This window comes from Mobula hypostoma, chromosome 5 (genome assembly GCF_963921235.1).
Source record: "Mobula hypostoma chromosome 5, sMobHyp1.1, whole genome shotgun sequence".
NCBI classification, from domain to species: Eukaryota; Metazoa; Chordata; class Chondrichthyes; order Myliobatiformes; family Myliobatidae; genus Mobula; species Mobula hypostoma.
The window spans coordinates 66,304,346-66,376,434 of NC_086101.1; positions in this window are offsets into that span (position 1 = coordinate 66,304,346).

Below are 72,089 nucleotides of genomic sequence, written 5' to 3' on the forward strand. Positions count from 1 at the left end.
TGAAATTTCTCTAAACAATGTAGATGCACAGTTAGCACAGCACTTTTGGTGGAATTGCCTGCTTCTTATCTGCCAGAATATCACAGGAGGAGCCATGAATACCTCCTGTGATAATCAGTTATTATCATTATGGAAAGACTTCCTGCAGAAAGAGAATTGAATTGCATTACGATATATTAACAAAATATAAATGCAAAATGCTACGGTAAATCATAAACAAACCAAATTTCAACTTTTTGGATTATTGCATTGAGTAACTGTTAGATGATGATAACTGTAAATTCTAGCAAATTTTGTGTCTGATGCATGCATCGCTGAGAAGTTCCTCTCATGACTAGCATATGTAGAAATGACCTATTTTCAGGATAGGACCTACATGCCTTTATATCAGTCATCAACCAGTACTTGTTTGGTGCATTGACTGGAAATTCTAGGTCAGGTTGATTAATATCTGACCAGCCAAAACTTGCCCACAGCAGGATCAGGTTTTCATGGTGTTGTTGCTCTGCAGGATGTTGACTGAAAAGGTTAGCCAGACATCTTAATTAAGCTGCTACTTTCGGCTGCAGAGCACTTGAGGGTGAATGCTGATATCTAAAACCAGTTCCTATGGACCTTTGACAACCAGATGCTCTCCATTGACATTTTAGCACTAAATTCCTCAAAATGGGTTCTTCTGTGGATGTATAGTGGAGTGTGCTGCATTAGCTGAAAGTGGAAGAAGGTCGGAGGAAGATGGCTGAGATTTATTTGTTATCTATATAAATAATTTGGATTAGAATGTACAAGGCATAGTAAGTCTGCTGATGACACTAAAATAGATGGCATCATAGAGCATTGGTTCTTTACACAGGCCATGTGGTTCCCCAAGAAGCCATGTTGGATTTCTCAGCGGCCAAGTAAACAAACAAGAAACTGGGGCCCACAGGAGTTTTTGAATGGACATTTTACAGCTTTAATGAAATATTATAAAATATATAAAGAAAAAAGAAATGAGTATATGTAATTTAATTAGAACCCTGAATGAAACGAATGTGAAAAATTGTGCTACATAATGCCAATGAGACAGCAAAACAACCTAGCCTGTGTGCATGGGGGATGGGGGTATGAAGCATCAAGTCACTAAGCTGCAACCAGATATTCAAAAACACGCTAGTTTGCATCAGTCGCAAGACATAACTAGATACCCAAACTAACAATATTAAGTGATTTTCATTGCTGGTTTGAAAAATATTATATATACAGTAGAAACATAGAAACATAGAAAATAAGTGCAGGAGTAGGCCATTTGGCCCTTCGAGCCTGCACCGCCATTCAGTATGATCATGGCCGATCATCCAACTCAGAACCCTGTACCAGCCTTCCCTCCATACCCCCTGATCCCTTTAGCCGCAAGGGCCATATCTAACTCCCTCTTAAATATAGCCATTGAACTGGCCTCAACTGTTTCCTGTGGCAGAGAATTCCACAGATTCACCACTCTCTGTGTTAAGAAGTTTTTCCTAATCTTGGTCCTAAAAGGATTCCCCTTTATCCTCAAACTGTGACCCCTCATTCTGGACTTCCCCAACATCGGGAACAATCTTCCTGCATCTAGCCTGTCCAATCCCTTTAGGATTTTATACGTTTCAGTCAGATTCCCCCTCAATCTTCTAAATTCCAACGAGTATAAGCCTAGTTCATCCAGTCTTTCATCATATCAAAGTCCTGTCATCCCAGGAATCAATCTGGTGAACCTTCTTTGTACTCCCTCTATGGCAAGGATGTCTTTCCTCAGATTAGGGGACCAAAACTGCACACAATACTCCAAGTGTGGTCTCACCAAGGCCTTGTACAACTGCAGTAGTACCTCCCTGCTCCTGTACTCGAATCCTCTCGCTATAAATGCCAGCATACCATTCGCCTTTTTCACCGCCTGTTGTACCTGCGTGTCCACTTTCAATGACTGGTGTATAATGACACGCAGGTCTCGTTGCACCTCCCCTATTCCTAATCGGCCAGCATTCAGATAATAATCTGTTTTCCTGTTTTTGCCACCAAAGTGGATAACTTCACATTTATCCACATTAAATTGCATCTGCCATGAATTTGCCCACTCACCTAACCTATCCAAGTCACCCTGCATCCTCTTAGCATCCTCCTCACAGCTAACACTGCCGTCCAGCTTCGTGTCATCTGCAAACTTGGAGATGCTGCATTTAATTCCCTCATCCAAGTCATTAATATATATTGTAAACAACTGGGGTCCCAGCACTGAGCCTTGCGGTACCCCACTAGTCACCGCCTGCCATTCTGAAAAGGTCCTGTTTATTCCCACTCTTTGCTTCCTGTCTGCCAACCAATTCTCTTTCCACATCAATACCTTACCCCCAATATCGTGTGCTTTAAGTTTGCACACTAATCTCCTGTGTGGGACCTTGTCAAAAGCCTTTTGAAAATCCAAATATACCACATCCACTGGTTCTCCCCTATCCACTCTACTAGTTACATCCTCAAAAAATTCTATGAGATTCGTCAGACATGATTTTCCTTTCACAAATCCATGCTGACTTTGTCCGATCATTTCACCGCTTTCCAAATGTGCTGCTATCACTTCTTTGATAACTGACTCTAGCAGTTTCCCCACCCCCGATGTTAGGCTAACCGGTCTATAATTCCCTGGTTTCTCTCTCCCTCCTTTTTTAAAAAGTGGGGTTACATTAGCCACCCTCCAATCCTGAGGAACTAGTCCAGAATCTAAAGAGTTTTGAAAAATTATCACTAATGCATCCACTATTTCTTGGGATACTTCCTTAAGCACTCTGGGATGCAGACCATCTGGCCCTAGGGATTTATCTGCCTTTAATCCCTTCAATTTACCTAACACCACTTCCCTACTAACATGTATTTCCCTCAGTTCCTCCGTCTCACTGGACCCTCTGTGCAAAAGTCTTAGACTCAAAAAAACTTTATCAAATAACAGAGACTAAGTGGAGAGTGGGGGCGACAGAGGTAAATGAAAGTCACAAGTGGGTCACGGGCAGAAAAAGGTTGAGAACCTCTGTCATGGCAAGTGTAGGTTGTTATCTGGATTTGCAGAAGGATCTTGATCAACTGGATAACTGGGCTGAGAAATAGCAAATAGAATTTAATTTGGGTAAGTGTGAAGTGTTGCATTTGAGGAAGACAAGTGGAGGTTATGACTTCATGTTCTAAATGCTACAGGAACTCAGCAGGTCAGGCAGCATCTATGGGGAAGAATAAAAAGTTGATGCATTGGGCTAAGACCCTTCATCAGGACGAGAAAAAGAGGGGGAAGAAGCCAGAACAAGAAGGTGGGGGTGGGGAAAGGAAGGAGTACAAGCTGGCAGGTGATAGGGGAAACCAGGTGGGTGGGAGAATGGGGATGAAGTAAGAAGCTGGGAGATGGTAGATGGAAGAGGTAAGGTGCTGAAGGAAAAGATATCTGATAGGAAAGAAAAGTTGATCATGAGAGACAGTGAAGGAGGAGGGAGGGGATGATCAGGTGAGGAGAAGAGAAGGGGCAAGAGGGAATCTAGAATGGGGAAAGGATGAAGAAAGAAGGGGTAGTGTGGAGAAATTATTGGAAGTTAGGGAAACCGATGTTAATGCCATAAGGCTGGAAGGTGGAATATGAGGTGTTGCTCATCCAATCCAGGAGTAACATGGTTGGTACAGTAGAGGAGGCCATGTGGGAATGAGACTGGGAAGCAGAATAAAATTCAGTGGCACCTGGTAATTCTGCCTGTGCTGGAGAATGGAGTGAAGGCACTCAATGAAACAGTCCCCCAATATATGCTGGCTCTCACTGATGTAGAGCAGTTTACACTAGGAGCACCAGATACAGTAAATGACCCTGAAAGACACGCCGGTAAAGTGTCACCTCAACTGGAAGTACTGCCTGGGGTCCTGAATGATGGTGAGGGAGGAGGTGTAGGTGCAGAAGTAGCACTTCTCCTGCTTTCGGGACTAAGTACCAGGAGTGAGATCAGTGAGGAGGAATGAGTGGAAAAGGGAGTCATGCGTATTGCTCTTCTTGTAGAAAGTGGAGTGTTGTGAGGTGGCAGGAGAGGAAGATGTGCTTAGTGATAGGATCCTGTAGAACATGGCAGAAGTTACAGAAAACTATGAGCTGGATGTGAAGGCTTATTGAGTGCCAGGTGTGGACAACGGGAACCCTATCCCTGTTATGGTGACAGGAACATGGGGTGTGGGAAATGGAGGAGATGCAAGTGAGGGCAGCATTGATATTTGTGGAAGGAAATTTCCAGTGATAGACTGGGAAGAGGTATTGTGAAGATAGTGAGAGTCAGAACGTTTATAAAATATATCACTAGGTTGATCCCATTTCCCTCCTTTTTCTTGAACTCTTCGTCTCCATCTCTGGAGAACAGACTATCTATTGATTCTAGATCAACCTGTGTTACTTTCTTATTTCTTGATGTTCATTACCCCATATCCTAATCAGCCCGACTTGCTCTCTGCATTTATAATCTTTTTCTATGACACTTGGGTGACTTCACACTGATACTATACTTCCTCAGATACTGTTTTCACATGGATGTTCTAAAAACATTTTCAAAGACATTTTCTAGCTATGTGCAATCAATGCCATGAAACTAATTCCTTGAGTACATAAAATCCTCAACTTTTTAATAGATCAATTACTTGATATGCTAAATTATATTCTCTATCTGCTCTGCAAACTTCCATGAACAAAGCACCTTAGTCAGCTTTGTGTTTTTTGAAACAAGCCAAATTAAATAACCCATTGTTTTATACTACACTCTTGAGTAGCAGTGAACTAGGTGCTGTGAGCTATATCTTACTTTCCATAGTCTGTTATATACAGAGCTTATTTGCAAAACTTGCTTTTAACTTCAAGCTGATTACTGATTTGTATTTACATTTTCAGAACTGAAGACTGCTTCTTGTTTATGACCAGATATTAAACATCTTCCAGTTGGAAGTTTACTCAAAGTGTTTTCATCTTGACAAGTGGCAGCTATTGTGCTTAGAAAGTGAGCTGTGTAAACATGTGCAAGAGGCTCACTGGCCTTGGAATCAAATATCCATCACAGGTACGCAGATAAGAAAGGTTTAAAACAGATGGGCCAAACGCAAATGCACTACCTGAGTTGGGAATCTTCGTTGACATGGACAAGCTAGGTTGGGTAGTAGTTTCTGTGTTATATGTTTATATGACTTTACACTCTGTAAGAACAGTACTGTAAGGGATCAGACATACATACTTGTAGAAAATACCAGCACATGATGTCTTTTACAATCACACCAAACTGCAATATTTCCAGAGACCACCATTTTCCATGTCAATTGTTGCTGCAAATGTGCAGTCTTTTGCCAGTGTGTTGCAGTAGCACTTCTTTCACTGCATTGCTCTGAATGAGGAGTTCCAAGCTGCAGTCAGTCTTTACTCCTCAGCCCCTAGAACATTCCAACAATCTTGGAAGATTATTGCCATATCTCAGTTTGCTGCTCATGTAACTTTAGGGAAGGCACTGATGCTCTCCAATCAAGTTTCCCTTCAGCAGGGAACATGAAGCAGTCAGTTAGGTAATGCGTCAGCACTGTTGTCTTCTCCAGGAATCAGACTGTACTGCTTCTAGTACTTCAAGATATTCTTCAAACCAAGAGCTTTTCATGGATTGTTGGACCACTGCCCCAGGTGTTCATCTATGGTCAATCCTGGGCATCCAGAGAGAATGAATATCTTGTTCCTTTTCAGTCACTTTGCCCAGCTTTCCATATTGTAAGAACTGTCATGTGATTATTCAGGGAAAGTAATGCTCTACAGGCATCAGTAGGAGATAGTTGAGAACAATGCTGACCAAAGGTCAAACTTTGAAATGGTAATACAGTATTACTCATAGATAGAGAAGATTTAAACTTCATCGGGGTAGGGATCCCTCAAAGAAAAGTCTTGAAGAAGGGTCTCGGCCTGAAATGTCAACTGTGCATTCATCTCCATAGATACTGCTGGATCTGCTGAATTATTCCAGCATTTTGTGTATTTTGATACAGAATCACCACCTGAATGCTGAATCAGTATGAATGGGCAGGTTTAGATAATTAGTTTGCTCCATAATAAATAAAATAAAAGAGGTGTTTTTATAGAGGTGGTTGCAGTAACATCGAAACCTTCAGCTAAGCTGGTTAGCATTTGTCTATTTTTGTGTAAATTACATGATCAGTAAAATATGTTGTAAACTGAGCAATTACTTATTTGAAAATAAAATAGGCTGAGTTCATGATTATTGTGAGCTGGATCAGTTTTTCCCCATATCAGATCTCTTTCTAACTACATCACTATTTCTGCAATTCCCATCTTTGCCTTTCCTGGCATAATCCTGGCCTCACAGTTCCATCAACTTGGGTTCAGTCCTGACGCCTGGTCCTGTAGAACCTGCATCTTCTCTCTGTGACTGTGTACGTTCTCGCTGGGTTCCCTGCCCTTCTCCCACAATCCAAAGCCACAACGTAGGTCAACCGGCTATTGTAAATTATCCTTAGTATGTAGGCAAATGGTAGAATCCAAGAGGAGATTGAAATGAAAATTAGTGGGGAAATGAGATTGTTCTGTGGACAGGCAGAGTCACTGGGCTGAAATGCCTTTGTTCCATGTCGTTATGAAACATGCAGTCTCAGTCAAGCTGGGAGCACATTGTTGCTGTTTTCTTCACTATTTAAAGGAAAACTCTGCTGACACTCAAAAATATTATTGCCTTTGGCTTTTTAAGCAAATCCAAAAATCTGCATAGTATACCAACACCAACAGAGCACTTTTAACCACTTAGCAGCTGATGCACTCAGTGGAATTCTTACATGTTACACCCACTTCTAGTACTCCATTAACAAATTTTCCAAGTGAAACTTCAAAGCAGCAAAGGCACCATCTGCCACAATAATATCACTAAACTCTGCACAACAGATTTGATTTGCCCTTCTTGAACAATGCTTAGAATCATATATAATAACAAAAAAACAAGCAGGAAAATTGAAGATATTCGGCCAATTTAGTCAGTACATTAATACTTTCATTGTTTTCCCAGGGTCAGAGATAGCACAGGTTGAGTCCACAGTTTTCTTAAGGGAGAGGGTGAGCAGCCCGAAGCTGTGGTATATATTCTTACCAATGTCATAACTAGGAAGAGAGAGAAAGTCTTGACGAGAGGCTATAGGAGGAAATTTTAAAAAACTGGATCTCAAGGGTAGTAAACTCTAGATTGTTGCCTGTGTTACAAACCAGTGAAGGTAAGAAAAGGACGATGTGACAGGTGAGTGTGTGACTGAAGAATTCAAAGTTCAAAATAATTTATTATCAAAGTATATATATGTATGACACTATAGACAACAATGAGAATCATTTTCTTGTGGCATTCTCAATAAATCCGAGAAACACCCAACAGGACAGACAACAAACTGTGCAAATACAAAAAGAAGAAATAATAACAATTAATAAATAAGCAATGCATATTAAGAACATAAGATGAAGTGTCCTTGAAAGTAAGTCCATAGGTTGTGGGAACAGTTCAGTGATAGGACAAGTGAAGTTGAGTGAAGTTACCTGCAATGGTTCAAGAGCTTGATGGTTGAGGGGTAATAATTGTTCCTGAACCAGGTAGTGTGTGTCCTGAGGCCCCTGTACATTTCTTCTGATGGCACCAAAGAGAACAAAGCATGGCATGAGTGGTAGGCTTCTTCAATGATAGATGTTGTTTTTCTGCGACAGCAGACCATGTGGATGTGCTCAATGGTGGGGTGGACTTTACCCATGATGGATTGGGCCGTATACTTTTTGTAGGATTTTCTGTTCAAGGGCACTGGTATTTCCATACCAGGCTGTTATGTAATCAATCAATATTCTTTATACTATTGGTGTAAGGGGCAGAGTTTCAGATTTATGGAGCGTTTGGATCTCTTCTGGTGAAGGTATGATCTGTACAAAAGGGGCAGGCTACACCTGAACTCACGAGGGACCAATGTCCTTGCATTGTCGGAGAAGGTTTAAGCTAGTTTGGCAGGGGGATTGGAACCAGAGTGACAGGTCAGATGATGGAACAGTTAGTGTAAAGATGGATGCAATGTGTAGAGAGAGCGTGAGGAAAAATAGGCAGTCAATAGCACACAAATGCAATCAGTCGCATGGGTTGGAATATGTTTATTTTAATGTAAAGAGTTTCAGGGAAAAAGGGTGATGAACTTTAGAGCATAGATCTGTATGTGGAAGTATGACACTGTAGCCATTATGGAGATTTGGTTTTCACAAGGGCAGGCATGGCTGCTGGATTTTCAATAGAGACAGGGAGGGAGGTAAAAATGGCAAGGAGTGAACTGATAACCAGAGATAATATCAGAGCCAGAGAAAGGGAAAACATCATGAGGGGTCATTTACTGAGTCACTGTTGGTGGAATTCAGAAACAGGAAGGGAATAATTAATCTATTGGAAGTATAATAACAGGGACACTGAGGAGCAGAGAGGTAGGTAAATTTTTAAAGGTACAAAATTGGGTATTTGGAGAAGCATCACCTGGTAAGTGATTGTCAGTATTGCTTTGTGTGGAGCAGGTCATGCCTCACAAGCCTGACTGACCTTTTTGAAGATGTGACAAAACAATTTGATGAAAGTGGAGTGGTGGATGTAGTGGATGCGGTGCGTATAGTTTTTAGTAAGGTGACAAATTTCCCCATGTAAGGCTCATCCAGGAAAACATGAGATTTGTGCAAATTTTGCTGCATTGATCTGGAATTGACTCATCCACAGAAGGCGGAGTGTGGTAGTAGATGCAATGTATTCTTCTTGGAGGCCATTGACTAGTGGTGTTTCATAGGGATCTGTTTTTAGATCACTGCTCTTCGTGATTTTTATGAGTGATTTGGATGAGGAAGTGGAAAGATGGTTGGTAAGTCTGCAGATGACACAAACGTTGGTGGTGTTGTGGTAGTGTATAAGGTTTCAATGGGCATAGATAGAAAGCGGAGCTGGACAGAGGGGTGACATTTGGAGGCCAATCCAGAAAAGTGTGAAGTAATACACTTGGGAAGGTCAAACTTGACAACAGAATTAACGGCAGAATTCTTAGCAGTAGGAAGGAACAGAGGGATCTTAGGGTCCAAGTACATACAGCTCTCAAAGTTGTCATGCAAGTTGAGGGGGTGTTTAAGAAGGCATACGGTGTGTTTGCTTACATTACTCTGGGATTGTGTTCACACACAAAGTTAATGTTGCAACTCCATGAAACCCTGGATAAAGCACACTTGGAATATTGTCTTTGGTTCTGGTTGCCTCATTATAGGAAAGATGTGGAAACTTTAAAAAGGATGCTTTAGAAAGGAGAGTACATGTTTTTATTAAGGAAAAGTTGAGCTTGCTTTGATTTTTCCCTTTGGAGAAAAAGAGGATGAGATGCAACCTCTGAGAGGTATATAAGATGATTAGTGCCATAGACAGTGTGGACAGCCAGTGCTTTTTTTCCAGGGAGGCAATGGTTAATACCAGAGGATAAACTTTCAAGGTGATTGGAGGAAAGCATGGACTCACTTTCAGGGACTCTACAATTTACATTCCATTTTTTTTGTGTGTGGTTTTTCGTTGATTTTATTGTATTTCTTTGTTCTACAGTGAATGCCTGCAAAAAATAAATCCCAGGGTTAGGGTTAGGGCTAGGTTTAGGGTTGGTGTCTGGCGACAAACATGTCTCTTGATAATAAATTTACTTTGAACTTTGATTATGTGAGGATGTCAGAAGTATTTTTCTTTACACAAGAGAGTGGTAAATGTATAGAACACAATGTCGCATCTGGTGGCAGAGTCAGATACATTAGGGACTCACAGATAGGCACATGAATGAAAAGAAAATGGAGGGCTAAGCGGGAAGGGTTAGACTGATATTTGAATAGGTAAAGTGTTGGCACTGCATGGTAGACCAAAATGCCTGAACTGTGCTGCAGTGTTCTCTGTTCTATTTCAATGTTCTCATGTTATTACCTTCAAGAATACATTAACTTGTTTCCAGATCTCTCTGTTCCTCAGCACTTTTTAGGACCCTATTGTTGTGTCTGTGCACAACTACATATCAATTAAATAAAGGAACGCATATGGGAGTTGGTTTTAATTGAGAGAGAGAACAATGTGCATGCGTAGACAACAGATCAATACGTAATGCTAAGGGGCGGGGGGAGGTCATTACTCTAAAAGAAATAGTTTCATACATTACACTTCCTCCTCCTTTAGAATAATCCACCACAAAATTGTATATGTACCAAACATTGTTTCCATTTCATAAACCCATATTCTGAATAAACATTCTTTCACAATAGCAGTCCATACAACTTCACCGTTCTACAGGTTCAGTCTTTTGTGTAGCGCTCTGTTTCTTTCAAGATAGCGCCTCTGGACCTGTGGAGTGGCATTAGGTTTGGTAGGTGTCTTGTCTACGACAACGCTCTCGGTTTCTGGTGTCACTTTGCTGTCAGTGACATGATCATCACTGAGAGGTAAGTTTGGTGACTGTAATCTGTCCACATTGTTGAATGCACTCGGCTCAGGTCTGTTCTTTGGTTGAGTATCCAGTATCTGGTCCACATAACACCTCTGGTTAATGCTAGAATTTGGGCTGCAGTTGCCAGTTGATGCCACACTGAGAGCTTTGATTGAGTGCCAGTCTAGTTGGATTTTTCTCCACCATTCACGTCCTTCACTTTTCAATACATTGAATTGAATTGAATTGAATTTATTGCTTACATCGTTCACATACATGAGGAGTAAAAATCTTTACGTTACGTCTTCATCCATATGTGAAATTTATAGTAATTTGTAATAAATAGTATGTACAACAGGACAGTCAATATAGCATAGAAATACATTTAAATCAGCATGAATTAATCAGTCTGATGGCCTGGTGGAAGAAGCTGTCCTGGAGCCTATTGGCCCTGGCTTTTATGCTGCGGTACCATTTCCCAGATGGTAGGAGCAGAAACACTTTGTGGTTGGGGTGACTTGCGTCCCCAATGATCCTTAGGGCCCTTTTTATGCATCTGTTTCTGTAAATATTCTGAATAGTGGAAGTTCACATCTATAGATGCCTGGGCTGTCCACACCACTCTCTGCAGAATCCTGCGATTAAGGGAAGTACAGTTCCCATACCAGACAGTGATGCAGCCAGTCAATTGTGCCCCTGTAGAAAGTCCTTAGGATTTGGAGACTCATGCCAAACTTTTTCAAACATCTGAGATGAAAGAAACACTGTTATGCCTTTTTCACTACACAGCTGATATGTACAGACCACACGAGATCTAACTGTTGTGATTGGCCTCCATATGGCATATTCACTTCTAGTTTGCCTTTGGGGGGGCACCTTTTCGCCTGTGTAGGTCTTTACCATCACTGAGGTTTTCTCTGATGGCTTCTTAGAAAATAGTCTGCTATAGTCGGCCTCTGGAATTATAGACAAAACTGACCCTGTATCAAGCTCCACTTTCAGTTTTACACCAGACACATCTATTGTGATCGATATTATATTGTGATCTGCTTCAATTATACTATGCAGTTCCAGGCATGACAGCTCACCTTTGTCAGACTCCATGTTGTCTGATTCTGTTTTACATTCGGTAACTATGCATTTGCTTAGTTTTGTGTTTGAGACTTTTCACTCTGTTGTGTTTTTTGTTTGCCTTGCATACTCTCTCTATGTGACCTTGTCTGTGGCACTTTCTGCAGACTTTTTCTTTGAACCAACCATTATTTACATTATGGGAGGATTTGCCACATTGATAACATCTTTGGCTTTTTGCACCATTCAGGGAAATTTTGTGCACTTCACATTCTAACCTCCTTTTCTGTTTCGACTGCGTCCTTTGCTGCAGTCTCGAACAATATTGCAATAGTCAATGTCCGTTCTAACATTAGGTCTCTTTTGGATAGTAGCCTCTTTTGAATGTTTTGACCATGCATGTCCGATACAAGCCTGTCCCTAATGCATTAGAAAGTCCATCTGTATAGTCACAGTACTGGAAAGGTTTGCGAAATTCTGCAATGTATTCAGAAATACTTTCATCTGGTTCCTTCCGTAAAATGAAAATCTCTCAGCTTTTGCCAGGAGTTTAGGGTTCAAGTGATTTTGTAAAATTGCAACAATTGTGTCGCGCATCTTGCTTGCTGGCTTTTCAGGGGTTAATAAGTTGCATAAGTGACTGTACGTTCTTGCATCCATTAAGCTAAGAAGCGTGGGTGCTTTCTTTGACTCCTCCACATTGCTCACATTACATTACAGTTCCACCCTCTTGATATACGACTCCCAACATTCATCAGTGCAATCAAGTTCATCAACTTTCCCGACTGAAGCCATCACTATGTTAAATTCACTTTTAATTCAACGTGTCTTTCACTATTACTCATGGGTCCTTCAGCGTTCTTGTGCTTTTTAACTCTTGCTGTTCTGTCCTGTAACTGCTGGAGCAGTCGTGATATTTCCTGGCATTCAGGTTCGTACTCATTGCCAATTTGCTGTGTCTGTGCACAACTACATATCAGTTAAATAAAGGCATACATGTGGGAGGAGGCTTTAACTGGTGTATTCACATTGCAGCAAGGGTGAGAGAACAATGCTTGTGCATAGACAATAGCGCATGCATAGACAACAGATCAATAGGTAATGCTAAGGAATGGGGGAGTGCTCTAAAAGAAATAAATCCATACAATGCATCTATTATTTATGGTGTATCTCCCAACCGCATTAGTACTCACAAACACCAGCCACTGCATTTGTCTGAATTAATTTCCATCGGCCATTTATCAGTCCATTTCACCAGCACATCAATATCTCTCTGCAGTCAAACATTAGCTACCATTACATCAACAAATCTGCCCATCTTTATGTCATCTACAAATTTACTGATCTTGCCTCCCAACTCCACATCCAAGTTATTCACATAAATGACAAACAGCAAGGATCTCACCATCAGTTGTTAACACTTTTTCCAGGCATCTAATCACAAAACAACTTTTTACCCTCACCTTATTGTTTTTGTGATTCTTAATGTTAAGTCGGTTTTGCCCCCATTTTCTCACATTGCCTTGGACTGACGAGGCATAACCTTTTGAACCTTATTCCTCTTTGGGACTGAATCTCATGTGTATACATAGTTTCAGCTACCATCTTGCCCTTATCAAGACATTTTGGTACTTTTTCAAAAAATCAGGTAAGTCAGACAGGCCCTGTCCTTGACAAAGCCATGTCGCCCTCTCTTCTTAGTCCCTGGCTCTCCAAGTGATCATTAATCCTCTCCCTCAGAATTTGTTTTTGAAATGACTTCCCCAACACTGATGTTAGTTTCACGGGTCTATAGTTATAGCTGCCTTCCTTGGAAAGGGGGTTGGGGGCAGATTTTCTGTCTTCCAGTCAGCTGATACTTCATTTGTATCCAACCAAGTTTTTAAGACTCAGCCAGAGCGCAAGTAATCTCTTACCTTGTTTTCCATAAATCTTGGGTATTTATAAAGTTTTGAGCCTGGGAAGGCAGTAAGTACAGAATATAGATAATAAAAAAAAACATAGAATGCAGAGCTTAAAACTAGATTGCACAGTATAAACCCTTCGGCCCACAATGCTGTGCTAACTTAAATTTACTTTAAGATGAATCTATCCCTTGCTTCCATCATAGCCTGCCATTTTTATTTCATCCATATGTCTATCTAAGAGTCTTGAAAATGTCCTGAATGTATCTGCTCCCACTCTACTTTCTGCAGTGCATTGCATGCACTCAGCACTCTCTGTGTAAAATATTTTCCTCTGACGTCCCCTCCCCCCCCGTACTTTCCTCTAACCACCTCTCATATTAGTCATTGGCCACTCTGGGAAAAAGGCACTGGCTGTCCATTCTATCACATCCAGTGCCACTTCTTTATTTATAAAGATCTCTACTGGACTTTTAATTATCCCCTCACCCACAGATTGTCCCCAGTGGGCTGTACCTTTCTCATGGTTATCATTATGCCTTTAATATACAGTACTTATAAATCAGCTTGGATTTACTTTAATCCTGCCTGTCAGTGATAGCTTGCAACCCTTCTTAGCCTTCCTAATTTCCTTTCTCAGTAACCCGCTACACCGTTTGTACTAACCACTGATCTCCTTCATCATTATTTCGCTATACCTGTCTTAAACTCCCCTTAATTTTGAATCTAAATCTCAATATCCCATGATATCCAAGATTCATATATTTGTTACTACTAGCTTTGACAATTACAGGAATATGAAGACTCTAAACTCTTGATATTTTTCCTTTACATACTTCCCACTGTGTTGATGTAAACTTATATGCAAATCAATGCTCCCAGTCTTCCTTTGTTAGGTGCTGGTTTATTGAAATTGGGTTTCTCCAGTTTAAGACTGGTCTGTGTCTATCCTTTCCAATAATCAATTCTAAATATATGGAGTCACCTTGGGGAACATTGCCGGTCAAGGGGAGATTCTAAATGATGCCTCCACTTACCTATTACAATCCTTCAGATGAGGCCCAGACATGTTCCCTGGACTATCCACATACAAGGGGTGATTGATAAGTTTGTGGCCTAAGGTAGAAGGAGATGAGTTATACAGCTCTTGTTACATGCACGTGCAGTTCAACTTTGAGTGAAAATGCAGAAAGTTTGAAGTTAATAACTTATCTCCTTCTACCGTAGGCCACAAACTTATCAATCACCCCTGCTGTAGACCACTTCTGGAGGTCCAAAGCGCCAACTTCTACAAAGATAGGATCCGTATGCTCCACGACCGCTGGACTAAGTGTGTAAATGTAGGAAAAATAAATGAGCTAGGTTTTCTAAAATTGACTCCTTCTACCTTAGGCCACAAACTTATCAATCACCCCTTGTACTCTGTCAAAAAGCTTTCCTGGACACTGTTCAAAAGTTCCAGTCCCTTCTGAGCCTTTATTAATAAATTAATACTTTGGAATTGTAAATCCTCGGTACAAATACTCTAGTCTTATGACAGTTGTTTGCTATTTGCCTACAGATATGATCCTCTATTTCCTCTTAACTGTTGGGGTCTATAATATACAATCAGCAAAGTGACAACTCCTTTTACTTCTAATTTCTGTCTACATGGCCATGGCCTAGGAGCCTTTTGGGATATCTTCACTTAATACTGATAATAATAATGCAACCTTTGACTAACATTACAATACTCCCTCTACTTTGCTCCCCCCCACCTCTCTGCGATTTAACTTTAAATTTCCTTGATGGGTACTTGCTCACTTGTCCTGCCCATTGGACTTACTGAGTATTTCTCTGTAAGGTGATTGTGTTTCTGTTTGTGAACCACTACTCTGAGATCCCTTGCTCTGCCAGTTCAGTTTAAACTTCCCCCAACAGCACCAATAAATATACTAGCAAGAATATTGTTCCCACCCTGGTGAAGGTTCAACCCATTCCACTTAGACAGTCCTACTTCTCCCCAAAATTGTCCCAGTGATCAAGATTTCTGGATCATCCCAAACTCCTGCACCATCCCTTCAGCCACGCTTTCATCTGACCTATCTTTTTATTTCTAATCCCACTGGGCTGTGGCACTGAAAGCAAAGTAGGTATAAAAATACTTGAGATTGCTTTTTAAATGGCTACCTAGCATCCTAAACTGCAGGACCTCATCTCTTCTCCTACTGGTATCATCAGTACAGAAAATGTAGCATGACTTCTAACTGTTCACCTCTGAAATAGATCTCATCCACCAGGGTTTCATAAGTTGAGCTCTGAAAATGTTTAAATTGGATGACATTTTCACTGAGACTTGCTCTGTTGTCTTTGTTTAGAATTATTCCCTTGTGTAACTGTCCCTGCACTTTAACATCAAGATCTCAATCTAAAATAGTGATCTTAATGCACCAGCATGAATCATTGTAAATGTATGGCACAGCAGTCTATTAGTGCTCTGATTATCAACTAGATTAACCTCTGGACAATGAAGACATCTCTGATTCCAGAAATAATATTTAAATATATATTCAGTGGCCATTTTATTAAATACATCTGTACCCCTGCTTGTTAATACAAATATCCAGTCAACTAATCACGTGGCAGCAACTAAATGTATAAGAGCATGTAGACATAATCTAGAGGTTCAGTTGTTGTTCAGACTAAACATCAGAATGGGGAGAAAATGTGATCTAAGTGACTTTGACCATGGAATGATTGTTGGTGTCAGAAGGGTTGGTGTGAGTATCTCAGAAACTGCTGATCTCCTAGGATTTTCATGTAGAACAGTCTCTAGAGTTTATAGAGAATGGTGTTAAAAATAGAAAAAAAAGACATCCAGTGAGCAGCAGTCCTGTGAGAAAAAAAAACTTGTTAATGTGTGAGGTCAGAGGAGAATGGTCTGTCTGATTCAAGCCAACAGGAAGAAAACAGTAACTCAAATAACCACTCATTACAACAATGATGTGCACAAGAGATCTCTGAATGCTCAGCACATTGAACCTTGAAATGGACAGGCTACAGCAGCAGAAGATCATGAACATAAATGTAGTATATTTTGAAGCTGGGTCATAAGTCCCAACATTCAAAGTTCAAAGTTTAATGAAATTTATTTTCAAAGTACATGTATGTCACTATGTACAACCCTGAGATTAATTTTCTTGTGAGCATACTCAATAAATCCAATAACCATAAATGGATCAATAAAAGACCAGCCAGCAAAAGATAGCAAACTGTGCAAATAAAGAGAAGAAAATAAATAATAAATACATAAATAAGCAATAAATATTGAGAACATGAGATTCAGAAGCCTTGAAAGGGAATCCCTGATGATGGATGCTGCTTTCCTGTGATAACGCTCAATGTACATGAAGCATTGTTGAGTTAAGAAACTACAAGGGTAAAAGGACCCTGATAGCCGTTATATATAGGCCTCCCAAAAGTGGCTGGGTGGTGACCCCCCGATTACAACAGGAAATAGAAAAGGCATATTAAAAGGGCAATCCCTTACACTTCCTCCCTTACCACCATTCAGGGCCCCAAACAGTCCTTCCAGGTGAGGCATCACTTCACCTGTGAGTCGACTGGGGTGATATACTGCGTCCGGTGCTCCCGATGTGGCCTTTTATATATTGGCGAGACCCGACACAGACTGGGAGACCGCTTTGCTGAACATCTACGCTCTGTCCGCCAGAGAAAGCAGGATCTCCCAGTGGCCACACATTTTAATTCCACATCCCATTCCCATTCTGACATGTCTATCCACGGCCTCCTCTACTGTAAAGATGAAGCCACACTCAGGTTGGAGGAACAACACCTTATATTCCGTCTGGGTAGCCTCCAACCTGATGACATGAACATCGACTTCTCTAACTTCCGCTAAGGCCCCACCTCCCCCTCGTACCCCATCCGTTACTCATTTTTATGCACACATTCTTTCTCTCACTCTCCTTTTTCTCCCTCTGTCCCTCTGAATATACCTCTTGCCCATCCTCTGGGTCCAACCCCGCCCCCCCCCTTGTCTTTCTTCCTGGACCTCCTGTCCCATGATCCTCTCGTATCCCCTTTTGCCTATCACCTGTCCAGCTCTTGGCTCTATCCCTCCCCCTCCTGTCTTCTCCTATCATTTTGCATCTCCCCCTCCCCCTCCAACTTTCAAATCCCTTACTCACTCTTCCTTCAGTTAGTCCTGACGAAGGGTCTCGGCCTGAAACGTCGACTGCACCTCTTCCTACAGTTGCCCGCTGCGTTCACCAGCAACTTTGATGTGTGTTGCTTAAAAGGGCAATGCTATGATAGTCATGGGAGATTTTAATATGCAGGTCAATTGGGAAAATTAGACTGGCAATGGATCTCAAGAAAGTGAGCTTCTTGAATGCTTAAGAGATGGATTTTTAGATCAGTTTGTCGTTGAGCCTACTAGGGGATCAGCTATACCGGATTGGGTGTTATGTAATAAGCCAGAGGCGATAAGGGAGCTTAAGGTAAAAGTACCCTTAGGAACGAGTGATCACAATATGACTGAGTTCAACTTGAAATTTGATAAGGTGAAAGTAAAGTCTGACGTAGCAGTATTTCAGTAGAGTAAAGGAAATTACAGTGGTATGAGACAGGAGTTGGCCTAAGTAAATTGGAAGAAGCTGCTGGCAGTAATGTCAGCAGAGCAGCAATGGCGTGCATTTCTGGGAAAAATGAGAAAAGTACAGGATGTGGGTGTTCCAGAAATGAAGGAGTAATCAAATGGCAAATAGTACAACCATAGTTAACAAGGAAAACAAAAGAGAGGGCATACAACAAAGCAAAAATTAGTGGGAAGAGGAGAGGATTGGGAACTTTTTAAAAACCTACAGAGAGCAACTGAAAAAGTCATTAGAAGGTAAAAGATGAAATATGAAAGCAAGCTAGCAAATAATATCAAAGTGGATAGTAAAAGCTTTTTCAAGTAAGTAAAAAATAAAAGAAAGATGAGAGTGGATATAGGACTGCTAGAAAATGAGACAGGAGAAATAATAACGGGGGACAAGGAGACGATAGATGAACTAAATAAGTATTTTGCATCAGTGTTCACTGTAGAAAACACAAGCAGTGTGCCGGATGTTGTAGGATGTGAAGGAGCAGAAGTTGGATGTAGTTACTATTACAAGGGAGAAGGTGCTCAAAAAGCTGAAAGACCTAAAGGTACATAATCGCATGGACCAGATGAACTGCACCCTGGAGTTCTAAAAGAGGTAACATTAGAGATTGTGACAGCATTAGCAATAATCTTTCAAAAATCACTGGACTCTGGCATGGTGCCAGAGGACTGGAAAATTGCAAATGTCACTCCACTCTTTAAGAAAGGAGGAAGGCAGCAGAAAGCAAATTATAGACCAGTTAACCTAACCTCAGCGGTTGGGAAAATGTTAGAGTCAATTGCTAAGGACGAGGTGATGGAATACTTGGTGACACAGGACAAGACAGGACAAAATCAATATGGCTTCCTTAAGGGAAATCCTGCCTGATGAACCTGTTGAAATTCTTTGAGGAGATTACAAGTAGGATAGATGGAGGGGATGTAGTGGATGTTGTATATTTGGACTTTTAGAAGGCTTTTGACAAGGTGCCACACATGAGGCTGCTTACCAGGTTAGGAGTCCATGGTATTACAGGGAAGTTACTAACATGGTTAGAGCATTGGCTGATTGGAAGAAGGCAGCGAGTGGGAATAAAATAATTCTTGTCTGGTTGGCTGCTTGTGATTAGCGGTGTTCCGCAGAGGTTGGTGTTGGGACCACGTCTTTGTATGTTGTATATAAATGACTTAGGTGATGAAGTAGATGGCTTTGTCACCAAATTTGCAGTTGATATGAAGCTAGGTGGAGGGGCAGGTAGTGTTGAGGAAACAGGTAGGCTGCAGAAAGACAGATTAGGAGAATGGGCAAGAAAGTGGCAAATGATTTATAATGTTGGAAAATGCATGGTCATGCACTTTGGTAGTAGAAGTAAATGTGTGGACTATTTTCTAAATGGGGAGAAAATCAAAAATATGAGATGCAAAGGGACTTGGGAGACCTTGTGCAGAACACCCTAAAGGTTAACTGGCAGGTTGAGTCAGTGGCGAGGAAGTCAAATGCAAAGTTAGCATTCATTTCAAGAGGTCTAGAATACATGAGAAGGAAGGTGATGCTAAGGTTTTATAAGGCACTGGTGAGGCCTCGCCTTGAGTATTGTGGACAGTTTTGGGCTTTTTTTCTAAGAAAAGATGTGCTGGCACTGGAGAACGTCCAGAGGAGGCTCACAAGTATGATTCCAGGAATAAAAGGGTTATCATACAAGGAACATTTGATGGCTCCAGATCTGTACTTGCTGGAATTTAGAAAGATGAGGGGGGATCTCAATGTAACTTTTCAAATGTTGAAAGGCTAGACAGAGTAGATGTGGAAAGGATCTTTCCCATGATGGGAGAGTCTAGGACAAGAGGGCCCAGCCTCAGGATAGAAGGGCATCAATTCAAAACAAATGCGGAGAAATTTCTTTAGCCAGAGGTGGTGAATTTGTGCAGCTTTGGAGGACAGGTCATTTTACGTATTTAGGGCAGAGATGATAGGATCTTGATCAGACATGCATCAAAGGATATGGGGAGAAGGCTGGGAAATGGGGTCGAGGAGGAGAAAAAAAGGATCAGCCATGATTGAATGGCGGGGCAGACTTGATGGGCCAAATGGCCTAATTCTGCTCCTATGTCTTATGGTCTTATAGTGTTCTATGTGCTCAATGGTGGAGAGGGCTTTACCCTAGATGAGCCAGGACCTGAACCCACTGGAACTTGATGACCATTATAACAGATCTATGATGGGCAGAATCTTATTGGCTCCTCACTGGGCTTTGGACCACATGTACAATAGCAATACTTGTACATCAGACTACTGTTTATTACAGCTTGGTGATCAATGCTATCAACGCCTCGGTACTAATCAATAAACTTCAAAACTTAGGCCTCTGCACCTCCCTCTTCAATTGGATTATTCATTTCCTCATTTTGAGACACGGTCAGTATGGATTTGTGAAAACACCTTTTCCTCACTGACAATCAACACTCAAGGATGAGTGCTTAGCTGACTATTCTACTCATGAATGGAAGGCTAGGCACAGATCAAACACCATGGATAAATTTTCCCTTGACACCACTGTTGCCCTCTGGGGTGCCCTTGTGCACTAATATCCAGATCCTTTCCTCTGGACTGCCTTTTCTAACTAGGAGAAGAATGATGTACTCCTGACTGATATCTTCCTTCCCATTCTTTGCACGCAGACACATTTTTCTAGAAGCAATTTTCTGTACTTTTCCCCATTCTTGAACAAAGCATTTATTGCTTGATATGATTTCCAAAACAGTGAGAGCAACCAAACAAAATATAGAAAAAGCTAGGAAGAGGACAGAGAATGGAATCTGCCTCAGGCCTCTTCTTCTCTATTGTGCCTATTTCCCATCATCCACAATTCTCTGATTCTTCAAAAATATATCTAGTTCCCCTTGAAGTACCCATTGATCTAACCTCTGCAATCATCCAGGATAGGAAATTTCAAAGATTCACTGTTGTCTGCAAAAAGAAGTTCCATCACAACTCAGACTGAAATAATTATCATCATCTTGCCTTGTAACTGTGTCCAGTTGTTTGAGATTCTTTCACTAATGGGAATATCTCAGCATCTACCCTGACACATCTCCTTTGGATATGCATATGCTTCAATAAAATATAACACATCATATAACAGTACTGACCAGGAACAGGCCATTCTGCCCACAATGTTGTGGCAAACCAGCTAAATGCAAATCATAAACAACCAAAGACTAATCCCTCCTACCTACCCCGTGCCCAAATCCCCCCATCTTCCTTACATCTATGTGACTATCCAAACATCTCTTAAAAGCCTCCATTTGTCTCTATCACCATAACAGACGGTGTATTCCAGGCATCCACGACTCCCAGAGTAATAAGCTTACCCCTCACATCCCCCTTGAACTTACTTCCCTATCACCATCAATGCATGTCTCGTGGTACTTGACATTTCAAACATGGGAAACAGACACTCTCTGTCCACTCTCTATATGCCTCTCATAATCTTATAAACCACTGAGGATCTCCCCTCAGCCACTGGTGCCCCAGAGAAAGCAACCCAAGTTTAATCAGCTTCTAAAACAGGCTGCATCCTGATAAACCTCTTCTGCATCCTCTGTAGTTTCAACATCCATCATATAGAGTGGCGACCAGAACTGGATGTAATACTCCAGATGTGGCCTAAACAGAGTTTTATAAAGTTGCAAGACCTGCAGAGTTTTATAACCTCTTGACTTTTGAACTCAATGCCTTGACTAACAAAACCAAGAATTCCATAACACATCTTAACCACCTTATCGACCTGTGTAGCCACTTTCAAGAAGCTACGAACTTGGATCCCAAGATCTCGCTGCTCATCGACACTGTTAAGGATCTTTCCCTTAGTGGTGTACTACTCCTTGCAATTGTCTTAACAAGGCATAAAACCTCATATTTATCTGGGTTAAGCTCCATCTGCCATTTCCCTGTCAATATCTGCAACTAATCTCTATCATGCTGTATTCTTTGTACTCACCCTGTCTCTTGTACTCTCACAGCTACCTGAACTATACCTCTTCTCACCCTGTCTCTTGCAAAAATGCTATCCCCTTTTCGCAATTCCTCCATCTCTGCCACAACTGCTCTCAGGATGAGGCTTTTCTTTCCAGAAAGAAGTGAATGTCCTCCTTTTTTAAAGAAAGGGGATTTCATTCCTCCACCATCAATTCTGCTCTCGAATGCATCTCTCCCACTTCACGCACAATGGCTCTCACCCCATCCTCCCGCCACCCCACTAGGAATAGGGTTCCTATCACCCCACCAGCCTCCGAGTCCAACATATAATTCTCTGTAACTTCCGCCACCTCCAACGGGATCCCACCACTAAGCACATCTTTCTCTCTCCCCCCCACCCCCCGCTTTCCACAGGGATCGCTCCCTACGCGACTCCCTTGTCCATTTGTCTCCCCTATCCCTTCCCACCGATCTCCCTCCAGGCACGTATCCTTGTAAGCGGAACAAGTGCTACACATGCCCTTACACTTCCTCCCTCACCACCATTCAGGGCCCCAGACCGTCCTTCCAGGTGAGGCGACACTTCACCTGTGAGTCGGCTGGAGTGATATACTGCGTCCGGTGCTCCCGTTGCGGCCTTCTATATATTGCCGAGACCCGAGGCAGGCTGGGAGACCGTCTTGCTGAACACCTACGCTCTGTCCACCAGAGAAAGCAGGATCTCCCAGTGGCCACACATTTTAATTCCACATCCCATTCCCATTCTGACATGTCTATCCACGGCCTCCTCTACTGTCAAGATGAAGCCACGCTCAGGTTGGAGGAACAACACCTTATATTCCGTCTGGGTAGCCTCCAACCTGATGGCATGAACATTGACTTCTCCAACTTCTGTTAATGCCCCACCTCCCCTTTGTATCCCATCCGTCATTCTTTTCTTATTATTATAATATATATATATATATATTTTTTTTTTTTTTCTCCCTCTCCCTTTTTCTCCCTCTGTCCCTCTCACTGTACTCCTTGCCCATCCTCTTGGAGTCCCCCCTCCTCCTTTCTTTCTCCCTAGGCCTCCCGTTCCATCATCCTTTCACATCCCTTTTGCCAATCAACTTTCCAGCTCTTGGCTTCATCCCTCCCCCTCCTGCCTTCTCCTATCATTTTGGATCTCCCCCTCCCCCTCCCACTTTCAAATCTCTTACTATCTCTTCTTTCAGTTAGTTCTGGATGAAGGGTCTTGGCCCGAAACGTCAACTGTACCTCTTCCTAGAGATGCTGCCTGGCCTGCTGCATTCACCAGCAACTTTTAAGTGTGTTGCTTGAAATTCCAGCATCTGCAGATTTCCTCGTGTTTGTATTCTTTGACAGTCATCTACACTATCCACAACTTAACCACTCTTGGTTCATCCACAAATTTACTAACTCACCCATCTACATTTTCATCCAGGTTATTTATATACTTGACAAACAGCAGAAGTCCCAGCACAATTCCCAGCAGAACGCCACTAATTACAAACCTCCATCTCAAATATGTCCCATAAATCATTACCCTCTGTTTTCTGTGTGCAAACCAGCTCTGATCCAAACAGCCAATTCATCATGGACCCTATGCATCATGACCTTCTGGATTAGCCTCTCCTGAGGGACTTTGTGAAACACCATACTAAAATCCTTGTAGACAACATCCACTGCCCTACCCTCATCAATCTCTCTCGTCATGTTGTCAAAAGCTCAAACAAGATGGGTAAGGCAAGACTTCCCACACACAATGCCATGCCGGCTCTCCCTAATTAGGTCCTCTTGTTCTTGATATATGCATAGAATGCCTTGAGATTCACCTTAATCCTTCTTGCCAAGAGCTTTCCATGACCCTTCCTGGCTTTCCTAATTCCCTCCTTTAGTTCATTTCTGCCTTCTTTATAATCTTCATGTGATCCGCTTAATCCTAACTTCTAAAGCTTTCAATACTTTTCCTCTTTGCTCTTGACTAAATTCATCTCCTCTCTGGACATACAAGATTCTCTTACCTTCTCATCCCCATCCTTCTTTCAGAAACGTCTCTCTCCTGTGCTCTGTGTAATTGATCTCTAAGCATCCTCCATATATCTGTTGAGGACTTGCCAGAGAAAAAGTGTTCCCAATTAACGCTTCTTAGTTCCTGCCTAATGCCCTCATAATTTGCCCTACTCCAATTTAAAACTCTCCCGTAAGGTCCATACCTATCCTGTAAGTTAAGGAGTTGAGGTCACTGTCCCCTAACTGTTCACCTACTAAAAAGTCAGCCACCTGAATAGGCTCGTTACCCAACACCAGGTCCAGTACAGTCCCTCCTCTTGTTGGACTGTCATGTATTGATTTAAGAAACCTTCCTGGATACATTTACCAAACTCTGCTCCCTCTAAATCCCTTGCAGTAAAGTCGCAGTTTATATTAGGGAAGTTGAAATCCCCCATGACAAAAACACAATTATTTTTACACATTTCCTTAAAGTAATTACATATCTGTTCCACAAGGTCCTGGTGGCTACTGGGAGGTCTGTAGTACAATCCCATCAGTGTCAGTGCACCCTTCTCATTGCCAAGTTCTACCCAAATAATCCATAAATCTTCTAAGTTCCAAAGAAAAAGATCTAATTTCATGATGGGACAAATACTTCATTTTAGGAATTATCAAAGCAAATGTCTTTGATAATTTGCACACTAGCAACGTGTTCTTCTTTAGGTGCATAGTCTAAAATTTTGCAGAGAACTCCAGTGTGGCCTCACCAGAGCTCTGTAAAAGTGTAATAATATTTCCATCATTTTAACTCCAACTCACCTGCTATAAAGGCTAATTTGCATTCCTTAGCACTTGTGTCTCCTGTTTGCTAACTTTTTGCCATTGTATACGTGAATTCTTAGAACTCTCTGTACTTCACCCATCTGCAAACTTGCTCCATTTATATAATAGCCTGCCTTATGATTTGATTTACTGAAGTGCGTAACTTTAAACTTTCCTTCACCTCCATTTACCAAGTTTTAACCCACATACTCAACCTACCTATATCGAGCTGCAGAGTCCTAATATCCTTGTTGAAGCATACACTCCTACTTACCTACACGTCAAAAGTATAATCCAATACCTTATACTCTGGACACCCCCAGGTCTCTAATAGAAATCATACATAAATATTGGCAACTTGTTTCATTGAGTCCCCAAGCGTGACTCTGAGTCCGTCATTTTAGTTCTATATTCTGCTTCACCCTTACTTTTCAATTATTTAGCAATAATGCTGTTTTAAAGAAACTCAATATAAACTTAAAGAACAGGCTACATTTTCCAACTCATTATTACCTTCCAGATCAACACAGAGGTCAATTATTTCTATAACTTAATTCAGACAGCATTTGCATTTCATATTTCCATTATTCACTGCATTATTATTCTGGCAATTTCAGTTAATTATCTCTTTCTGCCATTTACATTTCCTTCAGGCTAACACTTCTCTCATCTCTTTAATCTCTTTAGCACTGTTTTACTTGCACCAATCTGACGTGGATTCCACTCGATCTCACTTTGTTTTCTCCCCACTTCTCTTTAGTGTCTCTCCATCACAAACCTTGCTTCTTCTTCTAGTAACATTTCCTAGTTTTAATAAAACAGTAATTGAATAAAATTGTTAATTTGTTTTATCTCTGCACGGTTGTTCTCTGACCTGCTAAATATTTCTAATATTTTCTGTTTCTACTTTTATTGCATTAATTACTCTCAATGATCTAGATTAATTCTTGATACTTAATGCATCAGATTTGTGGGGGTTGGGTTCATTTTAAGTCCTGAGCAGGGTTGGTGGATAGGAAGCCTTTAACCATTATAAAGCAATCATTTGAACAGTTCAGGCCTCATTAAAAAGCAGCCTGCCAACACAGTGATTGAGATGATTGGAGAGTAGAAGGAAAATGGTTATTGTATTTATGTGACTGCATATGATCTCCAGCAACCTGATGGAACAACCTCTGACATTAAAAGAAGGGAGTTGGTGGAAGATAGGATAGGTGGACCTGAAAATTTCAATATCATATGTAGCAAGGAATGAAATAATTAGCTAAGATATATTTCACCTTGCTTTTTTTTTGGTTCTAAAGCCATTTCACAGAACTTTTGACTTGGTGAGGAGAACAGAACTCTCTTCTTGCTGCAGCCTCAAGTTAATATTGTAACAGGAGATCAGATAAAACAGAGTCCAACTGATGTTTTGAGAGGAGGACTTGGTATTCTTGTTGCTAACATTTAAAATTTTAATTTATTTAAGTTAGCACAGGACATAGTACATTTCAAGCATCTAGCTAATACAGATTAAGACAGAAAAATATATAATGGATTCTGGTTAATTGGGCCATCACATACTCAGAACAGCCACTTATATGGGACAACACGAGGAACAAAAATTAATCCGAAAAAATAGCTGGGATTACCTTTGCTTATTTGGGACACTGTACCACTCTATTGGGATAGGAGATTGTTGCCAAACACTTTCTAAATAGAGTCAGTCATGTGCATTTGTTACGCCACTAAACACTACACTGTACTTAGAGTGAACGGTTTGTGTTGAAAGAGCAATGATTTTTGTCACTGATAATTGGCAAGAAATAAGCAACAAGACAATTCAGAACAGTTTTGCTCACTGCAGTTTCAAACAATCAGGCTTGGAGATTCCAAAAATGTCCAGGAGTGAAAATGAAACAATTTCACTATTTCAACAAGATAGGGACTACGAAGAATTTGAAGGTAGTGATAATCATCTTGGAAGTTGCAATGAAAATGAAGATTTGGAGTATGCAATTGTGAAAAGCATTGTATGAAGTCAGTCTATTATTTGTACTAGGTGTCTGCTCTAACGTTGTTCACAATCAATTGATAGAACATAGCAGCGTACACTGAAGTTGAACACTCCTCTATCAATAACTATTACGAACTACAGCTTTATAGTACTGTGGTGGTACTGTTAGTATTCTAATTTGTTCTGTATTTCATTTAAATACATAATTTATTACTCAGTTAAATGGTAGTTTCTCTTTTTTAATTAAGTTTCTAACTATTTCCATGGAACTTCAGCTACTTGAGGAGCGGCTTAATTGGGCCAAAGTCCGCTGGCCCTGATATGTCAGAATCAGTCAGATCCCACTGTCTTCTAGTTTTTGTTTCAATTTCGTTTGTTAGTCTGTGTGAGCAATGGTTAACAAAAGTCTACTCTGAGAGAGTTTTGCTGGCCAAGAGTCCACTAGTCCTTCTGATTACCTTGCTCAGAAAGCCACAGACAATAGAGATTTGAATTTTCAATATTTAGACCTGGCAGGCAAAGCTCTCAAGTGGCAGTGCTGCATTTTCCCTGTGGCCTTTTGGCAGACAGACTCTAAAACAGCACCTTGTGGACTAATATCTGTTGCAGACGTATTAATTAGAATACCTTGGCAGAACTCTGCTTAATTACTCACAGATAAAAAATACATTCAAAACATGCCCTTTTAGAAAGCAACAATTAGGTTTCATTAAAGGAATAAAATTCATGTATTCTACACCAGTGGGGGAGCTTGGCCAGCAGAAATGCAAACTCAAATTTTGGACACACACGACATGATTTCTGATCATTTAAATTTATAATCAGAGAATCATACATAATATTCTCATAATTTCTGCTTTCACCAGGCAAGAAGCTGGATACTGACAGCTGGTATCTGGTGGAATGAATCAAATGAGAGGTCATATTTTAAAAATCTTCAAATTTAGAACTCCATCCTGCTTCTAATTTGAGAATGATGACTGGACAGTCAAAAACTCTCAGGGGGCAACTTGAATAAGTTGATATTATAATGAGTTTGGCAGACTATGTCTCCATTTGTTACAGGTTTAACTGCAGCCTTTGTGTTATGTGTAGGGTTTGAATTGAAGTGGAAAGGAAAGCATCAGGGAGATAACAAGTGACCTTGTGGCACTGCTTGTAAGTTAGGAAGGGTAAGATTATCCTTACATACATTATCCAGTTTCCCATGTTCCCACACCATCAGATCCTCTGCCCAATCAGACTGCAATGGGATCAGAAACTAGCCTCCCATTCCAATCCCCTCCTCCACCCCACCATACACCTTCTTTAATTCCTAGCACCTCTCTCTGGTCCATGATCTGATCTCCCTTGAATAGACACTCTCGTGACAAAAATTAAACTCTCATCCTTCCAAACCATAGGATTGCATTGGCCCTAGAATCATGCACTTTCGTGTGCTCCATGTCAGATCATCCATTATCCTTTCACTGAAAGGGACTCGAAATGGGAAGAAATACTATGCCAAAAGGATTATAAACTGAAACAAAGTGAACCTATTGCCAGCTCCAGTGACCACAAGCAAAGTCTGGAATTTAATCAAACTGACTGTCTGACAGAGAGTCTCAGATTCATGCATGCCGTAGAGATAAATTCCATGCCTTTTAAAATTGAAGATGAGTTTTAGCAGTAAGTACAATGTTGTAACTGAATTCCCCAGATCTTCAATATGTTATTTGCATTTCCTTCTTGCTAGTAAAACAATGTTAATATTACATTTCTATGAAATATTAGATTTACATTTGGCTGAGTGTTCAACTTTGACACATAACCTGCATAGTTTCCTTAAAATAAGGATCCAGCAAAAGCCAATGTATTTATTTATTTGTTTATCAATCGAGAGTGACAGTTTATTAATGAGCCACGCTGCCCAACAATCCCCCGATTTAATCTCAGCCTAATAATGGGACAATTCACAATGATCAATTGACACACCAACTGTTACATCTTTGGACTGTGGGAGGAAACCAGAGCACCTGGAGGAAACCTACGCAGTCACGGGGAGAACATGCAACCTCCTTACAGGCAGTGGTGGTAATTGAACCCTGATCACCTGTACTGTAACGCATTGTGTTAATAACTACACTAGCGTCCTGCCCAGTTGCTAAATTATTTTTCTGATTTCATAATTGCAGTTTTTTTAGACTTGTTTTTTCAATAATTATTGATAATATCTTGCAGAGTCATATTGTGATTCAAGCAAACGTACATATCTGATGGACTTTGATAGGGTGTTTAATCTTGTATTTGATTATTTTTTCCCTTAAAATGTTTAGCATTAATTAGCTGGCAGGAATTTGTCTCCGTGGTGGTTAATACGTTAATGATAGAGTAATGTGTAAAGACTGCTCAGTTTGCCACCATATCTTTCACCATTTTATTATCTCCCTTCTAGGCATTCAGCCAGTCCCCTCCATTAATACTGACTTGTTTCAATGTGATAAATGGATTGCTTGTAGATCTTGAAAAATAAAACCTTAATTTGAAATAAGCTTCCAAAAACAACATAAGCTTTTCAATATGGATTTTACAATGAAAGATAAAACTCTTATAAAGCTTCAGGGTACAAAGGACTACTATATTATTCACTGTCAAAAACCATTACACTGTCAAGACTGAAAATGGGAGGAATATTACATCAATATTGTTTAAGAATGGCTCAACCATGATGTGAATTTTGAGTTAACTAATATTAAATCTATTTTCCTTAAAATTAATACTGATGGGCATATTTTTATAAAATACAGTGGATTCCAGTTAATTGGGACACATCCGTATCAGTACATTTTGGCCTAATTAAATGGCTACCCCACAATTAGCTAAAGCTTCAAAGAAAAGATGACCCTAATGGTTTTCGTTGACCCAGTTGGTCCATGAAACAGCTTATTCTTCTCTTCTGTATTTCTTTTCAAGGTGACTGTGACTCTGTTGGAGTCCGTGATCTATAGCTCAAACTACGGTCCTTCGAAAGTGGCCGGTCTTTGGACCAGCAGAGTAGTCTGATGTTTTGCTCTCTCTAGGAAAGGCCTGAAAGACGTACAGCTTCAGGGTGCATCCCTGTGGACAGCACAGTTCCTTGCCGATTTCGCTGACTGAAGTGTCATGGGAGACTGAAACATCGGAACAGCAGGTGATGTGGCTGCCATCGGAAGAAGGCCTCTGTACTCAAGCGATACCTCTCTCTCTCTCTCTCTCTTGATGGTGAGTGAGAGTCTGTCAGTCCTTCAGTCAGGGGGCTTGGAGAAGCAACGTGAATGATTGTAACATCGGAACAGTGAGCTGCTGATCTCCCTCACTCCCTCATTAGTGAAAGAGAGCCTGTCTGAGATACTATCGTGCTGGGTTATGGACTGAGGTTTTTGATAGATTCTAGATCAAGGTCTCTTTGGGGACTTGTGCTATTGCCTGCATGGTGAGGGGGTGTTGCCATTGCTGGTGAAAATAGGGGGAGGAATGGAGGGGGAGGGTCGATGTTTCTTCTGCTTTGTGTGGATGGGAGGCGTTCAGTTTCTGATATTTCTATTATTCATTCTTTGGGGTTTTTTTCTTCTGTATCATAGATGTCTGTGAAGAGTAAGAATTTCAGGTTGTATGTTGTATATATCCTCTGATATTAAACTGAACCATTTGAATAGTTAAAAAGGTACAAAAAGGCATGCTACCATTTAACTGAGTAACCAGTTATATATTTAAATATGACCTTTTCTCCTTGGATCTACAGAGGATGAGAGGTGACTTGATAGAGCTGTATAAGATGAGAGGCATTGATCGTTTAGATAGTCAGAGGCTTTTTCCCAGGGCTAACATGAGAGGGCATAGTTTTAAGATGTTTGGAAGCAGGTACAGAGGAGATGTCAGTAGTAAGTTTTTTACGCAGTGAGTGGTGAGGGCGTGGCATAGGCGGCCGGCGACAGTGGTGGAGGAGGATACGATAGGGTCTTTTAAGAGACTCCAGGATAGGTACATGGAGCTTAGAAAAATAGAGGGCTATGGTAACCCCAGGTAATTTCTAAAATAAGTACATGTTCAGTTAAGCATCGTGGGCTGAAGGGTCTGTATTGTGCTGTAGATTTTCTATGTTTCTATGTTCTAAATGAAATGCAGAATAAATTAGAACATGATCAAAAGAATTTCAATACTATAAAAATGTGTGTGACTTTCTAATATTTATCTGGAATTCATTCAGAGTATGCGGATGTGTTCTTTTGATTGACAGCAAATGATCAAATTCAGCACTGACACCGAGTGCAGATAATGTTTGCCTTCAAACAGTGCTTTTGGTGATTGCTTCCTCTAAATATTCATTTTAATTGTAACATAAGACTTGAAGACTATCAGACATAGAAGCATAATTAGACTATTCAGTCATCGAGTCTGCTCCGTCACTTCACATGGCTGATCCCGGATCCTATTCAGTCCCATACACCTGCCCTCTCACCATATCCCTTGATGCCGCGATGAATCAGGAATCTATCAACCTCTGCTTTAAATATATACATGGACTTGGTCTCCACCGACGTCTGTGGCAGAGTATTCCTCAGATTCACCACTCTCTGGCTAAAAAAATCCTCCTTACTTCTGTTCTAAAAAGCCACCCAACCACTGAGGTTAGACTAACTGGCTAACTTGATGGTTATTGCTACCTTCAAAGTCTTTGTAGTACTTAACTCTTAACATTGTGAAATTGTTTGACTTTCACTTCAGGCTGTTTCTGGCATCTCCAAGCCTGAACGCTTACAAGTGCAGTGAGCATAAAGTTCTGAATTGTCTTATTATTTATTACTCGCCAGCTTTCAGAGACAAAAATCACTGATTTTTGAACACAAACATGCAGGTGACCCTTTTCAAACATTGTTCACTCCATGCATGGTGTAGTATATAACAGCCACACAATGTGCATGTGACTGATGCTAGTTAGAAAATATTCAGCAACAGTCTCTTGCCTCAATTAAGTGGCATAGTGTCTTAAATAAACAATGGGGAATTCAACTATTTTCTAGATTTGCTTTTGTTTTTTAAGAATTGTCCCAAATAAGCAGCTGCCCCAATTAGCCAGAATCCAGTGTATCTGTTTTCTAATTGGTGAGTTAAGCAACAGATATATATGTTGTACCACTGGAGGTTAGGCCGGCTCCCACCCCTGAGAGGGATACTGATTCGGAGGATGAAGACCTGGATGTGTGGTATATGCTACATTTTGCTAATTCCCCATTGATTGAAGAAGAGATTTCTAGCCCTTCTCCCACTGAGTCAGGTGAAGTGGGGGGAGGGGGCTATCTATGGACATCCTGGGTTACAGCGGGACCCTCCAAGGGATGAAGCGGAGCTTGGCCACAAGACTGAGGGATCCGAGTTGCAGGTGGGCATGAGTGGTACGTTGGGGAAGGCCTCACCAGATAGACCAAAAGTATCCCCAGTAGTATCTGAACCTGAAGAGTTAGGAGAGGGAGTACAGAGGTCTCAGAAAATTAGGAGACCACCAAATAGGCTGGTCTATGTAGCACCGGGGAACAGAGTGTGATCCCTACCATTTTGGGGAGCTATGTCACTGCCTTTTACGGCTGGGTTGGACTTTGTATTTTGCAGGAAAGGTTGGTGAATTATCTCAACAGCATGAGGACATGACTAAATTTAGTGGAGGGAGAGTGTAACACGCTGTAAGGTTTCACTGCTAATGTAATGGTTTCTCTGTAGCAGCAACGTTTGGGTTATGACTAGAGATAACGGGGCTTTGTAATGTGGGACTATCCAATGAGAGGGATGTTGTTCTTTCTTGTGGGTATGGGAGCAGGGATTTTGTGGTCTTTTGCCAGGAAGAGATGAAGAGAGAAGATGCCAATGAAGAGAGTTGATAGACCGCCAGACGGAATGCACTTGGAGCAGGGATCGGCTACGCTCAGAGGAGATTGATGGGAAACCAGTGGACTGAACTGTGAGCTCCAATGTTGCACATTAGACTGTTTCATGAGAATGGGTCCTTTTCTTTTTTTGTTTCTTTACTAACCTATAGTTAAATTAAAAATTATAAAGCTCAATCATTTAATTGCATATTGTGTCTTGTTTGTTATTTGACACAGCCACTAGCCGAATGGAGAGTTACACTAACAATCATACATCAAGAATCAGTTCAGCAAGAAATGTCTAAAGTTCATTTCCTGTTGGCTTTCAGATCTCCAATTTTCATCTGTACCTTAATGAATTTAGCTAAAATATTTTTGTGTTCCTAAAAAGTAATTACTTTTCTTGAATGTGTGATAGTTAATTATTTCATTCCATATTCATCTCCATATACTTTGATCATGGCAGATGTACATTTTGGAAAATTACAAAAGTTTACCTGAGATAAACTTCACTGGCATTTCTCAAGAAATGAACATTAACCATCTCTCTTGGCCAGATTGTTCCAATTGTTGATTGTGTTGTTCAGAAGAAAAACTTCACACAAAGTATTACACTTAGAATAAATAATTTAAAAATATATATTTTCTATCCCAAGATTTTGTGTGTGTGTCTAAAAATACTGCCTTGGATCTTGCAGTAAAATAACGCTGAGATTACCAGTTCCTATTGTTATCAAAGAGTAAATTGATCCGGAACTTCTCATGACGACACATGTAATTAAAGTCAACAATTCCTGAGAATATAAAGAAAATTTTTTATCTTCTCAAAAAACTTGACATACAGAAGAGAATGAACTTATAGCATTTAAGCTTTAGATCAACTCTAAACTTAGGATAGACATTACAAGTTGTCCATTTCAAGTAATTTTTAATTGATACTAGATAACTCCTGTGAAATGGCCTTGCCTGGGTGAATTTTCAATACTCAGATTATAATTAAAATTGAATATTAGCAAATGAAAAATATATATGCTTCAGTCTTCTGTTGCTGTTTCTCCTTTCTGTCACCTAATTCCAATTTCTTTTTCTTCACTGTACCTTTTTGTACATATTTTGGCATTGAATTAAATATATTCATTTTTGTGTTCTGCCTCATTATGAACTCCTCTTTTATCTACACATCTGTCATATTTTAAAATAACCAATGTGTTGACATAGAGCTAAAGATACACTTGGAAAAGATTTTATTGAAGATAACAAAAAATTCCAAAAAGTATAAATCATATTTATTTAAAATGTGAAACTATGTTTTTCTTTGATGGAGAGTCATGGAGCACTATAATGCAGAAACAGGCTCTTCAACCTATCATTTCCTGCAGAACTATTATTGTGCCTTGTTCCATCAACCCGCATGCAGACGATATCCTCCATACCCATTCATTCAAGTCTGGAAAGGGTCCTGACTGTGTGGAAAACATCTTGTGTGGTCCCAGTACTCAAAAAGGGCCAACCAAAAGTCTTGAATTGTGTTCCCAGATTGCTGTGTTCTACCACACTCCTGAGTACCCAAGTTCACTGTGCAATTCCTACCCTCGTTTGTCCTTCCAAAGTGGGTTCAGGCCTCCAGTCAGAGAAGCAACCATCTACTAACATTCTTTGGTTCTCTCACAAAGCTAATTTTGAATCCAATTTATTACTTCAACTGAAAGACAAGTGTCAGAACTTTTGCACCAGCTTCCCATGCAGGATCTTGCTAAAGTCCATGTAGACGACATCCATTGCCTTCTCTTCAGCAACTTTTCTGGTAACCTCCTTGAAAAATTCTTTTAAGTTTCATTAGACATGCCCTACCACACACAAAGCCATGTTGACTATCACTACCCAGGCCCTGCCTATCCAAGTATGTAAATAGCCTGTCATTTACAATAACTTCCAATAACTTAGCCAACACTGATGCCAGGCTCAACTGCGTACAATTTCGGGCTTATCTTAGAACCTTCCTTGAACAACGGAAGAACATTAGATATCCTCCACTCCTCTGGCACCTCACCTATATCTGAAGACATTTTAAATACCATTTCTAGGGCTCCTTAATTTCTCCACTAGCCTCCCAAAAGATCCGTGGGCTGATGTTATCTGGCAAAGGGAATGTATTCACTCTAATTTGGCTCAAGTCGGCAAGCACCAACTCTTCTGCAATACGGATATAATCCATGACTCAGTGCTGTTTTGCCTTAATTCTATAGATTATGTATCCTTCTCCCAAGTAAATACAGATGAAAAAATATCCAGGATCTCCACATCTCTTTTGGCTCCATTTGTCGATAACATGCTGATCAATTTTGTCACTTATTGTCCTTTTGCTGTTAATATATCTGTAGAAGCCCTTGGGATCCTCCTTCATCTTGTCTGCCACTGCAACCTTATGCTTTCTTTCAGCTCTCCTGATTTCCCTCAAGCATTCTCTTGCATCGCTTATGTACCTCCATTTGTTCCCTTCTGCCTATACCTGCTATGCACCACATTCTTTTTAACAGGGACTCAATATCCCTTGAAAATCAAGGTTTCATAAACCTGTTAAACACATCTTTTATTTCAAAAGGAACATACAAATTCTCTATTTTCAAAATTTAATTCTTGAAGGCCTGTCACTTACCAAACATCTCTTTGCCATAAAATAACCTGTCCCAGTCTACATATGTCAGATCCATCCTTGCCTTCCTCCAATTTAGAAGTTCAACCCAAGGATGAAACCTATTCTTCCCAATAAATTTCTTGAAGCTAATGGAATTATGACCATGAGATCAACTTTTCCCCTGCACACACTTCTGTCACTTGCCCTGTCTCAGTTCCTAATCAGAGATCCAGTATCACACTCTCTCTAGCTGGGAGCTTTGTGTATGAACTAAGGAAATTTTCCTGAACATATTTGACTAACTCTATCCCATCCATAGCTCCAATCTGCTAATTAAATTTGCAGATGATATGACATTGACTGGCCTTATCTCAAAAACAAGGCAGCCTACAGAGAATAAGTCATCACCCTGACACAGTGGTGTCAAGAGAACAACTTCTCCCTCAATGTCGCAAACAGCAAGGAGCTGGTTATAGACTATAGGAGGAATGGAGATAGATTCACCCCTATTGGCATCAATGGATCTAGGATTGAGAGGGTGAATAGCTTCAAGATCCTCAGTGTACACATCACCAAGGATCTCCCTTGGTCTGTACATGTCCGTTGTGCAGTGAAAAAGTACAACAGTGCCTCTTTCACTTCAGACGGTTAAAGAAGTTTAGAATGAGTCCCCAAATCCTAAGATCTTTCTACAGGGCACTATTGAGAGCATCCTGACTGGCTACATCACAGCCTGATATGGGAACTGTACTTCCTTCAATTGCAGAGCTCTGCAGAAAGTGGTGTAGACAGCCCAGCACCTCTGTGGATGTGAACTTCCCACTACTCAGGACATTTACAGTGATAGGTGCTTAAAAAGGGTCTGAAGGATCATTGGGGATCTGAGTCACCCCAATCACAAACTGTTGCATCTGGGAAATGGTACCACAGCATTAAAGCCACACCAACAGGTTCCAGGACAACTTTTTCCACAGGCCATCAGACTGATTAATTCACAATTGTATTTCTAATCTTTATTGACTATTCTGTTTTATATCCTACTGTATATACTATTTATTACAGATTACTGTAACTTGTACATTGCACATTTCGACAGAGATATAATGTAAAGATTTTTCCTCCTCACGTATGTGAAGGATGTAAGAAATAAAGTCAATTCAAGATTCAATTCATACTTTTTAAAGTAAATTTCAAGCCTAATCCTTTGACTGCTTTATTTAGTATTGTTGGAGGAAAGGATATTAGTTTGGAGCCATCTGATTTGCACATTTTGGCTTTTATTTCTCTTATGGCCAGAAGGACGCTTTTGCTTAAATGGAAAGATGTGACCCCTCCTATTCATGCCCAATGGTTACGTGATGTGATGTCATGTTTAAATTTAGAGAAGATTCGATGTTCAATCGTTGAGTCTAATCAAGACTTTCAAACATTGTGGGGACCTTGTGTGAATTATTTTAAAAACCTTTGATTTGCTGTTAAAGCATAGATAATGACTAACAATCTTTTTTCTGTCTTTTCTACTAATTAGCTTTGCTCTTGGTGGTGGGTTAGATTTTTTATATAATAAAATTATTTTGCAATGTTATGAACTAATTGACTTGTATGAATATAGTTTAATGTATTGACATACATATATTCTTTTCCTGTACTCTGTATTCTTATATTTATATAAATTAATAAAAATATTGGAAAGATTCAATTCAATTGAATTCCAGTCCAATTCCAGTATAGGAATCCCAGTCAATATAAGTAAAGTTAAATCACCAACTAACACAATCTTAATGATTCTAGCAGTTGTCTGGTATCTCTCATCACATTTGCTATTCGTATTGAGAAGTTTATAATATATTCCCAGTAATGTGGTCATCCGTTTCTTATTCCTCATTTCCATCCAGTAGATGAGCCCTCCAGTTTGTCCTGTTTGAGTACTGCTGTGATATTTTTCCTGACTGGTAATGTCATCCCTTCCCCTTAAACACCTTCCCTTCTAATCAAGTTTCAAGTTTATCTATGACGTGCATCAAGACATACAGTAAAATACATTGTTGCATTAAAAACCTCTTTTGAGTCAGTATGGGTGGAAGTCAGGATCAGGAAGGGAGCAGTTACTCTACTGGGGGTATTCTATAGGCCCCCTGGTAGCAGCAGAGATACAGAGGAGCAGATTGGGAGGCAGATTTTGGAAGGGTGCAAAAATAAAAGGATTGTTACCATGGGTGACTTTAACTTCCCTAATATTGATTGGCACCTGATTGGTTCCAAGGGTTTAGAAGGGGCAGAGTTTGTTAAGTGTGTCCAGGATGGATTCCTGCCACAGTATGTGGACAGGTCGACTAGGGGGGAATGCCATACTAGATCTAGTACTACGTAACGAACCGGGTCAGGTTACAGATCTCTCAGTGGGTGAGCACCTGGGGGGCAGTAACCACTGCTCCCTAGTCTTTATCATTATCATGGAAAAGGATAGAATCAGAGAGGACAGGAAATTTTTTAATTGGGGAAGGGCAAATTATGAGGCCATAAGGCTAGAACTTGCGGGTGTGAACTGGAATGATGTTTTTGCAGGGAAATGTACTATGGACATGTGGACGATGTTTAGAGATCTCTTGTAGGATGTTAGGGATAAATTTGTCTCGGTGAGGAAGATAAAGAATGGTAGAGTGGAGGAACCATGGGTGACAAGTGAGGTGGAAAATGTAGTCAGGTGGAAGAAGGCAGCATACATGAGGTTTAGGAAGCAAGGATCAGATGGGTCTATTGAGGAATATAGGGAAGCAAGAAAGGAAGCTTAAGAAGGGGCTGAGAAGAGCAAAAAAGGGGCATGAGAACGCCTTGGCAAGTAGGGTAAAGGAAAACCCCAAGGCATTCTTCAATTATGTGAAGAACAAAAGGATGACAGGAGTGAAGGTAGGACCGATTAGAGATAAAGCTGGGAAGATGTGCCTGGAGGCTGTGGAAGTGAGCGAGGTCCTCAATGAACACTTCTCTTCGGTATTCACCAATGAGAGGGAACTTGATGATGGTGAGGGCAATATGAGTGAGGTTGATGTTCTGGAGCATGTTGATATTAAGGGAGAGGAGGTGTTGGAGTTGTTAAAATACATTAGAATGGATAAGTCCCCGGGGCCTGACGGAATATTCCCCAGGCTGCTCTATGAGGCGAGGGAAGAGATTACTTAGCCTCTGACTAGGATCTTTATGTCCTCGTTATCCACGGGAATGGAGGATTGGAGGGAGGCGAATGTTGTCCCCTTGTTCAAAAAAGGTAGTAGGGATAGTCCGGGTAATTATAGACCAGTGAGCCTTACGTCTGTGGTGGGAAAGCTGTTGGAAAAGATTCTTAGAGATAGGATCTATGGGCATTTAGAGAATCATGGTCTGTTCAGGAACAGTCAGCATGGCTTTGTGAAGGGCAGATCGTGTGTAACAAGCCTGATAGAGTTCTTTGAGGAGGTGACCAGGCATATAGATGAGGGTAGTGTAGTGGATGTGATCTATATGGATTTTAGTAAGGCATTTGACAAGGTTCCACACGGTAGGCTTATTCAGAAAGTCAGAAGACATGGGATCCAGGGAAGTTTGGCCAGGTGGATTCAGAATTGGCTTGCCTGCAGAAGGCAGAGGGTCATGATGGAGGGAGTACATTCAGATTGGAGGATTGTGACTAGTGGTGTCCCACAAGGATCTGTTCTGTGACCTCTACTTTTCGTGATTTTTATTAATGACCTGGATGTGGGGGTAGAAGAGTGGGTTGGCAAGTTTGCAGACGACATAAAGGTTGGTGGTGTTGTAGATAGTGTAGAGGATTGTCGAAGATTGCAGAGAGACATTGATAGGATGCAGAAGTGTGCTGAGAATTAGCAAATGGAGTTCAACCCGGAGTAGTGTGGGGTGGTACACTTTGGAAGGACAAACTCCAAGGCAGAGTACAAAGTAAATGGCAGGATACTTGCTAGTGTGGAGGAGCAGAGGGCTCTGGCGGTACACGTCCACAGATCCCTGAAAGTTGCCTCACAGGTAGATAGGGTAGTTAAGAAAGCTTATGGGGTGTTAGCGTTCATAAGTCGAGGGATAGACTTTAAGAGTTGCGATATAATGATGTAGGTCTATAAAACTTGGGTTAGGCCACACTTGGAGTACTGTGTCCAGTTCTGGTCGCCTCACTATAGAAGGATGTGAAAGCATTGGAAAGGGTACAGAGGAGATTTACCAGGATGCTGCCTGGTTTAGAGGGTATGCATTATGATCAGAGATTAAGGGAGCTAGGGCTTTACTCTTTGGAGTGAAGGAGGATGAGAGGAGACATGATAGAGGTGTACAAGATAATAAGAGGAATAGATAGAGTGGGTAGCCAATGCCTCTTCCCCAGGGCACCACTGCTCAGTACAAGAAGACATGGCTTTAAGGTAAGGGGTGGGAAGTTCAAGGGGGATATTAGAGGAAGGTTTTTTACTCAGAGAGTGGTTGGCACATGGAATGCACTGCCTGAGTCAGTGGTGGAGGCAGATACACTCATGAAGTTTAAGAGACTACTAGACTGGTATATGGAGGAATTTAAGGTGGGGGCTTATATGGGAGGGCGATTTTGCGGGTCGGCACAACATTGTGGACCGAAGGGCCTGTACTCTGCTGTACTATTCTATATTCTATGTTCTATGTTTTACATATTAAACTTCATTATCTTCCTCTTTCTCATCTGACTAGCAAATGGCATGGATAGCAATCCTGAGATCACAACACTGTCACTTAATTTCACCCCTCGTTCCAGGAACTCACTTTGCAGGACCTTGTCACACTTCCTGCCTATGTTATTGGTAATGACATTGAAAACAAACTCTGCTCACCCTCCCCCATAAGAATGCAATGGACTTGATGTGAGATATCCCTGATCCTGGCACCTGGGAGGCAACATACCATTCAGGAATCTCATTCTCATCCACAGAAGCTCCTGTCAGTTCATAGCAGAGAGAGCAAGAGGAATTTAACTTACCTCTGCCTCTTCCCATTGAAGACTCATGAACCAAAGCCTTACCTCCCTGCACAAACCCTGGCCCCTTCCTGTAATGACCACTCAGCTTAAACCTAACTTCTTTTCTTTGGCCCTTGCCAAGTGCCTAATGTCCTACAAGATCTCAAGCTCTGTAGAATATCCCCACAGGCCTTACTTGATTCTTAAATCTGGCACATTACTCTCCACAGGCAATTGCCCCACAATCTCAAGCTGCACAGAAAGTTAATGCTGGAAGTTTGGAATGGGTTGGGTAGTTCTTTTTACAATTGCCACCAAAATGATGGACTGAGTAATCCCCAAGGCTGTAATAATTCTATGACATTACAACACAATCAATACAAAGATTGATAACATCCATGAGAAAACCTTTGTCATTGCTCAGGAAATTAAAATAAGCTACTCTCTATATTGATTCTACATTGTAAAGAATTGTGCATAAATTTAAATGTTATTGTCCAGTGAGTCCAAGTGAAGACATCATGACTCAGATCATCATTCAATTTATCTTGTATTATAATGCCAAGCTTTACAATGGGGTGGGGGGGGGTGGTGTTGCTATTTACTGGGAGTGAGAATGGAAACCAGGGAAGACAAAGATAAACAGTAGGCCCCACTCATGCCTTCTGGGGCACCTTCACAGGGGCAAACTCGAGGCAGCCCAGTTCGATGGATATAATTAAATATTCCCATTTCAACCTGCTACAGCTGAGAATCACAACTACATCCAAAGTCTGTATAGTTAAAAAAGATGTTTTAATATGATTGAACAATCTATCACTGCTTAAAACCAATGGATAAAATTGCCATACTATCCTTACTAGGAGGGCTTGTCGGAAAAGTGGCTGCTGCTCCAGGTTACAAGTGCGTTTAAAAAATGTGACTTTTGACTACCAATACTGACCATCTTGCTGGCAAATGTACAGCCTCTGAAAAATAAAACTGATGATCTCAGAGCTGGGCTACTGTATCAAAGGGGCAGTAGGACTGCATGTGTCCTTTGTTTTTGGTCACGATATACATTCCACTTAAGGCCAATGTCAATCAGGCTCTAGAGATGATCTGAGCAGTTTGATCAACATGCATTGGACAGCACACCCTGATGCTTTCCTCATCATTTTGGAGGATTTTAACCAGGCCAGCTTGAAAAAAAAATACTAAATAAATACCAACAACAAATCACTTATAGTACCAAATGAAAAAAAAAACACACAGGACCACTGTTACACCACCGTTATGAATGCTTAAGATGCTATTCCACACCCTCGCTTCGAAAAGGCTATACTTCTACTTGCTGAGTATAGGCAGAGACTGAAGACTGCAGCACCAGTAGTGAGGACCAAGAAGGTATGGACAAGGGAAATACAGGTGCTTGTACAGGACTGGTTTGAATTGCTGGATTCATCTTTAAATCTGGATGAGTATGCTCCAGTTATTAATTGCTTCATTAAAACCTGTGTGGATGAGTGTGTGACTACGTAAACTTACTGTATATTCCCAGACCAAAGCCATGGATGAACCAGGTGATTCATCATCTGCTGAGAGCATTTAAGTCTGGCGACCCAGGTCCATACAAGAAATTACCTATGGCTTGCGGAGGGCTATTTCAAGAGCAAAGAAACAATTCCAAGTGAGGTTGGAGGCGACATCGCATGCACGTCAACTCTGGCAGGATTTGTATGACATTACTTCCTACAAGGTGAAACCCAACAGCATGAAAGGCAGTGATGCTTCAATACCTGATGAGCTCAATGCCCTCTATTCCTGCTTTGAAAAGGAGAATATAACTACAATTGTAAATACCCTGTGGCACCTGGTGACCCTGTGATCTCTGTCTGGGAGGCTGATGTTAGGCTGTCTTTATAAAGGGTGAAGCCTCACAAGGTAGCAGCCCGCAATGGAGTACCTGGTAAGCTCTGAAAACTTGTGCCAACCAGCTGGCAGGTGCATTCAAGGACATTTTCAACCTCTCACTGCAATGGTTAGAAGTACCCATTTGCTTCAAAAAGGCAACAATTATGCCAGAGCCTAAGAAGAGGAGTGTGAGCTGTCTTAGCAACTATCGTCCAGTAGTACTCACATCTACAATGATCAAATGCTTTGAGAGGCTGGTCATGACTAGACTGAACTCCTGCCTCAGCAAGGACCTGGACCCACTACAATTTGCCTATTGCCACAATAGGTCAAAGGGGATGCAATCTCAATGGCTCTTCACTCGGCCTTAGACCACCTGGATAAGACAAGTACTCATGTCAGGATGCTGTTTGTTGACAGTGTTTAAAACCATCATTCTTACAGTCCTGGTCATTAAGCTATGGAATCTTGGCCTCTGTACTTCCCTCCACAATTGGAACCTCAATTTCATAACCAGAAGTTCACGATCTGTGTGGATTTATAATATCTCCTCCTTGCTAACAATCAACACTGGCGAACCTCAGGGGTGTGTGCTTAACCCACTGCTCTGCTCCCTCTATACCCATAACTGTGTGGCTAGGCATAGCTCAAATGCCACCTATAAATGATACAACCATTACAGGCAGAATCTCAGATGGAGATGAGAGGGTGTTCAGGAGTGAGACATACCAGCTAGTTGAGTGGTGTCGCAGCAACAACCTTGCACTCAACATCAGTAAGACCAAACAGCTGATTGTGGATTTCACAAAGGGAAGATGAAGAAACACTTACCAATCCTCATTGAATGATTAGAAATGGAAAGAGTGAGAAATTTCAAGTTTCTGGGTGTCAAGATCTTTAAGGATCTAACCTGGTCCCAACGTATTGATGAAGCTATAAATAAGGCAAGACAGTGGCTATATTTCATTAGAAGTTTGAGGAGATTTGGTTTGTCATCTAAAACACTTGAAAACTTCTACAAATGTACCATGGAGAGCATTCTGAAGTGCTGCATCACGGTTAGGTATGGTGGTGGGGGCCGACTGCACAGGACCGAAAGAAGCTACAGAAAGTTGTAAAATTAGTCAGCTCCATCTTGAGTACTAGCCTCTGTAGTATCCAATACATCTTTAAGGAACAGTGCCTCAGAAAGATGACACCCATTACTAAGGTCCCTATCACACAGGATGTGCCCCCTTCTCAATGTTACCATCAGGAAGGTGTTACAGAAGTCTAAAGGGACACACTCAGTGATTCAGGAACAGCTACTTCCTCTCTGAGTCCTAAATGGATATTGAACCCATAAACATTACCTCGCTTATTTTTTTACTGCTTTAGCACTATTTTAATTTAATTATTGTATATACAGTGGCATGCAGAAGTTTGGGCACCTCTGGTCAAAATTTCAGTCACTGTGAATAGTTAAGAGAGTAGAAGATGAACTGATCTCCAAAAGTCATAAAGTTAAAGATGAAACATTCTTTTCAACATTTTAAACAAGATTAGTATATTATTTTTGTTTTGTACAATTTTAGAGTGAAATAAGGAAAGGAACAGCATGCAAAAGTTTGGGCACCCCAAGAAATTTGAGCTCTCAGATAACTTTTACCAAGGTCTCAGACCTTAGTTACCTTGTTAGGGCTATGGCTTGTTCACAGTCATCGTTAGGAAAGGCCAAGTGATGCAAATTTCAAAGCTTTATAAATACCTTGACTCCTCAAACCTTGTCCCAAGAATCAGCAGCCATGGGCTCCTCTAAGCAGCTGCCTAGCACTCTGAAAATTAAAATGAATGATGCCCACAAAGCAGGAGATGGCTATAAGAAGATAGCAAAGCATTTTCAGGTAGCCATTTCCTCAGTTCGTAATGTAATTAAGAAATGGCAGTTAACAGGAACGGTGGAGGTCAAGTTGAAGTCTGGAAGACTAAGAAAACTTTCCAAGAGAACTGCTCGTAGGATTGCTAGAAAGGCAAATCAAAACCCCCGTTTGACTGCAAAAGACCTTCAGCAAGACTTAGCAGACTCTGGAGTGGTGGTGCACTGTTCTATCGTGCAGTGACACCTGAACAAATATGACCTTCATGGAAGAGTCAACAGAAGAAAATATTTCCTGCGTCCTCACCACAAAATTCAGCATCAGAAGTCTGCAAAGGAACATCTAAACAAGCCTGATGCATTTTGGAAACAAGTCCTGTGGACTGATGAAGTTAAAATAGAACTTTTTGGTCGCAATGAGCAAAGGTATGTTTGGAGAAAAAAGGGTGCAGAATTTCATGAAAAGAACACCTCTCCAACTGTTAAGCACGGGGTTGCATTGATCATACTTTGGGCTTGTGTTGCAGCCAGTGGCACGGGGAATATTTCACTGGTAGAAGGAAGAATGAATTCAATTAAATACCAGAAAATTCTGGAAGCAAACATCACACCGTCTGTAAAAAAGCTGAAAATGAAAAGAGGATGGCTTCTACAACAGGATAATGGCCCTAAACATACCTCAAAATCCACAATGGACTACCTCAAGAGGCGCAAGCTGAAGAATTTTGCCATGGCCCTCACAATCCCCCAACCTAAACATCGTTGAAGATTTGTGGATAGACCTCAAAGGAGCAGTGCATGCAAGATGGCGCGAGAATCTCACAGAACTAGAAGCCTTTTACAAGGAAGAATGGGTGAAAATTCCCCAAACAAGAATTGAAATACTCTTAGCTGGCTACAGAAAGCATTTACAAGCTGTGATACTTGCCAAAGGGGGTGTTACTAAGTACTGACTGTGCAGGGTGCCCAAACTTTTGCTTCAGGCCCTTTTCCTTCTTTGTTATTTTGAAACTGTAAAATATGGAAATAAAAAAGTAACATTGCTTAAAATATTAAAGAAATGTGTCATCTTTAACCTTATGCCTTTTGGAAATCAGGTTATCTTTTACTCGCTTAGCTATTCACAGTAACAGAAATTTTGACCAGGGTGGCCAAACTTTTGCATGCCACTGTACAAATATATATATATATATACTTACTGTAATCAATTTACTTTTTTTCTATATTATCATGCATTGCATTGTCCTGCTGATGTTAAGTTAACAACTTTCACAACATACTCTGGTGATATTAAACGTGATTTCAACCACAATGCATTGAAAGAGAATGATAATAGATCAAAGGCCTTACTGTAGTGTTTGTATAAAATCTTTAAGCATTATTATTTATAATGACAGAACATCATTTATTCAATCTTGCTCAGAATTGAAAATATTTGGTTTACATTTCTGTTTAAAAGCTCCAATTTTCCTTTCAATATCATGTTAGACTTGTAAACGGATATTTACTGTTGAATAGGCATGTGAAGGGCTTGCTCCTGTCATTAGCTCTGATGTAACTTTCATGACTGTGACAGAAAGATGTTGGTTAGTAACCCACATATGAGACCTTTGCATGGTAAATAGGTTGCTGTTTCAATAGAGTACGAAGGAGGGCTGTGTTGCCAGAACTGTTCCTTTAGAGATAACATGAAGCTCAGCTGCTGAGTCAGCATGAAAGATTCTAAAACACTCCTCACAGAAAGCAAGGCATCCTGCCTGTGTCCTGGTAATATATTTATCCCTTAAATAACATCACTTTAAGAAGAAAATGGAATCACTAATCTCAATGATGTTTGCGGGACTGTTTTTGTAGAAAGCGGCTGTTGTGCATTTTCATATCGCAGCACAGCAGAGATAAATTTTTGTGTGTGAAGTATTTTTGGGTGCCTTGGAGTTGTAAACAAGATTACTGCATATAAGTAATTATTTTTATTCCATTCTAGGCTTGCTTTCCACACAATTTGTATAGCATGTGGTTTCTTGATGAATTTGAGAAGCAACAACATTGTACTCTCAATAGAAATACAAATGTTTTATTGAATTTAAAATATGGGTTAGTGCATGGAACTACGACATTGTGGCCATCACAGAGACTTGGCTGTCACAAGGGCAGGAATGGTTGCTGGATGTTCTGGGGTTTAGATATTTCAAAAGGGAAAGGGGAGATGTAAAAGATGTGGGGGATTGCCATTTCTTAAGGTCCTCTGTTAGTCAGGGTTGACCATGGATGTTGTGTCATAGCTGTCTATGTTATACACAAACCAGCATGCAAGCCGGGACAGTACTATACGGAGAACAAGCTGTTGCCCATGTTGCAGATTCCCCATTTCCATGCAGCTGATAAATCTGAATGAACAGCAGAAACAGATGTTGTTTGGCACTAACTGCATCGCAGGATTTGCCCATCAGCATTGAAATCAACATAGAGACCACACCTCCCTTCGGGGTTTACTTCTGTACCCTTCTCCATATGTGGGTATAGCCGCAAGACAGCAGAGGCTTGAAATTAGAGTTTTCCTTCTCCTAAATAGCTGCTAACCATGACTGACAAGCCCCATCTCCCCAAAGCAACTAGTTTTAAGGCAGCAGTAACCAACCTTTTCCCCTTCTCCACCTTAAGGAACTGTGAGTGGTATTGCTAATCAGGTATAGTACCACATCTGCAGAAAGAGAGGATGTTACGGAGGGACTGTCCATTCAGTCAGTGTGGGTGGAAGTCAGAAGGGAACAATCACTCTATTGGGAATATACCATAGATCTCCCCCCTCTACTCCCAGTAGCAACAGGGATACTATTAGGAGGCAGATTTTGGAAAGGTGCTGAGGTAACAGGGTTGTTGCCATGGGTGACCTTAACTTCCCTAATATTAATTTATTTATTTAGATACAGCGCAGAGTAGGTTCTTCGAGCCCTTCAAGCTGCGCCGCCCAGCAATCCCTCAACTTAATCCAAGCTTAATCATGGGACAGTTTACAATGACCAATTAACGTACCAACCAGTACGTCTTTGGACTGTGGGAGGAAACTGCAGGTACTCAAAGAAAAAAATAACAGTAATATACTAACAAATAATAATAACAGCAAAATTATCGAAAATATAGAATAAAAGACCAACAAGTTCAAGATGATAACTGCAGAAAATACCAACAGAAACCAGAAATAATCTAACACATTATAGCTGTTTAATCACATTATTTACACAGATACAATCAAGTGGGAAACATTATTCACTAAAGACTTGATTAAAAATTACAATCTCATAAAAGACACTATGTCTTACCATAAATATAAACCTTATCCAATTTTAAAGTCAGAGTCCTACAAATTATGTTATGCTACAGATAGAACAATTCATAATAACCATCTGGATATAATACTCAGGATAAACAAACAGAAACAAGTTTTTTTAATAGATATACCTCGGCATTCCAAACACACAAAATACAGAAATCGATAATTGAAAAACATCAGAAATATGCTGAATGAAAAGGGAAAATTGAAAGTTTATGGAACAAGAACAGAGTATATATTGTCCCAGTTGTAATATCTAAAACTGGTATCTTCTCAAAAAGTCACTACAAAATAGCATTAAAGAATTAGGCCTACACTGTAATATTTATGTAAATCTCCAACAAACCGCAATACTAAATACTACTAGGATAGTCCAAAAGTTCCTAGCAATTGAGAAATGAGTGTGCTTGACTATGCCTGTACCTTAGATTTTACCATCTTGAGCTGAGAAAAATATTTAAAATAATAAATAAATAAGCAATAAAATATCAAAAAACGTAAGTTGAACAATCCTTGAAAAAATCCTTAGGTTGTGGGAACACTTCAGCGATGGGGCAAGTGAAGTTATCTCCTTTGGTTCAAGAGCCTGATGGTTGAGGGGTAATAACTGTTCCTGAACATAGTGAGTCCTAAGGCTCCTGATCCTTTTTCCTGAGGGCAGCTGCAAGAAGAGAGCATGACCTGGGTGGTGGGGGGTCCCTGATGATGGATACTCCTTTTCTGTGGCAATGCACTGTGTAGATGTGCTCAATGGTGGGGAGGGCTTTACTCATGATAGACTTAGTCGTATCCAATATATTTAACTTTTTGTAGGATTTTCCATTTGAGGGCGTTGGTGTTTCCATACCAGGCAAAGATGCAGCCAGTCAATATAATCTCCACCACACATCTATAGAAGTTTTTTTCAAAGTTTTAGATGTTATGCTTAATCTTTGCAAACTCCTAAGGAAGTAGAGGTGCTGCCATGTTTACCCCGTAATTGCATTTACATGTTGGGCCCAGGACAATTCCTTTGACATGATAACACAGAGGAATTTAAAGCTGCTGAACCTCTCCACCTCTGATCCACTGATGACGACTGCCTGACGGACCTCTGGTTTCCTCCTCCTGAAGTCAAGAATCAGCTCCTTGGCCTTGCAGACATTGAATAAGAGGTTGTTGGTACAGCGCCACTCAGCAATATATTCAATCTCCTTCGTAATTCCTGATTTGTCACCTCCTTTCATTCAGCCTATGACAGTGGTGTCATCAGCAAACTTGAATATGGCACCGGAGCTGTGCTCAGCCACAAAATCATAAGTGTAAAGCGCGTTGAGCAGGGGGCTAAGAACACAGCCTGTGTGGTAAACTTTTCTCTTCTTCACCTGGTTATGTCTATTGTGGCAGAGGACAGCACTTTTGCATCTGAGAACCACATCTAATGTTGTCCTCGTTGTTTAGATTGGTGTAGAAACATAGAAAACCTACAGCACAATACAGGCCCTTCGACCCACAATGCTGTGCCGAACATGTACTTACTTTAGAAATTATCTAGGGTTACCCCTAGCCCTCTGTTTTTCTAAGCTCCATGTACTTATCCAGGAGTCTCTTAAAAGACCCTATTTTATCCACCTCCACCACTATCGCCGGCAACCCATTCCATGCACTCACCACTCTCAGCATAAAAAACTTATCCCAGACATCTCCTCTGTGCCTGCTTCCAAGCACCTTAAAACTGTGCCCTCTCACGTTAGCCATTTCAGCCCTGGGAAAAAAGCCTGCGACTATCCACACAATCAATGCCTCTCATCATCTTGTACGCCTCTATCAGGTCACCTCTCATCCTCCGCCGCTCCAAGGAGAAAAGATCATGTTCACTCAAACTATTTTCATAAAACATGCTCCCTAATCCAGGCAACATCTTTGTAAATCTCCTCTGCACCCTTTCACATCCTTCCTGTAGTGAGGTGACCAGAACTGAGCGCGGTACTCCAGTTGGGGTCTGACCAAGGTAATGGCTTCTTAACCACAGAGTCAACCTGTGCAGCAGCTTAGGGTGTCCTATGGACTCAGACCCCAAGATCCCTCTGATCCTCCACACTGCCAAGAGTCTTACCATTAATATTATATTCTGCCATCATATTTGACCCACCAAAAGGAACCACTTCACACTTATCTGGGTTGAACTTCATCTGCAACTTCTCAGTCCAGTTTTGCATTCTACCAATGTCCCACTGTAACCTCTGACAGCCCTCCACACTATCCACAACATCCCTAACCTTTGGGTCATCAGCGAATTTACTAACCCATCCCTCCACTTCCTCATCAAGCTCATTTATATGTAGCCTCCAGGTCAGCCTCAGGCTCGCTCAGCTCGCTTCCATCTAGGGGGAGCAGCCTTCGACCCTGCTAAACTGGGTAATCAAGTTTGTGCAGATCCTGTGTGATGTACCCCACCCCGCCAAATAACAGACAGTACACCATATGTGATTAAATGATTACACTTTATAAGTATTTCTTGGAACTATGTGATTCAAGATTCAAAAAACTTTATTGTCATTCTAACCGTACATCAGCTCTGCAGGGCAGAATGAGACAGCATTTCCCAGGAACAGTGCAATCATAACGTAACCAACACAACACTAAATAATAAATATAACAATAAATAGTAAAACACAACAGCCACATGTCAGTTAAAATCAGTTATAAGGGCCCAGTGCAACTTAAAAGTGTCCAAAGCAGAGTCAGGTAGAGCAGCTATTTAGCAGTCTGACTGCCTGTGGGAGAAAGCTGTTTAGTAGCCTTGTGGTTTTAGTTTTGATGCTGCTGTAACGTTTGGGCAGAAGAACAAACAGTTCATGGAGAGGGTGTGAGGGATCTTTAATGATGTACCGTGTCTTCCGGAGGTACCGGCTCTGAAAGAGGTCTTGGACAGAAGGTAGGTATAGAGATACAATATAAAAGGAAAGTAAAAGGCACCAGACTTATCAAAGTTCAACCACTTTGTGCACAACCGTTGGAGCTCAATTAACGGAGTCCTCTTTCCACCATTCGATCCCCTCCGGCCTTCTCGACCCGCTGCCTGGGGCCAACCACGGTGGTCGACCAGAGCGCGTCCAGCACGTCCTTCCTCTTCGGTTCTCCTCCCGAAAAGCCCTGGGCCTCGGAATCCCTCTTGGGTCCGATCCTCACGCAGCTTACAGCATTGCGTCTCCTCTCTCTGTCCCCATCGGCTTTCTCCCCAAAGCCCGCGAAAACAATAGTTTACAGACACACAAGAAAGAATAACATCTATCCCAACTGGTTAGCAAATGAATACAACTCTCGTTATCAGTAATTATAATTCAAACATGCTGCTATAGAGAACCATTGTCTCAGCAGTTAACAGTACAGAGCCTTGGCATTTTATTATAACATAACAAAGAAGCCATTTTATTAGCCTCAGCAGTAACATAAAAGAAGAAACCCCTTACATATAAAAATCATGAAGAGAAAGATTCTCAGAACAGATCTCTGAGGTATACGACTGGTCACCGACATCTATGCAGAATATGACCCATCTAAAACCACACTTTCCCTTCTGTGGGCCAGCCAATTCTGGATCCACAAAGCAATGTCCCTTTGGATCCCATGCCACCTTACTTTCTCAATAAGCCTTGCATGGGGTACCTTATCAAATGCCTTGCTAAAATTCATATATGCTACATCTACTGCTCTACCTTCATCAATGAGTTTAGTCACATCCTCAAAAAATTCCATCAGGCTTATAAGGCATGACCTGCCTTTGACAAAGCCATATTATGCCTCGTGAAATGTTCATAAATCCTGCCTCTCGGGATCTTTTCCATCAACTTACCAACAGCTGAAGTAAGACTCACTGGTCTATAATTTCCTGAGCTGTCTCTACTCTCTTTATTAAATAAGGGAACAACATCCGCAACCTTCCAATCCACTGGAACCTCTCCCGTCCCCACTGATGATGCAAAGATCATTGCCAGAGGCTCAGCAATATCCTCCCTCGCCTCCCATAGTACCCTGTAGTGCACCTCATCTGGACCAGGAGACGTATCCAACTAAATGCTTTCCAAAAGCTCCAGCACATCCTCTTTCTTAATGTCTATATACTCAAGCTTTTAAATCCACTGTAAGTCAGCCCTACAATCGCCAAGATCCTTTTTCTCAGTGAATACTGAAACAAAATATTCATTAAGTACCTCTGCTATCTGCTCCGGTTCCATGCACAGTTTTCCACTGTCACACTTAATTGGTCCTATTCACTCATGTCTTATCCTCTTGCTCTTCACATACTTGCAGAATGCTTGGGGTTTTCTTTAATCCTGCTCGCCAAGGCCTTATCATGGCCCTTCTGGCTCTCCTAATTTAATTCTTAATCTCCTTCTTGCTAGCCTTATAATCTTCTAGAACTCTATCATTACCCAGTTTATTGAAACTTTTGTAAGCCTTTCTTTTCTTCTTCACTAGATTTTCAACAGCCTTTGTACACCACGGTTCCTGTACTCTGCCATCCTTTCCCTGCCTCATTAGAATGTACCTATGCAGAACACCAAGCAAATAACCCCTGAACATTTGCCACATTTTTGCTGTACATTTCCCTGAGAACATCTGTTCCCAATTAGTGCTTCCAAGTTCCTGCCTGATAGCTACATATGTCCCCTTACTGCAATTTTACCCTTTCCGAACTTGTCTGTTCCTATCCCTCTCCAATGCTATGGTAAAGGAGATAGAATTGTGATCACCATCTCCAAAATGCTCTCACACTGAGAGACCTGACACCTGACCAGGCTCATTTCCCAATACCAGATTAAGTACAGCCTCTCCTCTTGTCAGCTTAACTACATATTGTTTCAGGAAACCTTCCTGAACACACCTAACAAACTCCACCCCATCTAAACTTCTTGCTGGAGGGAAATATCAATCAATATTTGTGAAATTAAAATCTCCCACCACGACAACCCTGTTATTATTACACCTTTCCAGAATCTGTCTCCCTATCTACTCCTAGATGTCTCTGTTAATATTGGCTGGTCTATAAAAAGCACCCAATAGATTTAATGACCCTTTCCTGTTTCTAACTTCCACCCAAAGAGACTCAGTACACAATCCCTCTCTGACTCCCTCCTTTTCTGCAGCCATGACACTATCTCTAATCACGCCCCCACCTCTTTTGCCTCCCTCCCTGTCCTTGTTGAAACATCTAAAGCCTGGCACTTGAAGTAACCATTCCTGCCCGAGTCATCCAATTCTTTGCAATGGCCACAACATCATATCTCCGAGTGCTGATCAACGCTCTAAGCTCATCCGCTTTGCTCATGATGCTTCTTGCATTAAAATAAAGACATCTCAAACTATCAGTCTGAGTGTATCCCTTCTCTATCACCTGCCTATCCTTCCTCTCACACTCTCCAAGCTTTCTCTGTTTGTGAGCCAACCGCCCCTTCCTCCGTCTCTTCAGTTCTGTTCCCACCCCCCAGCAATTCTAATTTAAACTCTCCTCAATAACCTTAGCAAATGTTCCTACCAGGATATTGGTTCCCCTCGGAGTCAAGTGCAACCCGTCCTTTTTGTACAGGTCATTCCTGTTCCAAAAGAGGTCCCAATGATCTAGAAATCTGAATCCCTGCCTCCTGCTCCAAGCCCTCAGCTACGCATTTATCCTCCACCTCACTCTATTCCTATTCTCACTGTTGCGTGGCACAGGCAGTGATCCCGAGATTACTACCTTTGAGATCCTGCTTCTCAACTTCCTTCCTAACTCCCAATAGTCAGTTTTCAGGACCTCCTCCCTTTTCCTACCTATGTCGTTTGTACCAATATGTACCACGACCTCTGACTGTTCACCTTCCCATTTCAGGATATTGTGGATGTGATCAGAAACATCCTGGACCTTGGCACCTGGTAGGCAAACTACTATCCGTGTTTCTTTCCTGCGTCCACAGAACTGCCTGTCTGATCCACTAACTATAGAGTCCCCTATTACCGCTGCCTTTTCCCTACCCCTACCCTTCTGAGCCACAGGGCCAGACACTATGCCAGAGGCGTGACCACTATTGCTTCCCCCAGGTAGGCTGCCGCCCCCCCCCAACAATACTCAAACAGGATTACTTACTGTTAAGGGGGACATCCACAGGGGTACTCTCTAGTATCTGACTCTTGCCCTTTACTGTCCTGACTCTTAGCCACTTATCTGTCTCCCGATGCCCTGGTGTGACTACTTGCCTATAGTTCCTCTCTATCACCTCCTCACTCTCCCTAACCAGACAAAGGTCATCAAGCTGCATCTCCAGTTCCTTAACCCGGTCCCTAAGGAGCTGCAGCTCGACGCACTTGGTGCAGATGTGCCAGGTATATCAAGCCAATAAGTAGAAGGAAAAATCTAGGCTGACTACCTCTGCATCAATCAAGTCTAAACACACAGCAATACAAAGAAAGATGTCATCAAATGTGCCATGAAATGCCAGTTACTCAAGTCTCCCCGATTTCCAACATCTGACACCCAGTACAGAACACCTTTAGTCATAGCTATCCCTTTCTCAATGTGTCAAAATGCAGCTGAAAGAATTCTGTTGACTTTGGGTCAATCAGTGGATTTCAATTTCCAATAGTCAATTATGTCAATTGTATTTTGTTTTTACATGTGCTTACCTTAAAGTTCTTTATAAACAGATTAGTTCAACACAAATATCTGTCTAGCAATTGATGTTCACACTGCTGCACCTAGGATTTCAATTGTTTCTTTTTGCTCATCAATAAAAATTTTCTATCTACCCCTCAACTCGAAGGATTGTTTGCTATGAAATCCTTTGCCATTGAAGGACACAAAGCCTAAAGAGTTTATTTAATTATTGTAGAAATTAATACATGGAAAGTTTGTTAACATACTTAAGAAGCAGCTCCAGTTCCAGCCAAACTGTTTTTGTATCGTTAGAACTCCAACATCTAACTGACAACATGAAAAATGTCCCGGGTATATCAAGCCAATAAGTGGAAGGATAAATCTAGGCTGACTAATTACCTCTCCATCAATCTAGTCTAAATGCACAGCAGTACAAAGGCAGATGTCATCAAATATGCCATCAAGTGCCAGTTACTCATCAGTAACTCACTTGTCAATGCTCATTTTAAACAGCTTGGGACCAATTGTGTCCAGATTTATTTAACCCTTTGATTAAGAGTTCTTTAAATACAATTTTAAATTCCTGGGTATTGCTCTTTCAGAGGATCTGTCCTGGACTCAGCTCACAAATGCTGTTGCGAAGAGGGCACGGCAGGGCCCGTACTTCCTTAGGAGTCTGTGGAGCTTCAGTATGACATCCAAAACTTTGACAAACTTCTAAAGACGTGTAGTGAAGCGTGTATTCACTGGCTGCATTACAGCCACCAATGGAAACACCAATGCTTTTGAATGGAAAATCTTACAAAAGGTAGTGGATTCGGTCCAGCACATTGTGGGTAAGGCCCTCCCAACCACTGAGTACGTTCTCATTAAACGCAGTCATAGGAAACCAATATCCATCATCGAAGATCGCCACCACCAAGGCCATGCTCTTTTCTTGCTGCTGCCATCAGGTAGAGGAGGCAAGAGCTTCAGGACTCACACCACCAGGTTCAAGAGCAGTTACTACCCTACAACCATCAAGCTCTTAAACAGAAGGGAATAACTACACTCACTGATCCATCCATTGAGATTTTGCCTCAACGTATAATCTCACTTTAAGGACTGTTTCAGAATCAGATTTAATATCATCAGCATGTGTCGTGAAATTTGTCAACATTATGGCAGCAGTACAATGAAATACATGATAAATAACATTTAAAAAGCAGTGAGGTAGTGTTCACAGGTTCAATGTCCATTTAGAAATCTGATGGCGGAGGGAAAAAAGCTGCTGCTGAGCTGCTGAATGTGTGTCTTCTGTACCACTTCTCCTGATGAATGTGTGTCTTCTGTACCACTTCTCCTGATGAATGTGTGTCTTCTGTACCACTTCTCCTGATGGTAACAATGTGAAGAAGGCATTTCCTGGGAGGTGAGGATCCTTAATGATGGATGCCTTGAAGATATCTTGAAATCTACAGAGGCTGGTATACTTGATAGAGCTGACTAATTTTACAAGCTTCTTCAACTTATTTTGATCTTTGGCAGTAGCCACCCCTCACCCCCACCATACCAAATGGTGATGCAGCCAGTCAGAATGCTCTCCGCAGATTAGATTATGAGGACACGCAGTCCTCTTTTATTGTCATTTAGTAATACATGCATTAAGAAATGATGCAATGTTCCTCCAGAATGATATCAGAGAAACACAAGACAAACAAAACTGAAAAACTGACAAAAACCACATAATTATAACATATAGTTACAACAGTGCAAAACAATACCGTAATTTCATAAGAACAGACCATGGGCATGGTAAAAAAAAAAGTCTCAAAGTCCCTCTAAAGTCCCATCATCTCACACAGATGGTAGAAGGAAGAAAAACTCTCCCTGCCATGAGCTTCCAGCACTGCAAACTTGCCGATGCAGCACCCTGGAAGCACCCAACCACAGTCGACTCTTGAGTCCGTCCGAAAACTTCGAGCCTCCGACCAGCCCTCCGACACCGAGCACCGAGCACCATCTCTGCCGAGCGCTTCGACCCCGGCCCCAGCAACAGGCAATAGACAAAGCCGAGGATTTGGAGCCTTCCCCTCTGGAGATTCTCAATCGCACAGTAGCAGCGGCAGCGAAGCAGGCATTTCAGAAGTTTCTCCAGATGTTCCTCTGTGCTTCTCACATCCATCTCCATCAAATCAGGATTGTGCACAGTACCTACTTACAAATACAATATCATTTGTGGAAGTTTGAGTGGTTTCATTAAAATATCAAATCTCCTCAAAATCCTAATGAAATATAGATGCTGCCTTGCCCTTTTTGTTGCATCCTGGTTAGGTCTTCAGAGAGTTTGACACCCAGGAACTTGAAATTGCTCACTCTCTCCACTTCTGATCACTCTATGAGGACTGATGTGTGTTCCTTCATCTTATCTTGTAATCTCATGTTCTCATTTTTTATTTCTATTTATTTATATTTCTACTTGCACTTGGATAGTTTGCTGTCTTCTGCACTCTAATTCATGTTTCATTGATCCTGTTATAGTTACTATTCCATAGATTTGCTGAGTATGCCAGCAGGAAAATGAATCTCAGGGTTGCATATGGTGACATATACAGTACGTACTTTGATAATAAATTTACTTTGAACTTTAAAGAGCTGAATTTGATGGGTTTGCTGAGAACAACTGGCATTGAAATTATTTGCAGCATGTAGCCAAGTGTAGCATCAAAAAGCCTTGGTAAAATCAAAGTCAAGGGATCAGGAAAAGATCTCTGCTGAATGGAGTCAAATCTCACTCTATGGTTGCTGGAAGTCAATTACCTAAGGTTCATAACATTACCATACAAGCTCTTCTGGACCTTGTCTTCAGAACCTTTACTTTTTGTCTATTCACTGATGACCTGTGTTCTGCTATATAGTTGGATGCAGGTTTCCTGCAGATATACACAATATGTTCAATTCTAGTTCCAATTCCAGAGAAAAATGCAACAGCCTATGCCTGCAAGCAATAAGACCTTTCAAATATAGATTGCTAATCTGGGAGTAATACTTGCACCACATATGTGCCAGAAAATGTCCATTTTCACCTAATCTAAGAATCTAACATTCAATGCCTTTAATATTGCTGAATTCCTGTTGTTAAAATTCTAATGTCACAGTTGACCAGAAAGTTATAAATATTGAGGTTGCAAGTATATGTCAGAGTTTGTGTTTGCTTTGGCAAATATCCTCTACTGATTCCCTTGGCACTTCCACTATCTACAAGTTGCATCAGATCTGTAATGGATTATTTTCCACCTGACTGGATGAGTAAGTCAACAACAAAGCTTTCAAGACTTGACATCTCCTGGGGAAACAAAATATCACCATATGTGACCTATCTCCCACCTCCAGCACTTTAACAATTCAATCACTCCATCTGCTGTCACGTGTTTTGTTACTCTGACTGTCACTGGAGGAATTGGTGGATATGAAAGTATTTATTCATCACGATAAGCATCGTCCTGGAGCCCATGACAGCAGAGTCTCCCAAGCTCAAAGTACATAATGTTTTATATCATCTTAAAAACAAAGGTATCAGCAGGTGATTCAATGTAATGTCAATAGTTACAATGACTTCATTCACTTCAATGATTTGTGTCTGACATATGGTTCTATTGAGTTACGTATCTTCAATGAGATCTGACAAGATACTTTAGAATGTTCAAATGAGAGTACCAGACAAAGTAATTCATATGGATAGTCTAAAAACTTCTGAAGACAGTGAACAAGATTCCCAAAATTGCGAGGGCTGACTCACTGAGTACATAAGTATCCTGATTATTGATAGAGCAAATAAGCTAATGGGCATATTTGATACATTAAGAGACAAATTTTGTAGGTGTGAAAGCCCTCTTTGTTCTCTGAAAAATAACTTAGCTCTAGACTTTTGTTTGATGCAATAATATAGCCCCATTGTCTTATAATTGTCTTATCATCTAATACAGATGAAAAGATTTTCAGGTCATTTCAGGTTGCAAACTATTTCGTGAGCAGTCAGCCCCACTTGTAGGGGAAAGCAGCTTCTTTAGATGTAGATGTCTTTAAAATTCAAATCCAATTACTACTTTTACTTAACATTTGATCAGGTTTATCTTTTAAGGCTGGTTTGTTCTTGATGTTAATGATACCTGCTATTCCTCCTCCATTACATCATGTCCGACAATTCTTTAACAGAATGAAACCTATAGAGGTTGTCATTGCCAAGATTCACTGTACAGTTCTTACAACAGCAACTCTGCAGCCTCCATCAGTGAAAAGGCATGGGGAGTAGATGCATGTGAATATCATTATCTCTAAATTTGCTGCATGTCACAGACAGTTATTAACTTACTAATGGTTCCCCATCTACTTAAGTGCTGAAATCCCCAACATAATAGTACAGTGAGGACTGTTTCAGGATAGGCCCATCTCAGGAATGAAAAATCCCAACATTTTGTTAAGCAGGTTTTCTGTCACCAAAGATATTTCTTTTTTTAGCTTAAAATGCTGAAGCCAGAAAAGAGAACACCCATATCACAAACAAGACAAAACAAACAGACTTATAAATAAATCATCTCTCATATTGAGATAGATGTGCCTTGCAAGGCCAGATCAATGATATTAAACTAGTAAACTTTTAAAAAGTCATCAGCAGTAATATCCAGAGACATTTCCAGATAGTGCTACAATTGTTCCAATTATCTTTTTAAAGCTATTAAATTTGCTAGGCTACAGGAGCCAAGAGTGTTGTTGCATTTGGACTAACATGAAATGTGTTTCAATGGACAAGCTTAAAGTATGAGATGTGAAAGGCAGGTGTGATCCTGAGGTTTGGTAGCAGCTGGAGATGGTAAGTGATTGGATTCATATGATGGGTGATCTTGAAGGGAGTAATGAACTGAGGTAAGAGCTTGTGGGAGTCATTGTGCAGGGGCAGGTCTTGAGTGGATACCCAGATATGGTCTCCAGGCTGGAGTAGTCTAGCCAATCGCCAATAGCTGTTGGCCTGGTAGCAGTAGGCGCAGTTGTCAAGAATGTTGACGGGAGTGGGCTTGTGCTGTAGGTCCAGGCTCATCTGGTTCTCAAGGTCCCAGGTGTGAGAATCTGAGAGAACGGAATGATGGGCTGAGGGCTTGTCTCTGTTTCAGCTGGGTTGAACTGTCATGACAAGATGTACACCTCTGTGTTTTTGTAACTGTGTTGGTGGGAAAGGGTGAAGTTGAATTGTTCGAAGAAGAATATTTAGTGAGCGTTACGTGGATGGAGTTGGCAGGACTGTCGCGTGGATATGAAGTTTTGGTGGTCAGCCCAAATCAGGAAGATCTCAGTATTTTCCATCAGCCAATGTCTCCATTTCTCCAAGGCCCATTTAATATTGAGTAGCTCCCTTCCCATACTCCATAGTAGTGCTGAGTATGGTTGGACATGCATGAGAAGGAGGCACAAAGGTGTGTCTTCCCATCTAGTCCTCCCTGGGAAAGGATGGCCCTGGCAACCGCAGCAGATGTGCCCACCTCTACCACAAAAGATCCATAGGGGTTCAGATGGGAGAATGGGAGCTGTAGTGAGGTGTTTTTGAACTCCTCAAAAGCATGATCTATGGCAGCAAACTAAGTTATCCCCGAGATAGGTAACTTGGGAGGGAGCTGTGATTTGGCTGTAGCTCCTGATGATCCAACAATGGAAGTTGGAGAAGCCCAAGAAGTACTTTAGGTGATTGAGGTTTTGTGGTCAGGGCCATTCAACGGCAGTGTGCTCCTTCTCTAGGTCCATGGTTACGCCTTGGGGTGAAGTGACGTAACTGAGGAAGGAAATAACTGGGGTATGGACCTGGCATATTTTTAACTTGCAGCAGAGTTGGTTTTGAGGAGACAATAAAGGACTGACAGTACATGACAGCCATGGTCTTGGGCATCCTTGGAGAAAGTGAGAATGCCATCGAGGTAGATAAACATATACCTGTGTAGCATGCCTCAGAGAATCTCCTTTAATGAAAACTTGGAAAATGGCTGTACTGTTGCAAAGTCCAAAAGACATCATCAAGTATTCATAGTAGCCAGTGGGTGTTACGAACATTATCTTTCACTGATCTCCCTGGCGGGTGCGGATCAAGTTGTACACATTTCATTGATCCAGCTTGACGAAGATCTAGGCCCTGTGGTGTGCTTCAAATGTGCTATCAATCAAGGGGAGAGGGAAGCAGTTCTTCATGGCAATCTCGTTGACTCCATGGGAGTCTATGCAGAGAAGACCCCCATCTTTTTTTTTGGCAAAGAAGAATCCTGCATCGGCTGGAGACTGAATTCGTTAAATGAAGCCATGTTGTAGCATTTCAGTGATATAGAGGGAAGGGAGCTACTCGCTATGAAATGGGCCCAGGAGGAATGCCTCCTGGGTGCCTGGGAGGAGGTTGTGTGGTCTATGACGCAGCATCTTTTACTGAAGGTGATGGCCAAGTTGTGTTATTCCCATGAGAGTTTGGTGAGGTTAAATCCATCTCCATGAACTTACAGGGTGAAATCAACTGTGGTTGCAGGAAAGTAGTCCAGCAGGTGGGTCCCCAACTCAGCAGTGAACTAGATGACCAGGAGGATCATGAGAGGACAGCCAGGAGTAACTCAAGATGAGAACAGTGTTGGTTAAGTTGATCAGGAGGAATTTGATCGGCTCATGATGCTCTCATGTGCATAGAATATATGTGATATCTCACTATCCCAGATCCCAAGAGACGTCCGTCAAGGGCTGTGATGTTGAAGAAGTGAGATGTAGGTTCAGTTAGAGGTCTAAGCTGGACATACAGAGTCCAATCAGGAACCAGAATGTACCAGAGCCTCCCGCGCATGAGGAACAAACAGACCATGGGGGAGGGCAGAGAGAGTGAGATGACTATGGTGCTGGAACAAGGGGCCAGGGAGACCTTTCCAGATAGAAAGCCTCCCGTCTCTACTTGGAGTGCCGTTTCCTGGATGCAGAAGGCATTCAATGTGTTGGTGGTCAGCGGCTTCCCAGTAGGCACACAAGTTATTTCTCCACCGGTGCTTGCACTCAAGGGGAGTTTAAGGGCATTCTCTTTAACTGCATGTGTTCCGGAGATGTTGGCGATCAGGGTCCTGCAGCCTGAAATGGTTCTGGGAACGACATTGAGGGCTTGGCTGATTTTCTGGAGAATCATTCCATAGACGGTTATCTATTACGAGAGTCAGAGTGATGAGGCTTTCGAGGTTCATGGGCATCTCCTGAGCAGGCAGCTCGACTATCAAGCACTTGGAGAAACCATGATGGTAATGGCACAGAAGCACCACTTGCATTCCAGCGGCGCTCCACTGCGAGGGTCCTGAATTCCACTGCGTAATCCACCATGGAGCGTGAACCTTAACGCAGGCAAAGTGTCAAATTCACTGCCTCCCTTCCATTTCGCAGATGGTCAAAACCTGGCATATCTCAACAGTGAATTCATCATATTTGTTATAAATTCTGGTTTTAATATCCCTACTAGTGGTGGCCCAGGTCAGAGTTCACTGAGTTAAGAGAGAGAATGAGGAAGGAGATCTTGGCCCAGTTCATAGAATACAGAGGCAGTTGAAGCTCTAAGGGTAGGATGCACTGGGAAGGAAGTTGCGGCATCTGGTTGGCGACCTATTGAAACATGAAAATCCAGGCCTCAGAGGAGGAGGTTGACTGATGAGGATTTGCTGCTACAAGGCAGAGCGCTGGATGAGAGTGGTGGTCCATAATTTCCTGCTGCTTCTGGATCATGTACAGACAACATGATGGAGGACAACTTCCTTTAGGTGAACATACTCTGCTGGATCAATCGATAAGCCATTTATCCTGTCACAATATGTAGAGGAGGCTTGACACAAAAGCAGAGCAAAGGAGATGATTTAGCTGTAAATTATAACTTTAACTAAAGACTGCAAAATAACCAGCCATGAAGGGTCACAAAACAACAGAACTTCACACAACACACACAAAAAATGCTGGTGAATGCCGCAGGCCAGGCAGCATCTATAGGAAGAGATACAGTAACGTCGACTGTACCTATAGATGCAGCTGGCCTGCGGCATTCACCAGCATTTTTTGTGTGTGTTATGTGAATTTCCAGCATCTGCAGATTTTCTCGTGTTTGCGTTTTTAAAAGAACTTTACACAACAGGCAATAAGGTAAACTTTAGGCAGGGAGAGTAGAAGCTCGGAGCATTGGGTTGAGGCTGACTCGTTCACTGCTTCAACAAGTGAAATGCGATTAAGTAGGTTGCAGGTAATGAATCTGGAGTGAGCAGCAGGTGAATCGTATTCACCAACCACGGTGGAGATTAGACTGTGCCTGCGTGTGCAAGCTGGGTGTTGTCGGTAAAAGCAGACCTGACACCCCACTGCAAGCTAATGGGACTGAACTCATTAGGGCCACAGATGCAGTGAATGCCCACTGAAAGGAACATTGCAAAGGTATTCTTCTCTTTATCTGCATATTTTTCTTTTCTGAAATTTGAACTACCTTCAGTCAAGTATTTGAAGGTACTGGAAAAATGCTATCACTGTGTTTGCAAGAGCCTCCTAATGCACTGGAATAATAAGAGATCCAACATCAGTGTCTTCTCTCTGGCCAATGTCTCCAGCACTGAGAAGTTAGTTACAATCAGCTGGCTATAGTCAGCAACTCGTGACTTGAAAAACAACCACTCTCTTTCAGCTTCTCTTAGAAGAGATTAGCAACTGACCATGAAACATGGATACATCCCCACTGAGAATTGGAAACCTCTAGCCCATGAACACTTAAAGTAGTGAAGAAGTTTTGGCATAGCGCTGAGGAACTTAAGCTCATGCATGAGAGTATATTGTGCTAAACCAGTGAAAAATAATTCAATAAAAACCTAAAAAACAAATCCCTCATGCCTACATAATGTCCATATCATTCCATCTTCCTCAAATTCCTGTAACTATCTAAATGGCTGTTAAAAGCCTGAAGTATTTGCCTCTGCCACCCTACTGTGTGTTCCAGACAATGCAGAAACTCTTCTTGAGTGGAGAGGGAATGCAGCACGTCGCAATTATCTACTTGCCTACTCTTGACTGCTGCCACTTGCCTCATCCATGGAAGAGGCTGTGGTTCTTTCATCGGTCTCACTGATACTTAAAACCCACAAGGCCAGAGTGGCAGTAAGTCGTCCCTGATTCTGAGGGACTGCAGAGGGACAGAGAGAAAGAGGAAATAATTCTTATTAATTGCTGTATGTGAATAAAGGATTTTAATGGCCTTAAGATATTAAGAAATGCATTTACTATTACCATATTCTGTCTAGTTAAAACAAAAAAATATACTGTAACTCAGTGAAAATAGAGAGAAAAATTTGCTGAAGCAAATTTAGGAATGCTGCTAAACTTAATGGAAAAGTTACAAAAGTGTTTCGGAATACCCTAGTATATGATTTAGTATTTTGTGCTGCTGGTTTTGAACATTGTGAATGTGAAGAATTATAAGTCCAAATGAGATTTACAGGATAGTGTTGTTTCCTGCTTGGCACTGCTGCCTGCCACACCTCCAAGACTGCCCTTAGGTCAGCTGCAGGGTCAACAGCCAGGAACCACCACTCACTGATGTTTCACTCCCTTAGCTCTGGTGCATCTCCTTCTGGTGGAGCAGTGGCAAGGATATCCCCCTAACACACCCTGCAGCTTTCAATGTGGTTAGTCAGTCCCCGAATTTCTGTCCTTTCTCCTCAGCCACAGCCAAAAGCTACCCTTTCCTGCTTCTTTAGTCAATTCACCGGTGGCCCTCCTGAGCGTCGCTCCAGTCACTGCCATATCACGGACTAACCTTGTTGCTGATGCACAGGTGAAACCCCGGCGTCCTACCTCCACAGGGTAGATGATGATCGCCCAGCCAGCTTCCTTACACTCAGTTGCCAGGTCTGAATACTTCAGCCTCTTTCGCTCGTGCGCAGCCTCCACTCCTTCCTCCCATTGCATGGTTAACTCAATGAAGAGGACTGTCTTTGCGGCCATGGTTCACAGTGCTATGTCTGCGTGGAGAGATGTAGTGGTGATTTCCATGGGACTCTGCAGCAGACTATAAGATCTGCCCCTCATGTTCCACTCGATGCCTGCAAAGAGGAGTCCTGAAAGAGCTCTTGGACAGGTGCATTCAGTGCTCTTATCAGCGTTAACAAAATGGGATGAGTTGTCATCTCACTGGGGAGAGGATGCTACTCACATCCTATCTGCAGGTCCCTAGAAACTCTGCCAGTTTCTTTAAGACCCGGTAATGCGGCCATCTGTAGCCCCCTAGCAGTGTTGCATCCTTCTGGGATATGTTGAAGGTTGTCATTGGTGGTATGACTCAGGGGGGTAGCTGTCCTCACTGCTGAATCACTAGTGAAGATTTCAGGGGCAGGGCAAGGTGTCAGAGGTTACCCTGATGAGGAAGCTGAGTTCGGCTTGTGGAATCTTCCACACACCAGACCAACAGAATGACCTGTTGGTAGTGCTCCTCCATGTTGTCCAACTTCCCTGGTAACCCTTTTCCTCTGCCTCCATCCTGTAACATTTCTGTTTTGTCCTTGTCACCTCCTCCACTATCATGCCTTTCATCTCTTTCTTCAAGGCATTTGACAAGAAACATGCTGCCTTCTCCCAGCCAAATCCTGCATGTCCAGCTTGGACTCTGCTGACAACTTCTTGGTGCTGTAGCCTGCTGATGGCCTGGTCTACTTCAGCTTGAACTCTACATTTAAGGCCAGTATGGATTGGGGCATTAGCACTCCTCACCAACAGCTCGGTGGACTGCCTTGGCTCAATGACCAGTTGGGTTTTCTCCTGCTTGTACCCCAGGCTGATGTATCTCACTGGCAGCTTCAACATGTTCTTCCAAAAGAGCCCAGTGTCCGAGAAACACCAAGGCTGCCCTAGCCATTTCCAGATGCATGAGTTGGCTATCCCATCCGTCCTACTGGCTAATGATGAGGGAATTTTACACATTTTCAGGGGCCACTTTACCCTTTTGTACAGTGTGAACTGGTAGCACCGCACCTTATACTTTCTGGGTAGTTGGCTCTGATCGATTCTGGCCAGGCCCTCGGCAAGCTGTTTCTGTGCTACCTTTCCCATCTGCCTGCCAGAGAACTCTAAGGTGTATCGCATCCCAAGGCTTTGGGATGGGCTGCCAGGTCAACAATGTGATTTCCTCGCCCCCTACAACAAAGGTGATGTTGTCACTTCGGACCTCGTTTGGGAGAAATAGGCTACATGATTTGGAGGGCTTGAGCTTCATCCTTGCTCATGTTACTAGCTTCAGCAGCCTTCTTGTGCATGCAGTCATCTGAAGGATGTTTGTGACATCTTCCATGTAGCTTTTCATTGGAGGAAGCCTTTGTCATTACTGTAGATTTATCCGTCCAACACTTGCCTTGATCCAATTAGAATGATCTTGAAGGCTGACACAGACAGGATGGGAGAGTTGGAACACCCCACTGCGATGCCTACTTTGAGCTGTTGCTTCTTGCTTGTGTAGAGGACTCTCGAAGGAGCTCTTGGGCAGGGGCATTCAGCGTGCTTACCAATCTCAATAAATGGGATGACTTGTTGGCCCGCTGGTGTGAGGCTACTTCTCACATCCTGCCTCTAGGATCTCTGACGGTTTCTTTAGGACCCAGTCCTGCTGCCATCTGTAGGAATGTATAACTCCAATTGTTTATGAAAAAATATTAGTTTAAGTGGCTGTCTTCAGAACTCAAAAACATAATACTCTGCTTTCTACCCACTTCAGGCAATTGATTTTGTTGTCAAATTTCTGAGAATCCCTTTTGAAGTTATTAATGTTTTTTTTCAAGTTCAATACCTTTAAGCATCTCGAATTCCTTAATAATATCATTCCTTCACTCTGTATCATGTTAGGATAGTGAACCTGCAATCTCTTCCTGGAGCTCAAGTGTCTGATGCTAATTATTAGATAAGCAGACAAATAACTTTTTGCTGTATCCTTTCCAATACCATATTTTGCTTATATGATATAACAGCCAAACTACACACAGTTTTCAGAAATGTAAAACATAAACGTCCATTTAACACATAAAAAAATTTTAAGTTATTAATAGATGAAATCTAATTCGCTTGCATTTTATAGCAAAAGAAGTCACTTTCAGTTTTCATCAACAGTGGAATTTTATATTTTGATTAAAGAAAAGGTTTGATAGATCTAATTATAAGGTAGTATACACTCAAAAGGAATGAAATGGATCCAACTGCAAGGCTTTACCTGTCCTAGTTGGTCCACTACATGATGAGATTTGTGTAATGGGATATAGGGTGACTCAAGGTGTACTTACAGCCATTGAAACCTCCTCATTTTTGGGTAGTCCCCTAGGACCAAGGATGGTTCTATTCCATTCTAATTTTGCGTGTTCTTGAGGCAGCAGGACTGCTGAGGTCAGTTATGGGATCCCTAGAATTTGTCACACATGGAGCGGGGGTGTTTACTAAGGCAAGCAGTTGGGAAGTATTGGAGGTCATGCGATGAAGGGTCTTGGCCTGAAATGTTGATGGTTACTCTTTTCCATAGATGCTGCCTGGCCTGCTGAGTTCCTCCAGCATCTTGTGTGTGTTGCTTGAAATTCAAGTTCAGTTTATTGTCATTCAACCGTAAGCATGTATACTGTCAAATAAAGCAATGTTCCTCCGGACCAAGTACACAAAACAGTACATATAACTCACATACGTAACATATAAAGAAATATTACCGCAAATTAATTAACAAATAATAAGGTGCATTTGCAATACAAGTTAAAAAGTAAACAGTAGAATGCTACTGGCACTCCTTACATGATGAGATCTGGATGGTGGCAGAACTCAGTAGTGTTACAGCCTACAGATAGTAGCTGCTTCGTAATTCTAACAGTTCTTGTCCTAATGTTATAGAGCCTCCTGCTTGATGGTAGGGGTTTAAAGAGATTGTTGGATGGGTGGTATGGATCACTGACAATGTTAAGGGCTCTAACTACGTAACACTCCTGACAAATATCTCTAATGGGTGGAAGAAAGACTCTGATGAACCTCTCAGCAGTCCTCACAATCCTTTGTAGGAACTTGCGACGAGATGCCTTGCAATTCCCATACCAGATGGTGATGCACCTGGTCAGGACACGCTTGATGGTGCTCCTATAAAAATTAGTTAAAATGGTGGATAAGGGCAGAGGGGGGATCCTCACTCACTTCAACCTACTCAAGAAGTGAAGATTCTGTTGTGCTTTCTTCACCGTAGAGGTGGTGTTGAGGGACCAGATGAGACTGATGTTATGTGCACTCCCAAGTTCATAATGGGAAAACCACACATGTTCCTCTTCAATATCCATTACTCTCTCACTTTCCAGAAATGTAGTTTTGAGATTCAAACAGATACCCAGTTTATTGTTGAATTGGTGATCGATATTGACTATCCAGAGTCAGCAGGTATTTTGTTAACCTCAGACATTTTTGCACAGCAGAAGAAACTTACTTAAGGTTCGAGATATTTATTGATAATTTTTAACTAGCTCTCTTTCCTCTTGAGAAGCAGTACTATTGAAGCTCAAGAAGCCTATTGTTGACTCAAGTGCAATCTAATCAGAATGACCAAGCTCCTGACATCTAATCTAATCAATGCTGTTGTGAAAATGGCATATGCAGATAAGGTCATCACTAGACGGCTGGTGAAAAAAACAGTATAATAAATGCTTGCAGGCAGAATGGTTGGGGAGAAGTTACAGAGGTAAAGACATAGATTCAACTCCTCAGCCTGAACCCATAAAGGATGTTCTCCCAGACTCTTCTTACTGGATCAGATGACATGTTCATGTGCAACTCATTGGTATGGTTTTCTTACTTATCAGAGCTGTACTTTTGTTTGGAATCTCTGTAGGATTTACTCCTTGAATAAATATGCTCCATGTCATATAACTGTGTTTAATCTGTGTTGTTAACTGGAAGTGTCTCCTCTGTGGTTGGGAGAAGGGTCCCACCATTCAAAGCAGCAATTATTAACTCCATCAGAAAAGGAACTAGTTAACTAAATCCATTTTTGCATTATAGATTGGTATTGTATAATCTTGCTCATGTCAGGGTACTGACAGATACCTATAATTACACCACTTAAGGACATGGCAGAAGTCTGAGAATCTAGAGTCAAAGCACCCATGTCATCAAAAACGTTGGATGAGATGTTTGCTCAAATGCTCTAATAAAACGTTTGATATTTATAAAATTAGCATAAAAGCTGATGTTCACTTGTTCAGCTTGCGCACAAATAAAGATGTTTGAGAGGCTTAAAAAAAACAGAAACCTGACAGACGAAAGTGATGCACGGGTGATATATCAAAGAGTTGGTGTAGACGAGGCTTCTGCCTTGGACCTAATACCTAACACCTAACAGGTGGCTGATTGCCTCAGGAAGGATCACGCAATTTCATGAGGAGCTTGATAGAGAAATATGATGGAAGCAGCAAATGAATTGGAAGTCGATAGGGAATTGATTAGATATTGATTACCAGTGTGGAAAGACTGCAGATTGTCCTGAGTGTTTTGTGGAATAGGCACCAAACTACTGAGGGACAGAGGAGGAAGGGATGGAGGTTTGATAACTGCTTCAGAAGTAAATGTGTAAGGTGTCTATTTAAAGTCATAGAGCCATATACCACAAAAAACACACCCTCAGTCCATCATGTCACTCCTGACCTTATTGCTCCTTACACAATCCAATTTGTCCACATTAGAACAATATCCATTCTTGTTGCAAATGACCTTACTAATATGGATTTGGATGGAGCATCCTTGCTCCCCCATTAAAACTTAATACCAAACATTTTATAGAATTTTTTTCCTCAAATGCAGTTAGAAAAACAAAGTTGCAACAGAATCTTCTAGCAATCTTTAAGTTCTTTATCTGCCCTAGAAGGTCCTTCATGTCAAAGTAAATTAAAATTACTTATTTATAGAATAAGGCAAGTATGTTGTAATTGTGATGACTACTGCTAACCTCCATTATGAGTGAGATAAAAAGCATAGATACCCAAGATAATGAAGTGAACTATATTTGTTTGAGGGATAGAAGTATTTAGAAGTCAGAATCACAAAGAGACTTTGCTTCTCATTTTCAAGAATGTTTACAATGATCAAATTAGAGCATTTGTAGTCTTCTATATGAGAAGAAAACAAAAAGAAAATCAGCTTTGAAATAGGTAATTTAAGAGAGTAGAACCATAGAACTATAGAACACTACAGCACAAAAAACAGGGCATTTGGCCCTTCGAGTCTGTGCCAAAACTTTATTCCGCTAGTCCCATTGACCTGCATCCAGACCATAACAGTCCAGACTTCTCCTATCAATATATCTATCCAATTTATTCTTAAAACAAGAGTTTTCTCGCATTTACCACGTCAGATGGCAGCTCGTTCCACACTCCCACCACTCTCTGAGTGAAGAAGCTCCCCCTTAATGTTCCCCCTAAACCTCTCCCCTTTCACCCTAAAGCCATGTCCTCTCGTATTTATCTCTCCTAATCTAAGTGGAAAGAGGCTATTCATATTTGCTCTGTCTATACCCCTCATAACTTTGTAAGCCTCTTTCAAATCTCCCCTCATTCTTCTACGCTCCAAGGAATAAAGTCCTAACCTGTTCAATCTTTCCCTGTAATTCAACTCCTGAAGACCTGGCAACATCCTAGTAAATCTTTTCTGCACTCTTTCAATCTTACCGATACTTCCTATACTTCTGGTGACCAGAACTGTACACAATACTCCAAATTTGGCCTCACCAGTGTCTTATATAATCTCCCCATAACATCCCAACTCCTATACTCAATACTTTGATTTATGAATGCCAGAATGCCAAAAGCCTTCTTTACAACCCTGTCTACCTGTGACACCTCTTTCAGGAAATTATGTATCTGAACTCCCCAGATCTTTTTGTTCCTTCGCACTCCTCAGTGCCCTACCATTTACTGGGTATGTTCTACCTTGATTTGTCCTTCCAAAATGCAACACCTCACTCTTGTCTGCATTAAATTCCATCTGCCATTTACTGGCCCATTTTTCCAGTTGGTCCAGATCCCTCTGCAAGCTTTGAAAGCCTTCCTCGCTGTCCACAACGCCTCCAAACTTAGTGTCATCAGCAAACTCGCTGATCCAATTTACCACATTATTATCTAGATCATTGATATAGACAACAAACAACAAGGTCTCAGCACAGATCCCTGACGCATACCACTAGTCACAGGCCTCCAGTCTGAGAAGCAATCATCCACTACTACTCTGTTTTCTCCCACACAGCCAATTTCAAATCCAGTTTACGACCTCTCCATGGATACCTAGTGTCTGAACCTTCTGAACTAACCTCCCCTGTGGGACCTTGTCAAAGGCCTTACTAAAGTCCATGTAGACAACATCCACAGCCTTTCCTTCATCTACTTTCTTGGTAACCTCCTCGAAAAACTCTACAAAATTCATTAAACACGATCTACCACGCACAAAGCCATTCTGACAATCCTTAATCAGCCCTTGGCTGTCCAAAAACTCGTATATCTAATCTCTCAGAACACCTTCTAATAATTTACCTACTACTGATGTCAGGCTCACTGGCCTATTTTGGTTTACTTTTGGAGTCTTTTTTAAACAACGGAACAACATGAGCAACCCTCCAAGCCTCCAGCACCGCACCCGTGGCTAAGCACATTTTAAATATTTCTACCAGGGCCCCTGCAATTTCTACACTAGGCTCTCTCAAGGTCCGAGGAAATATCATGTCAGGCCCGGGGGATTTATATACCTTTATTTGCTGTAAGGCAGCAAGCACCTCCTCCTCTTTAATCTCCATATGTTCCATGACTCTACTGCTTGTTTCGTTTCCTTCCATATATGCTATGCCAATTTCCTGAGTAAATACTGATGCAAAAAAAGATCTCCCCCATCTCGTGAGGCTCCACACATAGACGACCACTCTGATCTTCTAGGAGACCAATTTTGTCCCCTACTATCCTTTTACTCTTAACATACTTGTAGAAAACTTCAATAACTTGTTGAAGGTTTACCTTCACATTATTTGCCAAAGCAACCTCATGCCTTCTTTTGGCCTTCCTGATTTCCTTCTTTAGTATTTTCTTACATTTTCTATACTCTTCAAGTACCTCATTTGTTCCTAGTTGCCTATACCCGCTATACACCTCTCTCTTTTTCTTAACCAGATCGCCAATATCCCTTGAAAACAAAGGTTCCCTATGCCTGTTAAATTTGCCTTTAATTTTGGCAGGAATACGCAAACTCTGCACTCCTAAAATTTTGCCTTTGAAAGCCTCTCACTTACTAAACACATCCTTGCCAGAAAACAACTTATCCCAATCCACTCTTCTGAGATCCTTTCTCATTTCCACAAAATTGGCCCTTCTCCAATTTAGAAACTCAACTCGAGGACCAGACCTATCTTTACCCATAATTAACTTGAAACTAATGACATTATGGTCACTGGACCCAAAATGTTCGCCGACACATACTTCTGTCACCTGACCTGCCTGGTTCCCTAATAGGAGATCAAGTATTTCATCCTCTCTCATTGGCACCTCTATATATTGACTTAGAAAACTTTCCTGAACACATTTGACAAACTCCAAGCCACCCAGCCCTTCACAGTGTGGGAGTCCCGGTCAATTTGTGGAAAGTTAAAATCCCCTACTATTGCAAATTTCTGTTTCTTACATCAGCCTGCTATCTCTCTACAGATTTGCTCCTCCAATTCTCTCTGACTATTGGGCAGTCTATAATACAACCCTGTTAGTATGATGACACCTTTCCCGTTCCTCAGCTCCACCCATATGACCTCTGTAGACAAGCCCTCCGGGTTGTCTTGTCTACGCACAGCTGTGATATTTTCCCTGTCTAATAATGCCATTCCTCCCCCTTTCATCCCTCCCGCTCTATCACGTCTGAAACAACGGAACCCTGGAACATTAAGCTGCCAGTCCTGCCCCTCCTGCAACCAAGTTTCACTAATA